The sequence below is a fragment of the Quercus suber genome, unplaced genomic scaffold (assembly GCF_002906115.3).
Source record: "Quercus suber isolate HL8 unplaced genomic scaffold, Cork oak 2.0 scaffold_8, whole genome shotgun sequence".
NCBI classification, from domain to species: domain Eukaryota; kingdom Viridiplantae; phylum Streptophyta; class Magnoliopsida; order Fagales; family Fagaceae; genus Quercus; species Quercus suber.
The window spans coordinates 2,182,406-2,249,847 of NW_027069474.1; the positions used below are offsets into that span (position 1 = coordinate 2,182,406).

The 67,442-nt window shown below is 36.8% G+C and overlaps 4 protein-coding genes across 6 annotated transcripts; 1 reads left to right on the forward strand and 3 right to left on the reverse strand.

Annotated features, from left to right (window-relative positions):
• Window positions 1-16,645: 16,645 nt before the first annotated feature.
• On the reverse strand, window positions 16,646-28,813 carry LOC112022609 (protein DECREASED SIZE EXCLUSION LIMIT 1-like). Its single transcript, XM_065775689.1, is given in 14 exon segments — window positions 16,646-17,184; window positions 18,213-18,276; window positions 19,713-19,819; window positions 24,551-24,642; window positions 24,738-24,820; window positions 24,914-24,980; window positions 26,157-26,250; window positions 26,339-26,397; window positions 26,904-27,109; window positions 27,994-28,050; window positions 28,145-28,216; window positions 28,331-28,364; window positions 28,367-28,392; window positions 28,516-28,813. Coding segments are annotated over 14 exon segments (1,164 nt in total). The 5' UTR covers window positions 28,620-28,813; the 3' UTR covers window positions 16,646-17,085.
• Window positions 28,814-33,567: 4,754 nt separating this feature from the next.
• On the forward strand, window positions 33,568-36,672 carry LOC136068491 (uncharacterized). The gene is made up of 2 exons (XM_065775694.1): window positions 33,568-33,803; window positions 33,955-36,672. The coding sequence occupies exon 2, from the start codon at window positions 34,256-34,258 to the stop codon at window positions 36,647-36,649; it is 2,394 nt and encodes a 797-aa protein (XP_065631766.1). The 5' UTR covers window positions 33,568-33,803; window positions 33,955-34,255; the 3' UTR covers window positions 36,650-36,672.
• Window positions 36,673-37,781: 1,109 nt separating this feature from the next.
• Window positions 37,782-41,582, reverse strand: LOC112022597 (V-type proton ATPase 16 kDa proteolipid subunit). Of its 3 annotated transcripts, none has more exons than XM_024055221.2 (3): window positions 41,565-41,582; window positions 39,023-39,308; window positions 37,782-38,184 (listed from the first exon to the last, which is right to left on the reverse strand). In XM_024055221.2, the coding sequence occupies exons 2-3, from the start codon at window positions 39,304-39,306 to the stop codon at window positions 38,052-38,054; spliced, it is 417 nt and encodes a 138-aa protein (XP_023910989.1). In that variant the 5' UTR covers window positions 39,307-39,308; window positions 41,565-41,582; the 3' UTR covers window positions 37,782-38,051. The 3 variants fall into 3 exon arrangements, with proteins under 3 accessions (XP_023910989.1, XP_023910988.1, XP_023910986.1); XM_024055220.2 differs by lacking the exon at window positions 41,565-41,582 and adding an exon at window positions 41,529-41,547; XM_024055218.2 differs by lacking the exon at window positions 41,565-41,582 and adding an exon at window positions 39,395-39,695.
• A 441-nt stretch (window positions 41,583-42,023) lies between these two features.
• LOC112022596 (lysine-specific histone demethylase 1 homolog 3) lies at window positions 42,024-49,254 on the reverse strand. The gene is given in 11 exon segments (XM_065775697.1): window positions 42,024-42,792; window positions 43,178-43,252; window positions 43,400-44,116; window positions 45,206-45,693; window positions 46,286-46,379; window positions 46,556-46,581; window positions 46,584-47,636; window positions 47,639-47,876; window positions 47,879-48,708; window positions 48,711-48,843; window positions 49,057-49,254. Coding segments are annotated over 11 exon segments (3,912 nt in total). The 5' UTR covers window positions 49,249-49,254; the 3' UTR covers window positions 42,024-42,726.
• Between the last annotated feature and the right edge of the window lie 18,188 nt (window positions 49,255-67,442).

The following is a 67,442-nucleotide window of genomic DNA, read 5'->3' on the forward strand; positions in this document are numbered from 1 at the left end:
TGATAGGCACCAATTGGACTACAAGCCCATTGGCTTTTAATTATCGTATAGTTATAAATCCATATTAAAACATTATTATTACTATTTTCATGTCTGTTCTAATAAGTATTATTGTTTACTCAAAAAAAAAAGCTTAAAATAGAGAAGTGTAAAATTGAAATAGGAGGAAAGTGACATTACATAAGCTTCTCATTTCTCTCTCTCTCAAGAGACAAGAATATGAAAAAGGTTTTCCCAATTGAAATAAAGCGAAGTACAAAAGCCTAATCTGGAGCCCAAGCGAGTTATTGCGTTTGCTAACCTATTAGGCTATTACAGTAATACAGCTGTGTGCACTAAAAGCAAAATGGCTATGTCAATGTGAACATCATTGTTGTGATAAATCCTTCTACACAACACACAAGTTGGCCATATTAGAGCAAACCGTGTAAGCTTAAAACGAAAATCTAATTTAACCAAAAAAAAAAAAACCGAAAATCTAATGGGACAAAGACAATAGTGTAAGAGTGTAGACCAAATCTATAGAGATCACTTCTAGGAGCGTGAATGAAGTTAACTATTTTCATTGGCTCATTGAAAATTATGTACTTTTATAGAAGTAATGTTATTTTTGGTTCCTTTGACTACTCAAATACCAAATCTCTCTCTCTATATATATATATTAATAAGTGAAGTTTAGAGAAAATCCAATTACATTTTAAATTGGATTTCAATTGGAGTTTAATTTTGTGTCATGTGTCCTATTTAATTTTCAAATTATGGTATCTAGTGAATTATAAGGTGCAAAAACAAAGAGTTTAAATCCAATTAGGTTCCAATTAAAATTCAATTTAGCCAGCACATGTCCATCAATTTTTTTAATTTTTGTGCAAAGTAAATTATTGGATGCAAAAATCCAAAGAGTCTAATAGTAATGAACCTTCAAAAGACCAATAATATCTACTCAACAAAAATCCACAAGGTGCCCGTGCATCTTCTAAGGATATGCCTCATGAAGTTTTTCTTCTTCACCTACTCTCAGAGCAATTCAATGGAGGTCTTGCCAAATACTCATTAATATCTATGTTTCATGTGCAAAAAGTTTTAGTTTCATTCTAATTCACATTAGGTTGGACTTTTTACAGCAATGAATTGCTTTTCTTCATCTGTTTTCCTCATACAGTAATGAATTGCTTTTTGTAACATTTTTTCCCTCAAGGTTGGACGAGAACTACTCCTTGAGATACCTAAATGATTTTCATATGAAATCCATTTCTTTGGTGACAAAACTTACAAGGTCAGCCCTTTTAGTCTCATCATTATCTCTTCGATTATTTTAATAAATATTTTGGATGTTTTTCAAATTTGAGTAATGGTCAATCGTGTCATTTTGGAAAAATCTTTTTTTTTTTAGTTTCTCATGTGATAGTATTGTTGGCTTTGATTAGGAACGATTACGGCAATGGGGCAAGTTAACTGATTTAGGAGACAAGGGGAAAAACATAAAACAGATATAGAGATATACACTCCACACCATATAGGATTTGATGCATTTTCACTTCTAATTTAAAAAACTTACAAATACCTTCTAATGAAATTTTGGTAAAAGTTTTGTTTGGTTGTGAGAAAACAAAGAGGACAAAAAGGTTTTGTGGTTATGTAATAATATGTCTTGTGTGTGTGCACGGTTAATGGTGTTTTTTTTTTGTTTCAATTGTGTTTTATTTGCTTGCTTGCTTGCTAAAACACAAAGGAAAATAAAAATATATACTTTCCCATTTACAGTTCTTTACAAATATAAACCTATCTCAGAACAAAGGGCCTATTTGGTTTCAAAAAGTGGTGTATCCAGTTTTTATTTTCTTAATTCTAAATTCAAATCCTGAATTTGAATATAGAAAAAAGCATTTATTTTTATATTTGATAGTATTTGGTAAGTTGTTTTGAATATATAATTTGGGTATAGAATACATCATACCCGAGTTTGGTCATTGTTTTCTATTTCAAAAAAAGTAACTTTTCTCACTCACACACATCACATTACTATTTTTTTTTTTTTTTGTATTTTCACAATATTTACGAATATGCCACTATATTCGTATTCATTGAAAACAAAAACGCTGAAAAGTTGTATTCATTTTTTGTATTCAAATCAAACTTTTAGGATATTGAAAATGAAAACTAAATACAAATACTAAAACCAAACCAGATTTTTAGTAGTGGGACCCACTAAAAATTGAAAAATGAAAACAAAAAACGATGCTTTTTCCAGCTAACTAAACAAGCCCCAAATAGTTTTATTGATCAATTGAGTATATATTGTTGATAGATGGATCTTATGTTGTTAATGATGTTGTAAATTGTGATATTAGGGAATGAGGGTGATTACTAAAATGGTTTTTCTTTTTCTTTTCTTTTTGCTAATATTTGGTTGATTTTGAATTACATAATTCGAATTTAATTGATGATTGGGTAATGAAATTTATTTTAAGGGCAATCCTTCCTTAAAAAAGAAGAAAAAAAAAATGACAATTGTTGAGGAGGAGAAGGGGGGATAATAATTTGTGATATTTGTTAAAAGTTCAAAAAGATTTGGTTTTTAAGGGTAATTTATATTTAGTTTTAGTAATATTTCACCAATTAAATATAATTTGTAGAGATATGTACAACCGATTAATGAAATAGAATAAAAAAGATTTTTTTTCAGTAACATTTAATATATAGTGCAATAGGTTAAGAAGTTCCTTACTTTTATGTTTATATGGTATTTGTTAAATGTTCATTTTTAACTCATTAGCGAGTGGTGTTTTAAATATGTATCACAATAACGAAAACAATATTATCAAAATTGTAAGAAAAACTATTTTAATACCTTCAAATGTGTTATTATTATTATTATTATTATTATTATTATTATTATTATTATTATTATTTAGATAACAAAATCAAATGATCATTAAACTTTCACAAAATGTACATTTTTCGTTATTTATTTGACATTATATTATAGAACATAATTACTCCAAAATATAAAGTCTTGGTCGAACTAATATTCTATATGTTTAATAATTCAAGCGTAACATTAATAGTACCACTACAATTGAACATTCTTGTGTGTAAACACGGGTTACTTGCTAGTGTATATAAAATAATGTACAACTTTTCGCGTGACTTTAAAAAAATTATACCTATACATGACCTATATATATATATATATATATATTGTGGGGCCAGTTATCTAAAAGGATATAGGAACCATAGGAAATGGGCTTGGGGCCCAACGTCCCAATCCGAGGACATTCACTTGTCCGAGGATGATTAAAGAAATGTCTCATAGGACCAGTCTAAGAAAAAGGGATGGAGGTCATGAGCGGTGGCCCAAACCGTGTCCGAGGATAAGACTCATCTCGGATACCATGGTCCGAGGTAGATATAACTATCTAACTATTCAGGACACCCCACAAAGTTACATTAGAACTGAATGGTGAACATGGAACAAGGGAAGAACCGGGGGAGATAACAAATATCTTATGGAGCTGCCACCTCCGCATTAAATGCTTCCCAACTAACTCACTAACCACATTAATGTGGAGGTGACACCTGAACAGTAATCAAGCAGCCTTATGGCAACTAAGTGAAGGTCCCAGGAGGTGCTGGATGGGACAGAAAGGAGTCATAAGAACGGAGCCTACACGTGTACGGTGAAAAGGGAGTGAGGAACGGAATATATAAGAAGAAAGTGGGTGACATTAGGAGGGACTTTTTGGAGGAAAAACGGAATGAGAGGGAGAAGAACGAGAAAACTCAGAAAGATACCCCCTAAAACCTAGCCGAGGAGAGTTTTTATCATACAGTTAGCTTGAAGTGTCTTTGCCTGCATTGTAACCATGACCTTTTCTATCTAGTAGAACTAGTTCTTGCACCCACGCTCTAAAAATTTATTGTTTGGGCTTGTTGAGCTAGAAACCCATCTTTTTTCTGGGTCCAATCCAAATTGAGTCCCTACAATTGGCGCCATCTGTGGGAAGAACTTGATCTATTCATAAGGAAAGGCAAGTGCAGTGTTTGTGATGGAAGGGGGAACACCGCAGCAACCAGTGGCTGGCCCACAGCAGGTAAATGCTAATCCACACCAAGCAGAGTCTAGGGGCTCTCAGCATAGTAATCTGTTGGTAGTCCATGAACATAGGGGGGATCGTGAGGGAAGTACACAAACAACCCGCACAAATAGAAGTCATTATAAGGGGAAAGGCCATGTTTCCCACGTAAAGAACGAAGGGGACATGCAGCATGAGATTAACAAGTTGAAGAGGGAATTGCGACATGAGCGACGAAGGCGTATGGCTCATAACTCCGGGCAATCCTCTGAGGAGTCAGATGACACCAGTTACAGACAGAGGTCAAGAACTCCACCCAGTGAGTATTTTTCGTATGATGAGGAGTATCACCGTGAGCGAAAGCATAAGAACCCACATCGTCAGGGCTTGGGAAATGACGCTCTGAACAAAGCGCTGAGTCAAGTTTCCAAATCGCCCTTCACGAGATGCATTGAGGATGCGAATCTTCCTCGGCGGTTCCATCAACCTGTGTTCACCATTTATAACGATAGAACAGATCCAATAGAACATGTTAGCCACTACAGTCAAAGAATGGCCATTCATGCTAGGGATAAGGCCTTAATGTGCAAAGTTTTCCCATCAAGCTTGGGTCCAGTGGCGATGAGATGGTTCAACGACCTAAGGGCTGATACTATTGAATCTTTTGAGAAGCTCAACCAGGCTTTTGGTGCTCGTTTTATCACCTACATGAGGGTTGTTCAACCCTTGGGATCGTTACTATCCATATCTATGCGAGAGGGAGAAACCCTGAAGGCCTATTCTGATAGATATTGGGAAATGTTCAATGAGGTAGACGGAGCTCATGATGACGTGGCCATTAATACCTTTAAGGAAGGCCTTCCAACCGGGCATGGCCTGAGGAAATCTCTGACTGTTAAACCTGTTACTAGCGTGCGTCAGCTTATGGATCAGATAGACAAGTATAGAAGAGTAGAGGAGGATCAGATACAAGGTAAAGGAAAGTCTGAGGCAGTCCCTCAGGAGATGAGGGATTTCAGGTCGGACCGGTACTATAATAACCGACCTCGGAGGGAATTTGGTAGGCAATCAGGATCTGCCAACTCCCAAGCGGTTAATGTTGTATTCCGAGAACCAGTGCAACGGGTTATGGAGAAGATAAAGGATGAGCCATTCTTCAGATGGCCCAATAGGATGGCAGGGGATCCTGCGAAATGTAATCGGAACCTTTACTACCAATACCACCAAGACCATGGACATACAACTAAAGATTGCAAAAACTTGTGGGACCACTTGGAACAGCTGGTCCGAGAAGGGAAGTTGACCTAGCTTCTACACCATTCCAGTGGCCGAGGAGGCTAGGCAGGTTCAACATTTCAGGGGAATGCTTCTTCAGGACCCCCTTTAGGCATGATAAACGTTATATTTGCTGCCCCAGGGAGAACTGGGTCTTACCCTTCTAGGGTAATGTCAGTGTCTCAGTGCTTGGATGAGGGCTCCAGTTCAAGGCCGAAGAGAGCCAGACTGAGCACCTCACTGGTGTTAGGTTTTTTAGAGGAAAATAAGAGAGGAACCATACAACCACATGATGATGCTTTGGTGGTTACGATTAGGATTGGAGGGTATGATGTGAGAAGGGTGATGGTTGATAAGGGGAGTGCAGCCGAGGTAATGTATCCTGACCTATTTAGGGGGCTGAATTTGAAACCCGAGGATTTGTCAGCCTACAGCTCCCCACTAATGGGTTTTGAGGGCAGATCGGTTGTTCCGGTGAGGATGATTAGATTACCTGTGCAAACTGGTTCGAAAGTGGTGGAGGTGAATTTTATCGTGGTGGATGTTTTTTCTCCGTATACGACTATTTTGGGTAAACCCTGGTTTCATGCCTTGGGGGCTGTTTCTTCCACTCTTCATCAAAAGGTGAAGTACCCCTCAGAAGGCCAGGTCTCAAAAATCTTGGGAAATCAAGCCATGGCTAGGCAGTGCTTGATAATGGCCATTAAACATCGGCCAGAGACAGATACTTCCGCCGTAGCTGAGGATGACTTATAGCAATCAAAGACTCAGGGAACCTACTTCAGTATAACCACCGGGGAAACGGAGTGTGAGAATTTGGAGAGGGTGAGTGTTGGTGATGATCCAGAAAAATACTTTCAGGTGGGAGCACAGTTACCTTTGTTAGAGAAGAAACAGTTGGTTGAAGTCCTTAGGAGAAATATCGATGTGTTTGCATGGGATGCTTACGAGGCCCCAGGGGTAGATCCAGACTTCATTTGTCATCATTTGAATGTCAACCCTTCTGTTATTTCAAAGAAACAGCCACCTCGGCGTCTGTCCAGAGTACATGCCGAGGCTATCAAAGACGAGGTGACCAAGCTCAAGTAGGCAGGGGCTATCAAGGAGGTGTTCTACCCTCAGTGGTTGGCCAATACGGTCGTGGTGAAAAAGAAAAATGGAAAATGGCGCGTATGTGTTGATTTCACGGATCTTAATAGAGCTTGTCCAAAATACCCTTTTCCTATGCCCCATATAGACTAGTTGGTGGATGCAACAGTGGGCCATCCTCGGATGAGCTTCCTAGATGCGTTTCAAGGCTATCATCAGATCCCACTAGCATTAGATGGCCAGGAGAAGATCGTTTTTCTTACTCCTACTGGAAATTATCACTACAAGGTAATGCCCTTTAGCTTGAAGAACGCGGGTTCTACTTACCAGCGGATGATGACGAAGATATTTGAGCCACAGCTGGGTAGGAGCATCGAGGTCTATATTGACGATATGGTTATGAAGAGCAAGGTAGTGGCCGAGCATGTGACAGACCTCACCAACACTTTTGAGATTTTAAGGAAACATAAATTGCGACTGAACGCATCCAAATGCTCATTCGGGGTAAGCTCAGGGAAGTTTTTGGGCTACATGGTGACTCACCGAGGGATTGAGGTGAACCCCGATCAAATTAGAGCCATAAGCAGTTTGCAACCACCTCGGAATCCCAAGGAGGTCCAGAGGTTGACTGGGATGACCACTGCTTTGAACAGATTCATATCCCGGTCGGCGAACAGGTGCAGACCTTTTTTCCTATTGCTCCACAAATGGAAAGGATTTGAATGGACAGAGGAGTGCGCCCTGGCATTCCAGTAGCTTAAGGAGTATCTATCTCGGCCACCCATTATGTCTAGTCCTGAGGTAGATGAGGTCCTTTTTTCCTACTTAGCGATAGCCACTTACGCGATTAGTTTTGTTCTGATACGAGTAGATAATGGTGTACAACGGCCAATTTATTATGTGAGCAAGTCGCTTCACGAGGCTGAGGTACGTTATCTGCCGTTGGAAAAGGCCATTTTGGCAGTGGTGCATGCTACAAGGAAACTCCCCCATTATTTCCAAGCACATACTGTGGTCGTCCTAACTCAATATCCGCTCAAGGCAGTACTTTGGAGTGCAGACTACACTGGTAGGATTGCTAAGTAGGGCACGATTTTAGGGGCTTTTGATATTAAGTACATGCCCCGTACCTCTGTGAAGGGTCAGGTTCTCGCTGACCTGGTGGCTAATTTTGCTGAAGGCCTTGAAGAAATAGAGATAAGCCCGTGTGGCATGGATGAAAAATTAGTTGGCCTCATCTCCGCACAACATGCCTTACCCTGGAAAGTGTATGTGGATGGAGCAGCAAATCAGAGGGGGTCAGGAGTGGTGCTGGTTCTGACATCTCCTGAACAGGTCATTATCAAGAAGTCTTTAAGGTTGGGGATGGCGATGGTTAGGAAGTTGGGTGGAAAAACAGTGGAGATTTTCTCGGATTCAAAGTTGATTGTGGGCCAGGTCAGAGGGGAATTGGAAGTCCGGGATACCAGAATGCAGGAGTACTTGGGCCAGGTTAGGCGCCTGCAAGTAAATTTTGAATCTTTTAAAGTGACCCATGTCCTTAGGAGCGAAAATGCTCACGCAGATTCTTTGGCTACCCTTGCTACCTCCTCGGTGCAAAACCTACCTCGGACGATAATGGTTGAAGACTTAGACACGCCCACCCCAATAACGGGGAACTCGCCTCAGGTTAATCAAATCAGGTCGGCGCCTAGTTGGATGGATCTCATAATGTTATTCCTTGAGAAAGATATACTGCCCGAGGACAGATCAGAGGCAGAGAAGATATGGAGAAAAGCTCCTCGGTTTTGGCTGTCCGAGGACAAGAAATTGTACAAACGCTCTTATTCCGAGCCATATATGATCTGTGTACATCCCGAAGCGTCAGAGGCACTTCTGGAAGAGCTACACGAAGGGATATGTGGTAGTCACACTGGAGAAGATCTTTATCTCACCAGGCAATTACCCAGGGGTATTGGTGGCCAGGCATGCAAAAAGAAGCGCAAGAGTATGTTAAGAAGTGTGATCAGTGCCAGAAGTTCGCACCAAACATCCATCAGCCGGGGGGAGTCCTCAATCCTCTTTCTAGCCCTTAGCCTTTTGCTCAATGGGGTTTAGACATCGTTGGCCCTTTTTCTAAGGCAGTAGGGAATAAAAAATATTTACTAGTTGGCACGGACTATTTTACGAAGTGGGTAAAAACTGAGCCTCTGGCCAATATCAGGGACGTGGATGCCAAGAGGTTTGTTTGGAAAAATATTGTTACTCAGTTCGGAGTTCCCCAAGCTCTCATCTCAGATAATGGTCTTCAGTTTGACAACAAGGCTTTCAGAAAGTATTATTCTGATTTGGGGATAAAGAATAGATACTCCACTCCTGCTTATCCACAAGGAAATGGACAGGCCGAGGTTGTCAACAAAGTCATAGTAGGCGGGCTTAAGAAAAGCCTGGATGACGCAAAAGGAAGATGGGTGGAGGAGTTGCCGCATGTCCTATGGACGTATCGAACTACACCTCAGCGGTCAACAGGAGAAACCCCGTTCTCAATGACGTATGGGGCTGAGGCTGTGATTCCTCTCGAAACAGGTTTTCCAACGCTAAGGACCAGCTCATTCACCTCAGATGGAAATAATGAACTATTGAAGAAGAATTTGGACTTAATAGACGAACGACAAGAAAATACGATGGTTCAATTGGCCTACTATCAGCAAAAGCTAAAGCAAGGTTATGATGCGAATGTCAGGTTGAGGCCGTTAACTCTAGGAGATTTGGTGCTTAGGAAAGTTTTGGGAACTACCAAAAATCCAAACTGGGGAAAGTTCGGGCCTAATTGGGAAGGGTCATATCGTATCACATCCGTAGCAGGAATAGGTGCTTATTACTTAGAAGATTTAGATGAAAAAACTGTACTCCATCCCTGGAATGTAAGCAACCTAAAAAGGTATTATTATTGACAAGTTCTATTTTACTTCCTTTTATAATTTATCTTATTTCTGCGATGTGTGCTTCTAAATCTATGGAAGTATTAAACAGAAACTAAGTCATGTCAGGTCCTCAAACCACAGTTTAGTGGAAATTAATACACTGAAATCTATTGAAATATTGAACAGAAATTAAGTCATGTCAGGTCCTCAGACCACAACTTAGTGGAAATTAATACACTGAAATCTATTGAAGTATAGAACAGAAACTAAGTCATGTTAGGTCCTCGGACCACAACTTAGTGGAAATTAATACACTGAAATCTATTGAAGTATTGAACAGAAACTAAGTCATGTCAGGTCCTTGAACCACAACTTAGTGGAAATTAATACACTGAAATCTATTGAAATACTAAACAGAAACTAAGTCATGTCAGGTCCTCGGACCACAACTTAGTGGAAATTAATACACTGAAATCTATTAAAGTATTAAACAGAAACTAAGTCATGTCAGGTCCTCGGACCACAACTTAGTGGAAATTAATACACTCATGTCAGGTCCTCGGACCACAACTTAGTGGAAACTAATACCCCGTGATCTCAATTGAAGTAGGGTACAGAGATTAAGATGTGGCAAATTATCTACGTAGCAAATTTAGTTGGAATCAATGCTTCTTAGGTGGAGTCCATGCAACTAAACTTGTATATCAAGGCAAACTCCATGAGCATCACTTAAAGCATTTAAAGGTGTTCAATACCTCCCTGGGTTAAACATCTCGAATACAGCTTTAAATACGGACAATTCCTAGTCCATTTAAAGCAAGCCTTTGTAGGGCTATGAAGCTCATCATTATAGTCTGCTTTAGTTCCCAATCAGTGTATATAAAGTTAAGTCTTACCTTATATCATGAAATATTATCCTTCTACGGCGTGGGAACAGGTAGAAATAAAGACCATTCGTGCAGGAAATTGTACAAGTGATAAGCAAAACCACAATATCTCATGCAAATTTAGAAAGAGAAATATACACTACGATTAGAAATGTCCTCGAAAAGTTATAAAAAAAAATTTAAAAAAAAAAAGGAGAAAACAAAGAGAATTTAACTATATTAACTATTTGTTTAATTTGATCTGGAGCTTGGGCTGAGGGGCTTTGTCAGTTGCCTTAGGAGGAACATCCTTCTCCTTTGCCTTTGGATCTTCTCCAACAGGTAAGGTGGTTGAGGCTAAGGCTTGTTCAAAACTTTGAGAAGCTACTCCATCCTTAGGCCTTTCTGCTCCTTTGTCCGAGGACATGTCCTTCGCACCTTCGAGCACTTCAGGTTGCTCTTGCTGATTGAGAGGGGGAGGAACTTGAATTTGAGCTTCCTTGGTTGATTCAACAGCTGCAGAGGATGCCTCTTCTTGTTGAGCGGAGGGACCTGGGGCTCGAATGGCTAGGGGGAAATAAATGTTTTTAGGCCTTCTCAGTTCGGATGACGTCTCAACCCCGGCTCGGTTGAGAGCTTCTCCCCAGGTCAGAGCACAGTATGCTCGGCACACAACGGGCACCTCTGCCCAGAATTTTTCCTCGGTTTCAGCAACACCAACATCGTAGCCATGTTGCTCGGCTGTGTCTCTTTCTTTCTTAACCTCAGCTTTTGCTTTCTCAACCTCGGCCTTAACTTTTTCAACTTGATCTCTAAGTCTCTGGGCTTCCTCCAATTGTTTCTACAGAGATGATATCTGTTCCTTGGAGGTTGCCAACTGGGCGTTAGCGTCGTGTAAAAGTTTCCTCTGGTCCTCAGCTTGCCTTTGGGTGTTCTCCAAGGCAGAGTCAGCACTCTTTCGAGCATGTTCTTCCTCGGCCAGCTTTTTCCTCAATTTTTCAGCAGTTTGCTCAGCAATGGTGAGCGTATGCACAACTGTTGCCCGCTTTTTTCTCTCGTCGTCTATTTGCTGGTAGCAGGCGTTGGTTATCTCCTCCAACCTGAAAGTGGCTTGAATGGCCTAGAATAAAAGAGTTAGAGATACAATATCTACAGGTGTTTGCACAACGTTCATAAAAGAAAAAATAATAATAACAATAGTAATGATAAGAGTATCATACCATGCCCAGATATCTTTTCGTATTCTGGATGACCTCATTCCTCTTGAGGCCTCTCAACTCGGCCATATCCTTGGGAAGAAAGAGGGTTTCCTCTAAGGCCGAGGCGACGCGACATCCAATTCCATCGATGAAATCCCTAAGTGAGGCATCTTCCCTCAGAGACTCCCCACCGAGCATAGGTGCGAGGAGCCAAGTCTCGGGTTCTGAGGACTGAATGGTTGCCCTTTCCACCACACGTTGAGATCCATGGGTAACCTTTTGCTGCTTTGCAACTCGTTGGACCTCATCCTCACGAGGTGGGCAAGATCTCCCAGGCTCTATCACCTCTTTGTCTTTGGGCTCTCTCCTCCTCTTTGGGTCATTAGATTCGGTTCCATGTGGTTGGGATGGCTGACGAGGAGGAGGAGGGGGGAGGTTGGGCTGAATTGACTTCCCCGGCGCCTCCCTTCTAGGCTGGCTTTCGATCACATCCAGTAAGCTCCTCTGGCTCTTCCTTTGGATGCCCATTTCTTCAGAAGTCACCTCGGGAGATTGAGGTTGGTTGAAAACTTCAAACTCGTCTGTAGAATCCAACAGTTCTACAACTCCCTCTGAAGTTTGTTCTTCTTCTTCTTCTTGTTCTTCTTCTTCTTCCTCTTCTTCCTCTTCTACCTTCACTTCCCGAGGAACGAAGCATGATGATGAAGCTCCTACGGAGGAAATGGCCTCGGATGACGGCTCAGTGAAAGGAACGCCTTCAGGAATCGGAGCACCCTCAGGAACAATAAATCCCTTAAAAGCTACACTGATACGGTGAAGCTGAGGATCTTTGGCCCTTATCACACACTTGGGAGCTTGAAACGCCTTGGAAATTGGCTTATATTGAAGGATTATGTGGGCTGCTCTCAGTTGACCGTCCGATGGGTTTATGTAAACCTCGGACCGCAGGATTCTATCTAAACTTTCCCTATTAACCAATCCGAACTGAGGTTTGGTAGCACGCCTGTCTGCAAAATCATTACAATAGAAAAAAAAAACTGTCAGAAATAGAGGTAACTCAAACTAAAGAACACAATCCAATTTATAGGAGCTTATAACCCAAAAACCCCACCTGGTGTTCCCTCTTTGGTCGGACAGGGTAAACCATCATGCCATTCCCCAGAAAAAATAAGGAAATCGTCTTTTAGGCCCTTATTCGATGTGGGGAGACACTGAATCAACCTTACTTCAGGGAACGTAGATTTCAAATAGTATCCCTAACCCTTCAGATGATTGAGATTATACACCCAGTTCACATCGTGATGAGTCAGACCTAGATTCAGCTTTGCGTTTAGTACTTCTATACTTCCTAACACCCTGAACATGTTCGAGGCGCATTGTGTGGGAGACAACCTAAAGAACCTAAGATAACTTCTAGTAAGGCTACCCATAGGGATAGTCATCCCTCCCTCTATAAAGGCGATCATTGGGATGACCACTTTTCCTGTTTGCCTATCGTTTAACCACGTTTCTGTGGAGGCATACCTCATACCCACTGTTGGGGGAATCCTATACTTAACTCTAAACGTCTCTATATCCTCCTCGGACTCAACTAGATGCTTGAACCTACCCATTTCCTAAAAGTTGCGAAGAAAAACTAGCGAAGAAGATTGAAGGCTAAGGAGGGTGAAGGAAACTTATAGGTTTGGAAAATGAGCTCCTCGGACAGACTCTTAGTATTTATGAGGTCGTGGAGTGATGAAAGAGAGAGAGGCAGGTGCAATGAATATGCGTTGAGACGATGCGATTTTTGTAATTGAAAAGAGAGTTGATTTGAAAAACTCTTTATAGTGGTGCAAAAATTGTAAACAGGAAAAACCCCGCTCATAAATATTGAGAGCCTTCCACCGTCAGATTCCCATCTTGCCGTTGAACGTGAGGGACAGAGAAGCTGCCATCATTTAATGATGGCGTGTTCCTAGCGCCCAAGCGTCAGGAGCGTGACTTTGGCAGATAGAAAGACACTCTGAAGGTTAAAAAAGTTCACAAAAGAAATGAGGAAAGGATATCAAAATCTCCTTTTTTTCGAGATGACAAAAAATGAGATTTTGAGGGGCTATTGTGGGGCCAGTTATCTAAAAGGATATAGGAACCATAGGAAATGAGCTTGGGGCCCAACGGCCCAGTCCGAGGACATTCACTTGTCCGAAGATGATTAAAGAAATGAATCATGGGACCAGTCTAAGAAAAAGGGATGGAGGTCATGAGCAGTGGCCCAAACCGTGTCCGAGGATAAGACTCATCTCGGATACCATGGTCCGAGGTAGATATAACTATTTGACTATTCAGGGCACCCCACAAAGTTACATTAGAACTGAATGGTGAACGTGGAACAAGGGAAGAACCGGGGGAGATAACAAATATCTTCTGAAGCTGCCACCTCCACATTAAATACTTCCCAACTAACTCACTGGCCGCATTAATGTGGAGGTGATACCTGAACAGTAATCAAGCAGCCTTATGACAACTAAGTGAAGGTCCTAGGAGGTGCTGGATGGGACAGAAAGGAGTCATAAGAACAGAGCCTACACGTGTACGGTGAAAAGGGGGTGAGGAACGAAGTATATAAGAAGAAAGTGGGTGACATTAGGAGGGACTTTTTGGAGGAAAAACGGAAGGAGAGGGAGAAGAACAAGAAAACTCAGAAAGATACCCCCTAAAACCTAGCCGAGGAGAGTTTTTATCATACAGTTAGCTTAAAGTGTCTTTGCCTGCACTATAACCATGACATTTTCTATCAAGTAGAACTAGTTCTTGCACCCACGCTCTAAAAATTTATTGTTTGGGCTTGTTGGGCTAGAAACTCATCTTTTTTTTTAGTCCAATCCAAATTGAGTCCCTACATATATATATATATATATATATGATTGATATACATAACTTATATTGATGACAAAAAGTAAGCATATTAAGCTTGAACAAACATATCTTAGGCTAAGAACCACAAATACTTTATTTTGGGTGTTGTATATGGATCATGTCATATTAGTGTCATATCAACTGTTTAATATTATAATTTTTTATAAATTACTCATGTTACCGTTTCATAACCGCGTTGGTGTTCGTTATTCTTAGGAATCCTCCTAGTTTCATTCCCATTTTAAGGTTGCACAATTTTTTTCCCAGATAACATATCTCTTCTAAAACTTCTTATTATTTATTAATATTATTATATTAACCATAATTATCGATAAGTCTTTTTCAAATGCATTATTTTTCCTTTTGAAATCTTGCAGTAAACGTGATAAAAAAGAGAAGGATTTAAAGAGTCATGAAGTAAACATCATAAAACTTTTCGTGTGGATGCATCCAATTCCAAATGGATAATAATCTCTAATAATAAGAGTGTTAGGTAACGACAATTCAGAATCTTTGTGCTGCTAAACTCTTCCTTTAAGCCCTCTATTGTCAGAGAAGAACTTTAAAATGTTAACGAGAAGTGAAAAATTATTAGTTTTTTTGTCAAACTTCAGCTAACTTTATTGACCATGAGGTGACTATTATCTATTTAATTATGGCTTTGTTTGAAGTATTCTTTCTTAGCTATGAATTGCCAAGCTTCCTTGTAGGTTAAGTTTTGTCTCCATGTCAGACTTTAAGAATTTTGCCAAGCTGTGGTTTGAAACCGCGTGTTATGTCAGCCTTTGGCCAAACAGATTGGACTTCAAATCTTGATCTGTTATTACACTTTTTATTATTGTTAATAACTAGTTGAATGTGTGTGGGTATGGGTTGCGTGCTTTTGGTCATGAGTTTATAAAATATATAATTTTATTGAGAAATAATGATTAGATTGCACAAAAAGCCGTGTATAAAAAAAAACTGTTAAATATAAAGTTAATTATAAATTTATTGTTAAAAACAATACATGTATGTGTAGTAATTGGACAGGGGGACACGACTTGTGTCCAGTGTATAGAGCACCGGACACGTTGAGATGCGGACATGTATTTAATATAATTAATGTACTGAACACAATCTTAATCCTTAAATATAGTATCCACTTCTTTTTTTTTTTTGGATAGTTCCATAGTTGAGTATGAAGACATTTTTCACATTTTAAACATATTTCCACACATTTTTTCCATCCACACGTATATCAAAAATACTCAAACAATATTACTTAAACTCCTCTACCAAATACTCCCTTAAATTTCTAGATGTTTACATTTAAAACACTATAAGATGTTAATCAGTTTAGCTATAAGGCTCTTGACATTTTCGCGATATACACTTAACACAAGCCTGACTTTTAGACTCAACTCTATATAGATTATAAATAGATAAATAAACATACAGATATCTTAAGTGACCTTCCATCATATGAAAGATTGATATTGATAGAAAATGAAAGCAAACTAAATAATAAGAAAGCAATTATCAACAAAAAGAATCTTGCAAGGAATTCAGTATTGAAAAACAAATCACATAAACTTTCAAGAAAATAATAAAATAAACCGAAATAAAATCTTTTTAATAATAGTGTTGAAAACAATTGGATAAGACTTAAGAGTTGGGGAATTATAGATAAGTCATAATTGGTTGATATTTATCAGAATTTAAATTCTATGATCCGAACTGATTATAAAACTCTTATCCAATTATCTATTTCACATCAAATTAATTAAACACAATCACAAACTAATCCAATAAGTGTGCATTTTTAATATTATACTGTATATTAAAGAAGGTATACTTATGTAATTTCTTGTCAATGTCATGCAATTTAACAATGTTTAATTTGTTTAATATTTTCAAATTTCCACGCTCGAATTACGAGTTCTTTAAGTTCTTAAGACATACATCCAATTTTGTATAAATAAATAAAAAAAAATTAAGTAGATAAAACATGAAATTATAGATAATATAGTTATTGATCTCTCATTATCTTAATGTTTTGTAACTATAGAGGGTATAAAGAGAATATAATCCAACGATGTTTTTGTTGAAAAACATGTATTGATAAAAATATTTCACTAATTTCATTAAAAGTGACAATAATTTAAAAGAAAATATACTATAATTTTTTGAGACTTTGGTGATAGAGCTTCTGTTAATAACTTAATAAGGACATATAACTGAAACGATTTAAAAAAATCATGGTTTCAAGTGGAATTTTTTAAAAATTAGGGAAAAAGAAAGAAAGAACACGATGAGTTATTCATATTATCCAAAAACACTATGTTTGAGACACAGAGAAATTGAAGCCGAACTCCACATAAAGTATTCATAAATAAAATTTTCAGCTTCGTCAAAGGTAGCTCTTTCCCCTCGAAACATATATTTCTCTCTCCATATGAACCACAACAAATATAGCAGTATAGCCTTCCATATTTGATATTCACTATTATTTCTCTTTGCCAAATATCCACTGTTAAATTAGACATTCCCTAACTAACAAATAAGCAAAAGACTAATGACCACATTTCTCTAGTTATATTGCAATGAAGGAACAAATGTGCAACTCACACCCCATGTTTCTTACATATACAAGTTATACAAAACAATCCATGAAAGTTATCCCCTCTTCTTGAGATTGTCTTTAGTTAAAATTTTCCCCAAAGCAATGAGACATAAGAAGAAATCCATATCCTCAGCGGTACTGTACAAATGTTTTGTCGCTCGATACCATTAAATATTAAGTGTGAGGAGGATAAAGTTCCCATAGAGCAACAGTTGTGTCTTCCGATGCAGAGGCCATTAGCTTACAATCAGTTGAGAATGAAACCGCGTTACACTGTAAAAAGGAAAAGTGATGCATTTTTATAAGGGTGATCACAACAATGAACTAGTCAACGGTACAAAACTGACGAGAGGAAAGAATTACAGGTGAACTAATCACATTCTGTAGGAGTAGAATGCCACTATGCCACCTCGCCGGCAGGAGGTGGGGTGGCAGGGTTTAATAGAATTATCTTTTTCCATTTCCGTTTATTTTCACCCATATAATCATGGAGTACGTAAAAAAAGCTTCTGCACCTAGGGCCATCATATCAGAAACAATGTGCCAATGATAAATTAACCAAGCAGCAAGGTGGGATGCTTGTGTTGGCCTTAAATTTTAAGCTAAAAAGCCTTTATTTTTTCTTTTGGTTAAGGTAAGATGAGGGACTTTGCCCTAGGTGGGCTTTGAACCCAAGCTCATCCCCATGGTAGGAGTCAGACATGCCACCGGGCCAAGAGGCTTTTGACCTAAAAATCCCTTGTGCCTAATTTATTAGGTGATTGGTCCAAGCAAGGTTGGTGGCAGATAGACAGCCTATGTAGAACTTGTCAAGTACGAATACAGATTTGTCAGGAAGAGAGAAGCTCCACTTGGAAATTAGCTCATAAACTAGAAAAGGGAAAATAAAAAAGAAAACTGACTTTTCAAGAACTTCTACCAACTAATCAGTATATCTGGAATTAAAAGTAATTCAACCAAGTTTCCATTAAATTGAAAACCTATATAAGAAAGAGGCACACACTCACGTACCCGGTGGGTCATGAACCCACAACCTCACTATCCACCTGTATTTATAAAAAGGGGAAGTTCCATTTAACTAGAGCTTGTTGGCCCTGATATAAAAGGATGAAATTTAAAACAACATCCAAATCATAAAATTATGCATTTTCCATCAAAGCCCTGAATATCAAGAAATAAAATACAAGCCACAACAACTGATTTAAACTTTCTAATAAGAAAATAGAGATACGAAGTTCAAAATGTTAAGGAAAAAAATAATAATATTGTATATGTTATAATACAAATATGAAATGACATACCGTAGCATGGTGATACTTCAATATTGCTAGAGCATTTCCTTTGCGGTAATTATATATCCTTACTCTACAAACAAGTGAACAGAGACCACTTTAAAAGCCTACATTATATAATGTCAAGACAAAATAACTAAAGATATCTTTTGATAAATGAATTGCATAATACAAAAATCACATTCTCAGTTTGATAGCAAAACAAATGAAGAAATGCAAAAAAATGTGAATATGAAAAATATAATTTTTTTGTTCTTTTAACTACTCAATAATGGACCTGTACTGAGCCAACTCCTGTTTTAGGCTCCAAATTGGGATTATTGTTTTCTGGGTTTTCAAAGGCTTATGCAAATTTTCATGGTTTGAGCTAGATCACTTAAATAGATGAATATTTCTCAAAAAGAAGTTTGTTCCATTTCATTGACAAAGTTTTTAGACAATTTATGAGAATCCCATCATCCACATAGTCAAAGTTTTCATGGTGAAACCCTGCATATCTACTCACAAGAAGATTACAGCAGCAAGTTATGCTTTATGTCTAGTGACTGGAATTCCTTAAAACTGGGAGGACCAGGTAAGTTGGGGAACAAAATACTTGAAAGGATCAAGTCCAAGAGTCATTCTTTGCAAACGGTCTTGGTGGGCAACAATTTACCCCTTGTGGATTCAAAGAAATAACAGAATCTATGGTGGCAAGGTTGAGACAGGAGAAAATCCTTAAGTATATCAAAAGAGATATAAGAGGAAGAATGAAGGAAAGCAGCGGGACAACTCCATCCTTAAAAAAAAAATTCTTTTGTGCAAATTGGGGTATACTTAGATGAATTTGTATGTTTTATCACTTGATGTAAGGGATGGGCTGGGCTCTGGAAGTTGTTCAGTAGTGCAGTATGTGAACTTGTGTCTGTAGTTGAGTTTGTTTAGACACTTCACTTGTGTTCCATTGGTTTGGATTTGCTGGCTTCCAGCCTTGGAGCTAGCTTAGTCAGGGGTTGTAAACTTTGTTCTTTGTTCAATGAAATACTGAATTATAAAAAAATAAAATAAATTAAAGATTTCAAAATTCGCTGTCAAAAGCAGATTTTGAGGAACCCTTCTAGGGACTCAGTTGAGATTAAAAACAAATCAAAATTCATCAAACTAACCAAAGAAGAAATATATCCATTGTCGAGAGCATAAAAAATTAAATATTTAGATAGTAATGAAAAATATGATTGTTCAATAATCTAGACAGTCAACTGAATTGATGAAAACCATTTCTTATTGGATGAAAAATGCCCCACAACTAATTTGCTAGCATAACCCATTAAAATGAGAAGGAAGAGAATTTCACATAGGTAACCCCTTCAGTGACTGCGACTCTATATGCAACAAATTATTATTAACATATTAGCTGATATTTGTGTGAGAACTGACTAGTATTCATATTTTACAGTAGAGTAACTGAAACTATGCAAGCATTGTACATGAAAATCCTATATCTTTCAGGGAAAAAAAATTGTTAGTAACCTGTGGTCCCAGCCAGCAGTAGCAGCAATTTTGCAATCTGGTCTAATTGAGGTGCCTGCTATTCCAGGTCGTTCCAAATTAATTTCTTTCTTGACCACACAAGAACCCTACATTATACAAGGCATGACATGACATAAGAACAGTTATTTCAAATAGCAGGAGGCTGGAGGCAGCAAAAAGGTAAATCATCATTAAATATAAATATATATCCACAAAGTCACCAAAATGAAATGGATTAGAAAGCTGCTAGAGAAACAGAAAATAATGGAACATTAAACTGGTGACGTTTGCATTATCCAAACCAGATATGATCTCAAACAACTCACTAGTTATTTTCTGCTAGTTGATTATTTTGCAGCCACTGTTTGATATGATTGTTATCATTCCCAATAGATGTTTGAATTTTAAATCAGCTTATTTAAAGTTTACCAGCTATTAATGATGTAGAACTCTATGTACAACACAAAAACATTTTACACCATTTATCTTTCAAGCTTAGAACTAAGTTGAAAACTGACGGAAGTTCTACCAATTTAACATTCTATACTGACAAATTAAATACCCTCAAGGTCCAAGATCATAATCCAAATATGAGCACCAGACAGTGTAATGGAAAAGGAGGGAAAATTTAAAAAGAAGAAAGGAGTAAGAGAGTGGTATAGAAAAAGAACAGCTTAATTAAATGGTGTCAAGATACAGGGGACTAATGGTCCATTTAGATTGAGGGGGAGGGAGAGGGAGTTAAGTAGAGTTGGTCCAAAATTAGCCTATTTTTAGCTAACTTTACTTTACTCTCCCTTCCTCCCCTCTCAATCCAAACAGGCCATACTAGGTGAAGAGGAGAGAGGAGGGAGGGAAAGAGGGATACACTCTTTAAAACTAACATAACATTGGTAACTGTATCATGACAAACCCAACAAGATCAATTAACTATTGAAGAAAAACATGGTCAAGATTCTCTAAAATCAGCAGTTTCTTTGCGCTAAGAATGGATAATTCTTGGTGTTTGCTGGAATTCTGACTTGGGAATAATTTGACCGATTGCCTACCCCTTCATTAGGATTAGTAAGATGGGGAAAAGCAAAAGAGGAAGAAGAACGTTTTAGAATGGGTTCCCTTACTCAAAACTAAGGGGGATTATTTAAAATCCCCCGAAGCAATAGGACAAGTCATGGTGATCAATGGGGAAGGCGCATTGCCCTCGATCTCAATCAATAATTCACCTGAAGAGCCACAAAACAAAAGGAGAACATACTTTGGAATACTTGGAGTAGAGGGAAATGATGTCAAGTAGATCAGAAGAAGCCCTAAGAATCAAACAAGGAATTCATGAATGCAATGAAGAAAGCCAAGATCAGTGCTGGGCCATCCAGTCAAGTACCCAAATTCCAATTATCAATCATAGATGAGCCTCCTCTACAGATGCAGAGAACTCTTGCACCTTATTTCATGAATGGGCAATCCAAGAGGCCTCTAAAGCGATTTTCTTGTGAACGTAGTTTTGATGATGTTGATTTGAGCGCCCAGAGTTCCAATTCTTGAGTAAGAATGGTATCCAAATCACGCAGAAGCTGTTTCTCTAATTCAATTAAGGAGGCAATCAGTCTAATAGCCATCTCCTTTTGAATACCGCGAAGTCTCGCCATTAATCTTCTTTTCTTACCAAAGACATTTCCAAAATTATTTTTGTTTCAGCTCACTGCATCTTTTTCAAAGTTGGAGATAGCTTCCCTCAGATGATTCGAACGATCCCAAGCCTGCGACACTACCCTAGGCAAGTCAAGATCAGTGATCCAACAACTTTGAAATCTAAAAGACCTTGGAAGCTGAATGGAGTTTCTAGGGTTTGTTTCAAGGAGGACCGGACAGTGGTCAGAATGACACCATGTGAGATGAGTAACTCTAGCTTCTGGGAAGATCGTGCACCATTTCAGGTTCACGAAGAACCTATCAATCCTTTCTTGGATTAGAGCATTTAGCTCTCTTTTATTCGTCCAAGTAAACCGCAGCCCGAAAAACCCAAATCAATCATGTTACATCTATCCAGGCAGTCCTTCAAATCTAGGGATCTGTTAATGCTAACCGCCCCTCCCCCAAACTTATCACTCTCCGCAAGGGGTTCGTTGAAATCCCCAGCAATAACCCAAGGCAACCTATGAAGCTTAGCAACTTTGATTAATTTTCCCACAGAATGCGCCTTTCGACCAACCTGGGACTAGCATATATGGCAGAAAATAACCAGACAAGTTCAAGAGAACATACCTTCATGGCAACATGAATTTCTTGTTCCGTTTTTGATAGAAAAGTCACATCCACTTTGCCTGCATCCCAGAGAAACCATAAGCCACCCGCATAACCAATTGTGTCTGTGTGGAAGGTGCCATCAAAAGGGAGCTTATCTATAATGTCCTTGGCTTTTACCCCTCCTACCTTAGTCTCCATAACCACAAAAATTGCTGGATTGTGGTTTTGAACAAGCTCTCTAACATGATCCTAAAATTCGGGCTTCAGGGCGGCCCTGCAGTTCCAAAAAACAATATTAATGATGAGAGACAGGTCTGGGGTCATGCGCTCTTCAGCACAAAGGAGGAGCTTCTCCTCCACCATCAAAATCCATCCCATCTGTTTCACTCGACCTCTTGTCTGACCCTTCCTTAGAATGGGAATCAAATAAAGCCAAAGAATTCCCATCTCCATCTCTATAGAAATCGGCTAAGTTAACATCTCCTTGATGAACTGGAGCACTTAGAGTATCGTCATGATGTGTCGGTTGCCCATGAAGCATGAATTGATCAGTTTCAGTGTTAAGATCCGTCTCTCTGTAAGTATCACCCTCAGATCTACTTCGCACCATTGAGGAATCGCAGAAACCTGGGGGAAGGTCCTCCATATTAGCTTGCTCTCCACCTCCGATTTCAGCATGTCGGCGAAGACTATCCACCACAGTTTCAGTACCCGATCCATTAGGTAAATCACTCCAACCCCTTTCGTCGACAAACTCTGGCGTGGCCGAACTTGTGAATTGGAACTGCCGTTCTGCATCTAGTATAAGGTTGTTATTAGTGGAGGCGTTCTCGGTTTGGTTCTGGTAGTCAAATGTAGGTATCTGACTTGAGTTTCTAGTGCCTTCACGGGTAAGAGCCTTGGTTCTCGAAATGCCTTTTTTACCCTTTACGTTAGTAGATGGGCCTGAAGCGGTGCGGCCTTTAATGGATGGCCCAGTAGCATTACTTACATCCAAGGCTGGCCCAATTGAGATACTTTTCAACTCATTCCTTATCTTCAAGACCAACTTAGCCTGGCTCAAGGAGAATTTCCTTTTACTGGTGCGAAGAGATTCATTCTCACCACCCAAGGGAGATCTTGGTGGGGTCAAACCACGACGTGCGGACTTAGTAGGTTGCCTCAAGGAGTTATGGTCAGAGGTGGGACCAATCCTTTTTGAGTTTTTGGCATTTTTCCTACACGTCATTACCATCCAAGGCCCAAAGACGTCCTCTTGTCCTTTTCCTTGATCGTGCTGGTGCACATTTGTAGTGTCAGGGTCATGCATCTCATGTTGGTCCTGTAGATCGTTTTGCTACTCCAATCCCTCGCTCGATGGTGGTGAAGCAGGTCTGATAGTGTACGGGCATTGTTCTCTGCGGTGGCCAACCCTGCCACAGGAGAAGCAAAGTTTGTGGATCCCTTCATAGACTACCTCTTGCTCTCTGCCCCCAATAATGATGGAGGTTATAAGAGGTTTGTTGACATTAACCTGTACATAAAACCTTGCATACCGCCCCCGCGCTTCTTCTGCCGTATGAGTATCAATCCTGAGAACGTTTCCTATCGCATTCCCAATCTGCTTAAGGATTGTTGGTTCGTAGTACTCTATGGGCAGCTCGTTAATATGCACCCATATTGCTATAAAAGCAGTGTCTGCCATGGATGGTTTAAAATTAGGCTCCCAAGGCCTTACCGACAGAAAGTTTTCTCCGATGAACCAAGGTCCTTTGTCAAGCACCCTGTCATAGTCCTCCAGGAGTGAAAAGCGAGCCAAAAAGAACTCCTTTCCTAAATCCACAAGTCGGTTGCCACATGGTGAGTAGCCTGGTCTGTAGGAAACTATACCTCTCTAATCTTCCATACACCTTAATGATTAGTGCTTTGGACCATGGTGCTCGAATGCGCTGCTTGTCTTCCTTAGACAGCTTAACCACTGCTAGCCCCTCGCGGAGATCCGCCATTTCATGCTGTTCTCTCGGCCATGGTTAATGATTGCAGACAACTAGCATCCAGAATTCCTCGGATCAGATTTAGCCACTGCTTTAGGGAAGCAAACAGATGCGCAGACCACCTTGCCAAAACAAGGACCCGTCAACAAGTAGGAATTACTATGTATGATAGTCCACCTACGGACTTAAAACATCTTTTTGATTTTGATGCTTCTGGATTGTATTTAAGCAGGCGCTGTCTTGAGACTATTGGTTTTTGTTAGTTTTAATATAATTCCCTTTTACCACCAAAAAAAAAAAGTTTTGATGATGTGATTGACGGTAGTAGTTGCACTGGGTGGAACATCTCCCAAACCTGAGATCTAATGAATGAAATAATGTAGCTTGGTTTTGAATTCATAACCTTTGTTAACTGATAGGGGGAATTTAGCAGCTAAAGCAAAATGGAACATAAAAGATGAAGATGCAATACAAATGGTTATCAATAACCAGCATGGGCCCATCAAGGGAGCGATGGTACTAAGAGATTTCCAAACATTCCCTCAACTGTTACCTTTTCTTTATTGGTAAGAGATGTAGATTGAAAACAAGTATGATGAATTTATGAACAAGTGTGTTTACCATGGAATGATCCAAACTATACATCACGATTTTGTCATCTGCAGCTCCTGAGATACCCCCACTACACGATTCATCAATAGATATGCTAAAAACTGTATACATGATACCAAATGGTTCACAATTTGCTTTCAAGGGGAAAAAAAATAGGAAGAATATGTTGGTTATCTCTAAATACAGGATCCCATACCTGGCTCTGAATGGAACTTTACAGAAGTTAGAGGAACTCCCGAATGCCGTATGTCCCACCAAAGCATGGAACCATCTTCGTAACTGCCACGACACACCTTATAGAGTTGCTAAACTGATAAAATGCTTAGCTGCATTCATAATAGAAGATGAATAATAAAGCTAAAAAGGATATACCCAGCCAAGACATTTAGGAATCCTTGTGATTTGGATGGTAAAAATGCTTGAACTACCATGCACATCCCTTCCAAGTAATAATTGTCACATGTCAAAGTGTAGCATTTGAACAGAAGGGGGGAGAGAGATAGAGAGACAGAGAGGTTCTTTACTGAAGAATAAAGGGCCAAGTGATGGAGATCATTGCTTAGCCCAATAATTGAAGGTAATGTGTATTTACCCATGTTCCATGGAAAATGTATGAAAGGCAATATGTATTTACCCATGTGAAATGGAAAATGTATTAAATTTTACAAAGGAAAATATGAAAATTTAACGATCAAGCAAGAAACAATAAGTGAGCACACAACAGGCTTAAAGAAATATGATACTAAAAAATTGAATGAAATGATGACACAAGCTATTCCAAACTGTCCTAACACTGCAGGAACAATGTTATCAAAGTAGAAGAATTTTGCTTAAAAACATCCTTACTTCATTTTTTAAGTGCAGATTAATTCCTATCCCCCCCTCATGTCAAAGTGAAGCATTTGAAAAGAAGGGGGGGGGGGGGGAGACAGAGAGGTTCTTTACTGAAGAATAAAGGGCCAAGTGATGGAGATCATTGCTTAGCCCAATAATTAAAACAATTGAAGGCAATGTGTATTTACCCATGTTCCATGGAAAATGTATGAAAGGCAATATGTATTTACCCATGTGAAATGGAAAATGTATTAAATTTTACAAAGGAAAATATGAAAATTTAACGATCAAGCAAGAAACAATAAGTGAGCCCACAACAGGCTTAAAGAAATATGATACTAAAAAATTGAATGAAATAATGACAGAAGCTATTCCAAACTATCCTAACACCTCAGGAACTATGTGATCAAACTAGAAAAATTTTTCTTAAAAACACCTTTACTTCATTTTTTAAGTGCAGATTAATTCCCCCACCCCCACCCCCACCACCAAAAAAAAGAGTCAAGGTTCTGGAATGGCATCACTATACATAACTCTAGGCTCAATCTTCTTCAGCAAACAAAACCTCTAGAAGACCCCCACAAACGATATGTTGTATTCACGTCAAGAAATTCAGAAATATTTGTCCAGTACATTTTAAAAACCAAACTGATGAATGAATGTATATGATGGCACTGTTCAGCAAATTTAAAATATAACTTTGTGAAGCATGACGTTGCCCAAATAATAATATAAATAATACCAATAAGTTAAAAGACATAAATTCAACTCAGATACAGACCTTTCTCATTGGCAGAAACATTTGGGGAGCCACCAACACAATTTTGAGGTAGCCGTGCAAACCTTTCTGCAGTATTGAGATCCCAAATTTCAACCTTCAGATATAATCCAAATAAAAATAAGTGATAGGCACCAAAAATTATATAGATGAATAAACAAAACAATCAAAAGTTGGATATTGACCTCATGTGATTGCCCTCCGGCTATAGCCACATATTTTGGTCCTTCAGCATGCATATCTTCTGGGTAAAAATAAATTTGATTAATCCATAAATTTCAATAGTATCCTGAAGCAATAAACACCGAAACAAGTATGGAACCACCACGAAACCAATATGACAGATGAGGCAGAATGATGAAAAGCACAAATGTGTAGGATATCAAGGGATGAGCCTCTAGGGCAGCACCGCCAAGTATCAGTGCTAGGGTGAGCTCTAGCACAAATCTTCTTCTTCTTCTTTTTTTAATTAGTAAACAAAATTTCATCTCTCTTTTTTCCCTAGGGCAGCATGATACATAAAAGATAATAGCTGTTGCAGATAGGAACTTACAATTGCATCAGGGTAATTAGTATACTAACCATATCAGATTTAAAATCCAGACTAAAGTAATATTGCAACTTGAATATAGATATCTTGAACCAAACTTCAATTCTAGAACATTTATTAGTAGATGAGTTTTTGATGAGTCCTGACACCAAGGGAAAAAAGTATAAAGCAGATGCACAAATTCATCAATTTGAACAAACCTGTAACAGTGTGTGAACACTCTGGTAGACTTCCTCCAGCCTTTCCCCCACTATCTTCCAGACTTTCTGAGTCAGCAGTTTCCCTAACCTCCCTTTCGTGATAATACTTTACACCTTCAGCTTGCGGTGCACAAGCAGAAGGCTTCTTCACCAGGGAAAGCTTGCAAAAGTGATAAGTGTTTGTCTTGATTGTAAGTGAGGGATTCCTGTAAAGGGGAGAGAGAGAGAGAGAGAGAGAGAGAGAGAGAGAGAGAGGAAAAAATAAAAATAACAACGAGTTATCCAGCCTCAAGGTAATATATCACTACAAAACTCATAGCTAATACTTGCATTTAAAAATAATAAAAAAAATAAAAAAATAAAAACAACCCATAGCTAGTACTAAGAACTAATCCTTACGAGGAAAGACAAATCACACTCACAGCTAGAGGAAGTCTGATGAGACAAATGCCACAATGAAGCTTGACACACCAGCTAATCAATAAAACTCATGCAATATAATTCTGGGACCAGAGCTCAACCCAGTTTTAATGATGTATTACTGGGGATAATAAGAGCAGTAAATTCAATAAAGGAAACATATTGACTGGCAAACATCAAATAAGATCAGGCCTGCCTATGGACAAGACATGCTTTTAAAATTTCCTATAGCTCTATTTTTGGAAAGACCCAAGTCTGATGATCAGTGGCAATTATCCTTTCAACTCAGGTCATAAAGACAAGAATATGTGATGAACAGAGAAGTTTCTGTCCATTCCATGTAAACGATGACAGCCCCCCCCCAGGCGGGCACCCTCCAAGTCCTCCATAATAATTAACAAAACAACCTTACCTCACAAAATAGGTGCTAAACATGCTCTTGTAACTACTGACTTTTCTAATGCCCCGGCATTCTAAGTTGTGAGGTGCATCTAACATGTTCAGATGTTTGAAACTTTTAACAATTCTTTTATGCACAACATTCACTCATACCTACACTCTCTTAGTAGCAAAGCACATGCACAAGTTATGTTTAGAAATTCAAAATCTTGCCATAATTCATCATAATCATACTCCAATGAGAAAAAAGGCACTACAATTAGTTGCTTACCGAGACAATCCTCCGTCTTCAATATCCCAACACTTAACAGTTCCATCCCTTCCCTGGCTACATGCCAATTAAAACATTACAATAATCACAACGCTTGTATCAAAAGATAAACATTAGACAATTAGATTAAAAAAAAAAAACCAAGCAGCACCTGATAACTTTGTTTGCTCCGATCAAAGGACTGCTTGCAACACAAGTAATCCCGTGTGCCGCACTATGCACCCTACACTCAGAGTAGACAAAAAAAAAAAAAAATCAATTCCAACAAGCCAGTAACGTTTAAAACAACAACAACAACAACAAAACAAAAAACAAAATGCTGAAACGATGTGAGTACCATGCAGATGATAGTGTTCGGTGCTGGACCGTGTCCAAATTCGCAACTCACCATCCGCAGAACTGCCAAATATAAATTTCATTTATTAAAAATAAAAATTAATTAATTAATTAAGAGAATCGAATTTGATGGATGAAAATAAAATAAAATTTCAATTTATTTATTAAAAAAAAAAAAGAGAGTACCCGGTGAAGAGTAAAGGGTTGGAAAGATGAAAAGAAGCGTCCATGACAGAAGCGCGGTGTCCTCTTAGAACCGCCACGGGTTCCGGTGGGGGCCTCTTGCTCATTCTCGCTTCGACTTCCAATGAAGACGGTGTCGTATCGTTTTGAGGGTTTTAGCTGGAAATACGTTTGCAAGTTGAACGGCAATGAGTTGCCTGAAATGGGTACCGGAATTTGTTCGATGGCTATAAACCCTAACGAGGCTGGAATGTTCCGCGCCGGATGGGGGGTTTTTGGGCCGTTGGGGCTTTTAATAGTTTTTAAATTTTTTATTTTATATATATATAATAATTTTTTTTTTTTTAGAGAAACAAATAATAATAATAAGAAGTTAGAAAAAGGGGTTTGACTAATATTATGTATGTATTATTTTATTTTTCTTTTTTAACAGGTTAGAGAAGAGGTTCAATATTTGATAAGTTACAATTAAACCTTTTTTTTTTTTTTTTTTTACTCGTTAGAATCTATATATATATATATATATATTAAGAGTAATATTATAGTTACAAATTATTTTACAACATTTTATAAACTATTGATGTTATAAATTCTTGTTAATTTTCATATAAGTCCACCACTAACATTATATTTATATTTATTAATGATTATTTGAAAATTACTAAAACCATATCAGCAGTTTGTAAAAATGTTGTAAAATAGTTTGTGTCTGTAACATTATTCATATATTAATAGGTAAGACTTAGAGAAAATTCAATTAGATTCTTCAATTTAAGTCTAATTTTATGTCATGTGTCTTAAATTATTTATTTTTAGAGAGAGTTTTATTTCTTAATTTTTGAGTCAAATGTGAGATCGCAACATAAGTATCCATCAAAGTGAGTTATTACTTACAAAAACCAAAAAGTTTAGAATTAATGAATATAAAAAATTTTAAAAAATAAAAATAAAAATTTACAATTTACATTTTCTACCAATAATATTCTTACAATACTTTTTAAATAGTTAAAAAAATGATTATCAATAATATTTAAATTATATATGTAAGAATTATATAATACACCTTAATATATATATTTTAAGTATATTTATACATATTAATGGAGTTAGAAGCTAGTATAAATAGTTAGTATAGGTTTCAGTTACTTCAATTAGTAACAAAGTCTTCCACGGCTATAGATTGAAATTTTATAATATTTATATTTAAAAGAAATTAAAAAATTTGGTGCTATTATCGTGCAGTGTCATATGACCGTTCTAGTGGGCAACTACCAGCTTTGTGGCAGAGCTATGGGGCCTTAGAGATGGTCTTTCTTTATACTATAATCTCAATTTTCCTTCCCTCGTTGTTGAGCTTGATGCCAAAGCAATAGTTGATATTTTTCAGAACTCAAACTATGAGAATAACATAATTTCTCCAATCTTGGATGACTGCAAACAGCTGATGGCACTGTTCCAGCAAGTTCAAGTCAAGCACTGCTATCGTCAAGTTAATCGCTGTGCAGACATGCTAGCTAGGCTAGGGACTGTGCAGGTTTTAAACTTTGTTAGTTTTGATAGCCCACCTGAGGATATTAGGTGTTTTTTGGATGAGGATTGTAATGGCAGATTCTTTAATAGAATCTGCAATGATCTTGTTATTCCCTTTTAGTTGTTAATGAAATCGTCTTTCTACCTAAAAAAAAAAAATTCAATCCGATCCCGACCAAAATTGTCCGGTCCAAATTGACTCGATTATATACGGTTGATCCCAAATAAAGCTTAGGTCTTATAATTGAAACCATACCATGTTTGGTTTTATTATAAGACTTCCATTAAGAAAACACGATACAATCAAACAACCCGAATAGTTTATTATATATGTAAACCTTTTTATGTGTCTCTAAATGATTGGCCCTTTATATTTCTCACTTCTCCATGGCTGACACATACACTTATTTTTGTATTTCTCGTTGAAATCAAATGGTAAACAAACTTAAACTTATCCTTTTATCTCTCTTTCTTCTCTTCATACTGGTGATCTTTGTTTATGTAATTTGTTCGTGGTGTTATTATAACAGTTGGTCAAGAGTAAATTGGGTGTGGTGGTGGAGTAAGGTTTGGAGCAATGCGGTGACTTAGCCACGTTTGTTTAGGGTTTTTTCCTGTCTTTGGTTGCATATTTGAACTGTAGTGTGGTCAGTGGCCAATCCAACCGAACCTGCTAGTCAATCTAAAGGTAAATGGTGGACAAAGACTTGTAGATTGCCGACCAATAATGGACGATGTCTTCCAACATCTGATGAGATCAAGTTGAGTCACAGGTTGATCCATAACCTGAGCCCAACTAACTCATGAATACCCATACTTCTCAAAACAAATCAAGATTGCCACCCTTTGTTATCAATCAAATAACTATGGTGCGGTGTGGATAACCACTAAAATAACTAAGTTCTATCTATATAATTTCATCTCTAGATATAAACATAAGAAGTTCAAATTGCATATCCAACTATGGCAAAACCTTTTATTATTCTATGGGCCTTATAATTAGCTAAACTTGAAAAGTTGCAGCACATTACTATGGAAGATGATGCTAAAGCTTGTTTCGATGCTTTCAAATGCGAATATGACTATGTGGTTCTCTCTCTCCCTCAGTCTGTAAGGCTTGGAGAATCTTACAATGTGTATAGAAGTTTGGAGCATGAGGAAAGTATAGAGTACCAGGGCCTCGAAAAGGGTGGGGAATTCCCTTTTGTTTAAATGTTTTTAAAAACTAAGTGTGGGCAGAATGATAAATGTGGGTACCATAGGAGTGTTTCACACGTCCTAGGCCTGCTAGGCGTGCTTGGCATTCACCTAGGCATGCTTGGCAACCACCTAGGCCGTCCTCGGATGGCCTTGCATTCACCTTAGCATGCTTGGAAACCACCTAGGACGGTGTCCTAGGAGTCCCACATCGAAGGAAAACCCCCCCACTTGCTGCCTTATAAGTTTTGAAGCGAAGGAAGTAGTGTACCATTAGTTTATAGTTATTCGCTTCAAAGCTTATAAGGCAGCAAGTTCGGGGGGGGGGGTTTCCTTCGATGTGGGACTCCTAGGACACCGTCCTAGGTGGTTTCCAAGCATGCCGAGGTGAATGCAAGGCCATCCGAGGACAGCCTAGGTGGTTACCAAGCATGCCTAGGTGAATGCCAAGCACGTCTAGCAAGCCTAGGACATGTGAAGCACTCCTATGGTACCCACAATAAATATTCATTATCTTTGTTTGAATGTTTTAAAAATTAAATTAGAATTGAGAGGAGATGAGAAGACATCATATACAACAATAACAACATAAACCAAGCCTTAGTAAAGGTTGGCCATATGTATGTATTTTTTATTTGCCAATCTAGTTTACTTGAATTCATACTCTTTATTACTTTCATAATGGACATGTCATTTTTTACTACTTATATTAATGTTGTTTTTGGAATTCTTCTATTGTTCCCTTAGCTTGAATCATCTCATTGTTTCACATTTGTGCATTAATTACTCACCTCTAAACATGAGCAAACCATTTCAAACGACTCTTCCTCATTTTTCCATCAATAGAGCTACCCCATCTTTAAGTGAATTGACTCATTTTAAATCACAACCTTCCTAATATTTTTTTTTTCACTTATCAATTTTTACATTCTTATTTCATTTTCACTCTTTATACGAATAAGTTGTTAATTGATAATTATATTACTCATTTGTTCAATTTAAAAAAATATAAATAAAATGAAACCATACAAGTAAAATCAATAGTTTATGTAATGTAAATATAAGTGAAACCGCTCTTTTGTTAAATTCTCAAATTACGGGGGATTAAAATTGAGGGGCTTGGAGGGATATCTCACCCCTCAAAATGCCCTTAAATCTACTCCCCACTCTATTTTAAAAGAATCAACACCTAGTGAATTAGAAATCTAAATTCCTTCTCCCTTTACTTATCTCCTTTTCATCCAAAAACAACTTTAAGCATAACATTGATACACTGTCATTGCAAACCAACAATACAAAATTATTTTGCAGGAGAACATCGTCAAGAACATTTTTAGTAAGAAAATGTTTGTATGACAAGACAATTAGAGCATAATACGATTCAAACATGGGTCTGCCATTTCCTGATTACATGGATAAAGAGATAAAATCTTATTGTCTCGTAAAATATATACAAGCTTGACATAGAAAAAGAATGATTATAGAGTGTGTCCAATAATTTCTCTCAAAAGTATACAAGTCACTATCAAGGTTTGGTAGGAGTATTAAAAAAATTCAAAGATATGAATACTTTAGCAAATAAGAAGTCATTTTTTACTTTTTTTTTCCCCTGGAAGAGTGAATTTAATAATGGGTCTAGTTCCCTGAAAGTTCTGGCGTCCCCATGTATTTTGGACTCTTCATTGAAAAGTTTCCCCCAATTGGTTTTAGGGATTAATAGTTAAGTCCTTGAAGTTGCCATAAATGAAACCCTTCTAGAAACTCGTACGTTCCCACTCCCTGGTAATTACATTGAAACCCCTTTTTTTTAATATTTGCTTTTTGTTTTTTTTTTTTTTGAGCAAAAGTAATTAGAAACTTTTTTTTTTTTTATCAGAGAAACCATTTATTAATCGATTCCAAACACTGCCTCCGTAGTCTGCCCTAACTCTATAGTCTCCCTCTGTCTCTCTCTCCACATAAACAGTATGCCGTGCAAAAAATGAGAAAAAATCCCTCGTGACAGAATTTATTTTTCCTCCGAATTTCATTTTCCAAATTTCTAATTCTCCAATTTTGTCAGTAATTTTTTTTTTCTTCTCTCTTTCACTCTCACTCATCTCCATGGCGCAACTTTGATAGAGCGGACCTTCTCAACCTGTGACTCGACGCTAACGTGCGCACCTCCCTTTCTTCGTGAAATTCCATTAACGCAGCTTCAAAGCTCTCAGGTCTGACACGGTGACACCCCCCAATTTCTCTATCTCTTTACTTTCTTTAACTCTAGGGCTTAGTCATTTTATTTGAAACAAACCTAGGGCTTTATTTTTGTTCTATTTTTATTGCCGTGCAAAAAATGAGAAAAAATCCCTCGTGACAGAATTTATTTTTCCTCCGAATTTCATTTTCCAAATTTCTAATTCTCCAATTTTGTCAGTAATTTTTTTTTTCTTCTCTCTTTCACTCTCACTCATCTCCATGGCGCAACTTTGATAGAGCGGACCTTCTCAACCTGTGACTCGACGCTAACGTGCGCACCTCCCTTTCTTCGTGAAATTCCATTAACGCAGCTTCAAAGCTCTCAGGTCTGACACGGTGACACCCCCCAATTTCTCTATCTCTTTACTTTCTTTAACTCTAGGGCTTAGTCATTTTATTTGAAACAAACCTAGGGCTTTATTTTTGTTCTATTTTTACTGTATTTTTTGTTTGTTTTGGAATTTTTGGTTGTACCAGAGAGAAGCCATTGACAACCTTTGCCCTAGAACTGATAGATAGTGATTGTTTTGATTAAATTTCGAATATTTGTGTGCTTCTGATGGGTGTTGGTATATTGGGTTAGCTTGGAGTTTCATGATTATGAGTTTGAATGGTTGAAGAACGAGTTGTGTACAAAACATGAGCTTCGAAAATTTTGTGATAGAGAATTGGAAGGTTATGGTTGGTATTCGAGATTGTTGTGTGCTGAATTGGGCACTAAAGGTGGGTTAGGGTTACATAAAAAAGGGGTTTCTGATTGAGGATTTGTGTAGCTACAATGGACGGGGAGGATAAGAAGTGTGGGATAAAGAGAAGATCGAAGCCGGTTGAGATCGGTTTGGTTTCGGACGATGATGAGCCCATTGGGGCTTTGTTCAAATTGAGGAGAACAAAAAACCCTAAGAAGGTTAAGTCTGGGTTAGAGAGTGAGGGGATAAAGAAGGTTGAGATTGGAGAAGAGAAATTGAAGGTTGAGGGAGAGGATTTTGGGGGTATGGATGATACTTTGGCGAGTTTCAAGAAGAAGTTGAAGGGTCCAAAGAAAGACTGTGGATCTGGAATTCTAAGGGGAAGGAGTTCTGCTTTGAATGCGGTGGATTCTTCGGATAGATCATCGAATGGGCCTGTGGAGGATGTGGAGAAAGGGCGTGTAATGGGTGGTGATGAAGGGTTTGATGTGAATATGGATGTAGGGGTAGAATCCAAGTGTAAAGGGAAAGTGAAGAGACCCAAGATAAATTCAGTGGTGAAAACAGTAGAAGATCATGTTGCTTTGGATAATGATTTAGAGTCTATGGGATCTGGGTGTAATTCTTTGAGGGAGGAGTCTGGTTTGTGCCCCAGGGAAGGTCCTAATCAGTCTGTGGATGAAAATTTGAAAGACTCGTTATCGGAATTTGTACGTAAGGCACAGTCTGGTTTAATTAAGAAATATCGGATTTCTCCAAGTTTAAAGCAGAAAAGTGAGGCCCAGACTTTGGAGGATGGGTTGAGCCCATGCTCTGAAAGTTCTGTAGGTGTTTCGAAGCCCGTAACCCTAGGGAGACTTAGATCTGGTTCTGCCTCAAAATTGGAGTGCACCAGTTTGAAATCTAAAAATAGAAGATCAGATGACAGCTTTTGTGAAGTTTCTGACTGCATAGAAGAGAACCATGATTCAACTAGAGGGCTTCCTTCTGATTCAGCAATTAAAGAAGAGAGTATGAAACCTAGTGACAATGGATATGATAGATCTTCCAAAATTATTTTTGAGGATCCACCTCCTCTTTCACTATCTTCAAGATGTCCCTCCAAAGGGATTCAAAATGAGGCCATGGAGGACCCTTGTGGTTCAAATATGCAGGAGGGATATAAAGTGGACAATGATAGTTTGAATGAAGTTTGTGATGGAGAGTTTATTTGTGTTCAACCCAAGGACAATTACTCTGCACCTAGCCAAAAGGCTGCAATGGGAATTCAAACATTTAAGGATAGATTAAAGCATTGTCCTACAGTTAGCACAAGCGCTTTGCTTCATGATGTTGTAAAATTTCCAAATTCTATCTCTGGCCCTACAAAGATGGAAGAAGACAATGAGTTTGACACAGGTTTTAGAGATACATTCACCCGACAGTCGGAGGGTATTCCAACAGCGCATGTATCAACTGCAAACCTTGAAATTTCCTCTTCTATGGTCCAGAAAGAGATTGTGGGGACTTTCCATGATGATGAGTTGTTAAAGAAATCATGTATATACAATCCCAAGGATATTTGCAATTCAGTTTCTGGAAAAGTTTTGGAGGTTTCGTCAAAATGTATATCTCAATACTCCTCTCCTCATCTCATGAAGACGGGAGATGCTTGCAGTGATGGTGATGGTGATGGTATTAATACTTGCACCGAGGAGCCAGATCTTGCTTCAGATTCTATGCAAAAGGAACATGTTATGGTTTCTGATGTTCGGCTATCTCCACATACTATGACATCTACCGGAGCGCATAAGCCAGGACTTGCTTTCCAGTTGAATCACCAGGACAAATTTTCAGAGCCTTGTCTTTATCCAAATAAGTCTTTAGCGTCCATTCAGAAGTGCAGCTCCACTTTACATCAAAATCAGCCTTCTGATGATGTGTCAAAAGGCATTTGTGTTCCTAGTCATGATTATGTTTCAGCCAATGAGGAGGCTAATGGAGCTTCTTCTCCATCTATAACTCGAGATGAAAATGACAATTACCCAGAAGATGCAACATCTGTGCCTGATTGTGAAAACAAAGATGGAAAGCTATCAGCTGTCCAGCGTGTTCCGCGCAAGCCTAAGAAGCGTAGGCATGGAGACATGGCTTATGAGGGGGATGCTGACTGGGACATTTTGTTAAATGAACAAGGTTTCCTCGAAAGTCAGGGTGTTGTAGATAATGAGCATTCTTATAGAACAAGAGCAAAGTCTGATACCTCCTCAATTATTGCTGTAGAGGCTGAAAATGGTAGTGCAGCGGCAGTATCAGCTGGGCTGAAAGCTCATGCAGCTGGTCCAGTTGAGAAGATTAAATTTAAGGAGGTCTTGAAGCGCAAAAGTGGGCTTCAGGAGTATTTGGAGCGCAGGTTAGTTGGTATTTCTGAAATCTGGCTTTATGCTGTGGCGTTTTTGGATGCTGTCTTGTATATGAGTATATTTTTCTGCCATTCAAAATAGTTAATTTTAATTATTTCGTATTATTGGTAATTTTTTTTTTCAGTGAAGCACATCTGTTATGTGTGTCATATCTATGTAATGCCATTTTTTTGAAGTTTGTGCATAAATTCTTAATTCTAATTCTATGTTTATTTACCAAAAAAGGGAAAGAAACATATTTTTAGTTTCTGTTGTATTTGCAATTACCTTCACTGAGCTTGATCTGGTATGGATATTTGTTTTCATTGCTAACCCTTGTTATTTTTGTATATATGTATTAGAAGCAGGACAAAATGTTTTTTTTTTTTTTTTTTTTGATAATAGAAATGTTACAGATAAACCTTACAAATTGTACTATTGTTTTAAGTGGCATTAGTCATATTGTATTATATTAAAACGTTAATTTGTTAATTTTTTTATGGTAAAATTTGCCATATCTTTAACATTAAAAACATATTGGTACTCCTTTACCAACCCATCTCGCTCCCTCTACGTCGTCTTTAATCACAACAGTAAAGATGACTTTGAAGTTTGAACAGTGGAAAACAGACTCAATGCACTATCCAACGCTGAAAATAATAATAATAATAATAATAAACAAAAGAAAGCTAAACGCAAATGAACTTATTTTAGCTTTTCCTGCACAGAGCTAAAAAATGTGTATATATATAATAGACCTACATGTACACGGGCATTGTTGGAGCCGACTGCCGAGTGACCTAAAATATATGACCAAAGAGAAATGGCGGAATATATTTTAGTAGATTTGGTCAACAAATTGTTTGATTTGGTCTAGAAAGCGTGCAGAGAATTTAAAAGCCTAAGTAAAGAAGTTGAAGAAACTAAACGTGAACTGAAGCATATTCAGGCTATATATATATATATATATATAACCAAGTTACTAGTATTTTTGAAACTGAAAATCCCAGAATAAAAACTTGGTTAGTATTAGGTTCTAAGAACTTTGTAGGCATTGTATGTGCTGTCATACAAATAGTGATCAGCAGCGTCAATACCTCAAAAAGCTTTGGTATAAGCTGAATTTTAACTTCCTTTTCCCTATCCATTTTCCATCCCCCACAAATGACCACAACCAATCACACACTTAGCTTATCCACCGTGATAAAGATAACAAAAGCATGACAACAAATCCTAATACAATAATTCTACACAACTTTAACTTTAAATTTAAATCCGCACAATGCCGAATCACAAAGATGAGAAAAGACTTTATTAAAATTTAAGAGTAGAAACTAATTTCTAATTCTATATCCTATCACCATGGCAAGGAAACTTCCTAAAACATATATTGGTAGAACAATTGCACTCACCCACAAGAATCTCTAGTAAAAAAAAACACTTCCCAATTAATAGCAATAAACCACCCAACCACAACCACCAAGCAGAATGTGCTCTCTCAGATTCAGTCAGCTCTGGACTGACCAGCTCGGGAAGAAAGGATGATGCCAACAATGAGACCATAGAGAGCCAGTGCTTCGGCAAAAATAAGAATAAGAATCATCCCAACAAAAAGCTTTGGCTGTTGTGCATTGGCCCTGCATAAAACATATACAAGGCATTTGAGCTATTAAGCTATTATATATGCTATTATTAGCAAGGCATTTGGGAATAGGAATCACACCAAAACCTGTTAATCTGATTGAAAGATGTCAATTTAATCACTCAACCATTATTCAAACAATTATAAGCAAAATTCTCATTTAAGCAAATAGAATAGAATAGATCAGTTGACTAAGGAAGAAGATTTATTTATTTTATTCTTTTCATTTTTTTTTTAAAGGTCAGCAAGAACAATCGTGGCGTGTTTGGATGGTAGAATTTGGATTTGGGTTATTAAAATCCAAATACCTTGTTTGGATAGTTTACAAAAGGTCAAGAATTTGGATTTGACAAATCCGCCAAAGATTTTAAACCTTAAAATCCTTAAATTTGAAATAGCTTCTAAACCTAGAGAATTTTAGAAATTCATACGAGATACTTAAATATTTATGAATTTGGTATTAAGGCATTTCAAACCTATTATTTTAGAATTCAAATCCAAATTCAAGTATCCAAAGATTCCAAACGCAACCTTGGATCATTCAGTTCTCCATTATTATGCGTTAATCAAAACTGGAAAGACTCACCACCAATCACCACCCATATCCAAATGCTAGCACAAATCAAAATCAGAAGTAGAAGAATCAAATATAACTTGCAAATTAGGTGTTGGAACATGGGTTGAGAAACAAGATGGAATTTCCATATATACCCGAACAAGTAAATCATGCAACCAAACAAAAAACATATACGAAAAACGAAATGCTAAAGAAGATCAACAATGCGCAAGTAAGCATATATGTATATGGGGTTATAGATATTATTATAAGGTACCTGACACCAGCGTCACCGACGATACCAATAGCCATACCAGCAGAGAGGCCAGCGAGGCCACAAGAGAGACCAGAAGAGAGATGGGCATAGCCATCGAAGAGGTAATAGGATTTAGCCTTTGGGTTAATCCCTGTGCTGATAATCACAGCAATGATGAGACCATATATACCCAACACACCAGCCATGACCACCGGCACGATCGACTTCATCACCAGCTCCGGCCTCATCACACCCATCGACGCCACCCCAACTCCGCTCTTCGCCGTTCCGTACGCCGCTCCCATACCTGAAAAAAATAAAAAGGGACAGTGTAACCCGATGAGATCCACATCAACAGAACCCGAATTGTAAGATATTGAAATTTTTGATTACAGGAGAAGACTAAGGCGGCAGCAGCGCCGAGGAAGCCAAAGAATGGGGCTGTTTCATCGCCGCTGAAAGTTGATGAAGAAGACATTTTTTTTTTTTCCGATCAGATCTGAGATGAGAAGAGAATGAATTTTTGCTTTCTCTTTTTTTGTTTAGTTCTCTTTTTGAATGGCTTTTATTCTCTAAGATGCTCTGGGTTTGTTTGTTTGTTGATAATTGTGGTTTGTGGATCAGAGTTTCAGACCCCTTCCTCCTATGGGAACTCCTCTGCTAAATGCTAAAATGCTAATCATACATTCTCAGTCATAAATAAATAAAAATGAAGAACATAATTACAGAAATACCCTCAACCGTTGGACTTTTAGGAATACATCCTTTGGGCTTTCGTCCATTTTTTTTAACCCATTCGGTATAATACCTTTTTGGGCTTTCTTTCATTTTTCCATGGTCCATCCGTGGAGGGAACTCCCTTTTTTTTTTTAACAATGTATTTAATTGGTTGAAGAGAAAAGAGGGAGGAAGAAAAGTGTGAGCTGGAGGTTTTTCTATGCAGGTCCACCATTATAAAAGTATAAAATTACCGAAATGGTCATAAACACGAAATTATAAAATTACCCCTATTATCCAATTGTTTTTCAAATTACAATAAGAGTATGATAATTTTTATTTTCTTACGCTTTGCCATCTTTCCTACCAAATACACAATATCAAAAACTAAAACATTTTTTATGCTCTCACTTTATAATCAAACAGAACCCTCTGTTTTCTTGTGGTGGACCATCTCCTCAAAAATTCAAGTTAGAACAGTAATCTCCTGAAAAATTCCAAGTTTGCAACAATACTAACTCTAATAAATTGACTTCAGTTCTGAGTTCTGACTTTTTTTTTTTTCCTTTTCTTTTCATTTTAAGCTTCAGCATCTTGATCACCACTTAACGTTAACCGTCCATTCTACTTGAGGTCAACGAAAGAGTTGAACTTTTATCATCTCTACAAAATAGTTTAGCACTTTTTAACTAATTTGTCTCGTGTTCAAATTTTTTAAAATTCAATCTTGTTAAGCACAATCCATTTTTGCCCAGCTTATTTCTTAAGCTATGAAAATAACCTCATCCAATTTCCAAACACTTCAGCAAATACAACAACAGGAGATTGTGATAGTGTATGTCTGCGTGTTCATCACTGAAGCTTTAATGCTTTGGGAAAGAATGGTAAATTGTTAGGAAGATACCATAAAGTACATAAAATTTATAATAATAAAAAAAGGAAGATACCATAAAGATTGCACGTGTCATGACCATAGAAACCAGCGCATGCACATAATTAGCCGTTGATAACATTAGCAGAAATAATGGTAAATTGTTAGGAAGAGACCATAGAGATGCAATTATTATTAATCCATTTTGTTTTTCCATTATTAGACTAGAAAGATTATAACGACATAAAAGCCAAGGACATAGTTTTGCCACCAATAACACTATACAACTAGTATTGATAGCAACAAACGGCCAAATACGTTGATAATGATGATGGTATGAAGGAAGCCTTCGGTCCACAATACATGTGATGAGAAAGACAGTTGGAAATATGAAATATTTAAAACCATAAAAATCCAACATATTAAACAAATTAACAAGTTTCAAAAGCATGGGAAGAAAATGCCACAACCAATGAAAAACTAGATGAGATGATCCATTTCATTAAGAGATCTCCATCAATCCATGATATATTAATAATATGATAATAATTTTTTTCTGAAAAATTGGAAAGCTGGACTAATATATCCAGCTATCAAAAGTTTTATTTTGTAGCACAAAAATGCAAGCAAAACTGTATCCAATTGTCTGAAAAAAACTGTTGAACTGTACCTGGAGGAAACAGAGTGCTGCAATTCATAACCATTTTTAAGAAAACCTTTCTAGAGAAAATTTTAATACACACGTTTGTTAATCAATAAGAGGGGAAAAAAAACATAATTACTCTTTAGGACTATAATACCAGCCATGCCAGCATTAAATGCAGAGATGAACTTCAAATGAGAAAAGGACCCAACTATAATTAATCAAGGAGGTGGGGGTTTAACAAGCAGCCTAAGAATTTCTTCGTGAAATCAATGGCATAAAAGACCAAAACTTACGGGTGCAAACCAGTTATAAGGCAACAGCAGGCGTACCTCTCGTGAGCAAGACAGCCACAATATTTTCCCCAACCTAGCAACAAAACAACAAATGAGTGAAAGCCGTAAGATAAAAAATTTAAAAATTTAAAATAAGTAAATAAATAAAAAACAACAACAGCTGAAACAGAAGGGTAGATTAGGATAGGAAGGATTAAATCACTTAATTTCAAAATGTACATACACAATGTGATGAAGCTCAGTATAAATAGTGCAACACCAAAAACAATACCTGAAAGTTGATCTTGAAGGCATTATCTGTCATACAATGTCAAATGAATTTAGGTGATCAAATATGAAACAGGCACCTTAGCATATTTATGTCGATTCAGTGTCACAAACCATGTAATAGATGCCCTTAATCCTTAAATGTTGTTAATAATATATAATACACCAGACACAAGCATACATCCAGGATGCCTGCAAGTGCGAACAGAATAAAAAACAAAATCCAAGTGGAAGTCAAGGCCATCAAAGATGCACTTTTGAAGGCAAAATGCAATTCCTTTGCTCAAAATTTAGTGAACAAAAGATAAGTCAGTAACTAATGTTCAACTTAAAAAATCTGAACAATGTTGAAGTCCTTTTGATGAAAGGATGGAAAAAGATTCTGTATGCTTGTTGACACTAAAATATCCTAATCTGTACATACTGAAAACAAGAATGTCAAGATAAATTGTCTCATCTAGGGGGATCCCCGAACAAAAAAATAGGGCTTAACTTTTCACCCTAGGAGGTGCAGCCTTGATGGATGATGAACCAATTGCTGAAAGTAATCCAATCTTATCATCCCACCCAGATGCCTGCAGTCCAGACCATCCAAGTTACAATACTTGAGCCGATTTCTAAAGCAAGAAGTCTATGCCACCCCCAAAAATGGCCTTTTGTTGTACTCCATGACCATCTCTGATCACACTTGCAAGGAGGCATCAGACCTTGAACAGTTTGCATTGGGAGGCAATGCCATTATGACCAAACAGGCAACAAAAAACCATCCCGTTTCTTCCACAACGCCTTCTGGATCATTAACAGGATACCAACCATGCCCCACCACCACCACAATATATGCAACAAACTCCTGCAGAAACAAGGAACCAGACCACTCCAAGCCTTGCACATAAATGGTACCAAAAAAAAGGTCACCCAATCCGAGGGATTATCAAGATTTCACATTTGGCTTCATTTCCATGTGCCTCTCAATCAGTTTGTCCACAAAGGAACGGATCTGCAAGTTTAAACATAAGAGAACAACTCAGAAGAAAAGACATACCATGAAATTACAAAATACCGAGAAGGCTTCATTTACGCAATAAGGTTATTCAGCAGATACAAATAAAAACTATTGCAGAAAATTTGGTTCCTTTCATGTTAGAAAGAATAATTCTATATAAAAAAATATCTATTACTTTGTCAAGGAGAAGTTTTGTGCACAAGCCAACCCTAGAGAAAGCAAATAAGATGGGTGCTTTTCCAAAGGAACCAACCAACAGGGCCAACATGGATTCGTATATTTTAAAAATTATAAAATTTAAAAATACATATATAGGGAGGAAAAAAGTTCCCCCAGATAAATAGATCCGATGTTAATAACATAAAAATGTAATACACACCTTATTCCTGCGCTTGAAATCAAGAAACTCTGAAACAGACATTGCTTTCTCAGCATCTGTGGCCTGCTCCATGACCTGAAAATTGAACTGTAAGACTGGGGAAAAAATAAAAGAACAGTTGCAAGCTCATGTTTAATCATGTCATATAAAATCCATCAGGATTAAATTTGCAACTAGATATAAAAGGAAGGGAGAAAATAGGGAAGGTGAAAAACAAGTAACCTTGGTTGCAGTTTTCTTCATAATTGACTTGTATCCTTCCTTATCAATTTTCCTTGCTTTATAAAGGGGCATAAGCAATGATGCAACATAATCCACAACAGCCTGCTTAATGCGGTCAGCCCCTCGAGAAAGATTTTTTACAGACTCCTTGTTTACTGTAACTTGTGAAACAGAACTCTCATTTGCCAGTCTATCAAGCTTCCAGGTGGGTAGTCTTGAACTTGTGTTTGAATCCTCCTCATCCTTTATATTCACAGTCGAAAGGAAGAATTCAGAATCAGCTGCAGCTGCCTGAGATTGCCATCTGTCAATTGCATGATAGTCCTTTATCCCCACACTACCAGCTGTATCAACCCATGCTTTAGTATAAAGACTGCTATCCACTGCCACACTTTCACCAGAGTGCTCTCTGAAGTTCAAATGGCTGGCAATCTCATTTGAATGGCTCCGCAGTGAGAGGTTATCCACTGAAACTTTTGAACTATCAAGGTTAGCACAAGCAGCAGAGAAATCAACAGACCAGTTCCTAACTTTGCAGTTCCTAGAGTCTATTTCTGATATACAATCTTGTCTTCCCAAAACTCCACCGGACCACTTCCTTCTAGTATCAACCTCATCCATTTGGGAAAATTGATCCCGTCTAGCAAATTTGTGAAATGATGGTATCTTAGGAAGCTGCAGCAATGTATTACATTTGGCTTCTGATGACGCATAGGCCTGCAATACAAAACCACCACTAAAATCCCTTAGAGATAGTGACCAGAAGAAAGAGGAAAAGATTCACAACGAAGATTAGTAAAACAGAACAGCCTATGACTAAATATGGCTGCAGAAATAAAGTGCTATGGCACCATCTGTTCCAGGTAAATATCAACACAGTTGCATGCTATCTAAATTGAAATCAACCTAGTTAAATAATAACAATAACAAATAAAAATAATGACAAACAATCCAAGCTACAAGTGATGCCTGTGTAGTTAAAATTTTAGTGGTTATGTTTGGGTTCCACAGCAATTTACTCCAAATTGATACCAAAAATAAGTATCAAAACCTCATCATAGTACTGGAAAGTTTGTATAAAAGTGGTGAAGGATAGCCATATTTAATGTGTAAAAAAAGTGAAGAGTCTGTATCATGAACATTGCTTTTTTCAGGCACACTAAGAAAATTAACAAGAACACAAGGTATGGCAATATTTACAAATGTAAGACTTTAAGTGGGTCAGCACATAACCATGATCTAAGCATCTTGCAAAGTTACATTTTTTGTATGTACTGCACCTTTGGGGTTATCCTCACAGTAGGAAATTTTATCAAATATGGGATGATAGTGGTTGATTGATGTTATATGTGCAAATGCAACGGTGAAACCATGGACCACTTGTTACAACATTGCACTTTGCTATGGCTTCAACATTCATGTTATTTGGAGCTAAATGGATAGTGCCTATATCCATCCAGGAGTTGCTTCAATGTTGGAGAGGGAAACCCGAGTCTTTCAGATTTGGAGTCCGGAGCATAGTCCCAATGTGTTTCACATGGACTTTATGGAAGGAAAGAACATTTTGAGGGAGGAGATTTGTCAGTTATGCGAATTAAATCAATGTCTATTAGCTCTTTAATTTAATTGGATGTAGAATTTTTTTGGTTTCATTGAATTTGTGTGATCTTGAGGAGATAGTTGAGCGTACATCCAGTACACTATAGCTGTCCCCCTAATCCTATATAATTGTACGAGTTTTCTTCAATACAGATCTTTTATTCATCAAAAGAAAAGAAGCATTGTACCAAATCAAGAGAAACAAACCTCAGCAGCTGCAAGTGCCGCAGCACGGGCTGCTTCTGCAGCAGCAAAGGCAGCCCGTTCTTCCTCAGACATAGCAACATTGTTGCCCTCCAGCTCAGTATCCAGTGTACCTATTGAACCTTGGGACCTTGAAGTAATCTCCATTTTTGAGTCATTTGTAGTTTCGTGTTGGGCTGCTTTGCCATTCACTTTCTTCAAATTTGCATTAGAAGGCAAAAAACTTCCAGATGCAGGAACCTGCAAGTTTCCTTTATTCTCCAAAGCACCATGATGTGTGTGCAGAGGCGGCTTTCCCATTACTGGATCTTTAAGAGATTTTCTCTTTGCTGAATCTATAGCAGTTGCTTGCCTTGATAACTTCAATCCACCATTAGAAGCTTTTTCCTTGCGAAAGACTTCAAGCCACACATTAACCAGCTGACTTGCTATTGCACGTATATCTCGGCTAGTATGTACACAAACTTTTTCTTTCACAGTTTTCCCTATGCCTACATCAACAGTATCAACAATTAAATAACAATTGTAATGAAAAGCATATTCCATCATCAACATTGTTGATTTCAAATTACTTCTAGAAAATGAATTCATATCAACTCAAGTCAATTCAAACGCATTCAAACGGGTGCATTTACACATAATTTTAAGAAAGAGTGACTTCTAATCATTCTAGTTAAATTTTCATATCAAACTATTTAAGCAGAAATCATAAGCAAATTACCTCAGCATGATCCAGATAAACAATTCAAGTCTTTTTTTCTTTTCTTTTTTTTTTAATTTTGATAAGTAACGGATTTAACAATTCAAGTCTTGAACAATCAAAGAGCTAATATCAGCTGAAACTACATAATTTTTCTCCTGCACAGTTTTCTGCTGAACATGTGAATCATTTTCCCAGTGAAATTTATTTATCACCCTTCATGAAACTTTCTTCCAGAAATAGACTAAGAAGACAGAATCTAAAAACTTGAATCAGAAATAACTAAATTAATCTTCTTTTCTTCTTTTTCAGCATAAGCAATCCTCTATGTACATATGCATGTGTAAATGCTGCATACAAAAAACAGAAAGACAAATCAATACCTGACAAGCGCACAGCAAGTAGATCAGTTGAAACTCGTACAAGTAGACGAACACAATGCCGCAAGAGTTGGGTCCCATCCTTCCCCATAGAGTCCTATCATAAGCCAAACAAAATACACGGCATCAGAAATTTTGTTTATAATGATGAACATAGGATGATGTCAACAGCCAAAGAACAAATACATTACCAAATTCCATATTCCATTCACTATGAAAAAATAATAATAAATAAATAAAAAAGACTGAAAAACTAAGGAAGGCAAGTAATACCAGTATCCATGAGTTGAGTGTAGTAAGCCTTCCTTGGTCCCAGCAAAGGATTTCAAGGTTTCAACACGAAGATTCAACAACTCTTTGGCCACACACAATCGTCCAGCAGTAGTTTTTGCATTAAAGAACATCTCCTGTAGTAAAGCTTCTATTGTCAAAATCTGGCCTCCATCTAAAGAGTCCTTGTAGAGGACATTAGAAAGCTCAACTGCATCAAGTCTCTTTGTTATGTCCCTAACTTCATCTCTCTCAAAGTCACTCTGTCTGTGGACAACCTCCATTGCCTCTACTTCGGCAGTGTAGTCTTTTCCAGTCCTCAATATGTCAATTATACGCACTGCTTCCCGTAGCCCACTCATCATTGCACCACCAACTGTGTCGGGATGCTCCTTGCAGGTGGCTTCACCAGCAAAAAACAAACAATTCTCTACAGGCCTTCCCAATAAATCATAATCTTCTCCAGATGCTCCAACAGCAACATAGGAGTAAGCACCATAGCTAAAAGGATCCCTGCCCCAGTCTGTCACTACTGATGCAACTGGATCAGGAACTGAAGCCTCACCAAAAAGTTTACGGAGAACCATTAACGCATGGTTTACATGATCAGACGAACTCATGTTTTGGCCATCTATAGCTGCCTTACCAACCACTAAAGCTATAAGAACAGGAGCCCCAACTGTTTTCCTAAGATTCCAGAACATAAAGCACTGGCCCCTTCGGTTTGTTTCCTTGGCTGTTGCTCCAAAGTAATCCACAGAATCATCCCAGAATACTTCTGGAAACTCCAAAACCACTTTATTGAGAACTCCAAAGCCAAGCCTCTGGATAGAAGAATGTTTCCATTGGGGTAAAGGTGGGGAAAACTTTAGGGTATCTGCTTTCAAGCACCCAAGTGGCACTGTAATCAGGACAGCATCTCCCAAAAATTCACTGCCATTTGACGTAGAAACTTTGACTCTATAACTCCCACTACCATTACTTCCTGAGTCCTTGGTTTCATATGAAACATTTGTAACTATATGGTTCAAGCGAATGGGAAGTCCATCTCCAAGAGACTCAACAACAGTGCTGTAACCCCCTTAATCATACAATGAGCTCCTCCAAATCCTCCATAAACATCATCTTGGTTCCAGTAGGGAAGAGATACTTGCTTAAGCAGAGCAGCACAACCATACTCTAAGTTGGCAAAATGCCAGTCCATAACCCTCCTCTCCAAAGGATCCAAAATCTCTTTAGAATAATTTCTCAGAGGAAAACTGCCATCAACGCTACCTTTATTGGAATCAAAGAAAGCATTTTTAGAACCATGCAGTTCAGTCTCTCCTTATTTGTTCCTAATCGCGCCAAACGACGCTTCTTAAGGGCATATTCTAAGCCATCCTCAAGGGACATTCTCATTGCATGTTCCCCATTCTGGGCAACAAGCAATACCATATCATCCAGAAGGCTGTTGTATTCTGCTTCCAGGCGGTCATCCAGATCTGCAGGAACTTTTTGACCTGTAACAATATCATAAAGAGGGCAGTCACTGTTTAGCACAGTTAACTCAAGGCCCAACTGAGCACAAACCAATGAGGAAGGATCCGGTCTCCTTTCAGTAGCCACATCAGCCTCAACACCAGTAATAATGCTAGCACCAAGATCCACAGGAACAGACAGAGATGAGCGGTCTGTAAAAACACGGCCACCTATCCTACTCCTAGCTTCAAGAACTGTTACAGAAAAACCCTGCCGTTGCAAGTGGCGTGCAGCAGTTAAGCCAGCAGGACCAGCTCCTACAATAATGATTCTCTTTCTAACATCAGAATCACACTGCAGAGAGTGATCCCCCCCAACCTGATCATCTGCGGCAAATTGAATGGTGCACGAGTCATTCACTAACTCAGATGTGATGACAGGGTCTGTTAGACCATCCAGTTTTTCACATGACAGACCAGTACTTAGAACGGGAATATTGTCAATGCTACCATATTCTGGGTAATCATCAGCCAGACATTCTTCATGTTCTGTTGCATCAGGTAATTCAAGTGCAGCAGGAGTACCAGCCCTGCTACCTCTAATAGCTCCAAGCACTTGAGTTGCATTTTCAAGGATAATATCATTCTTTGCCTCCATCGAAGTATCAGAACTCTTAACCTGACCAACAATAAAGAAACTCCATCCTCCAAATCAGCCACTGAAGACCCAGAATTTTCCTTCAGATTTTTTCCATTTAGAAGCTGATAATTATGCTTAGCATTAGTTTCTGCTTTCTCCTTCTCAGAAGCAATTCCAACATTTATATATCCCTGTAAAAAAATGGTAAGCTTTAAATATATGCATGAAACAAACAATATAGGAAGACTTATTCAATCCCTAAAACGAGCACAAATTACTGAAAAACAAATAAAGAAAATACGGGGGCTGGGGGGGGGTTGGGAAGCAAACAAACAGATGCATCATTTTGACAAGAAAAAAGAATACAGAACATAAATAAAACTCAATACACTTTACAAACTTACACTATGATCAAGAAATGCATAGATCTCCCTGATAAGTGTAGCATGTGATGGTTCGTCCTCAAAAGGAGTATCAGAGACCCCACAGTCAGCAAGTGGTAAAATACGGCTAACATCTTTACTCCAAAGACTCAATATCCGATTCCTGCATGCCACCAAGCAATTAAAAGGAAGTGAACTCGTCATTAGAAACATCAGTTCTGGGTAAAAGATAATATTAATGTATAACTCTAAAAATAATATCTAGCCTACTCCTAGTTCAAATAAAAAGAATATGCAGGACCCAATTATTACTCATTATAATTGAAAATTTTCAGAAGCTGATACGAGATGCACAGATAGGCTGGAAGGTATGTTTGTAGAATTTTCATAGAAAAGCACAGAAGAGTAGAAGCCACAATATCAGAACCTCCACTTAGAGAAGAAAGCAAATCTAAAACAACTTCAAATAATGCAGAGTATTCTTCAGTTAGATACAACATTCAGGTATTACTGCATTAAACTTAATTTCAAAATACAAAGTCAAACAAGGGCACTAATAATAAATTACATATTTACCTACAGCAGCGCAATAAGTGACAGTCTGCCCATTTTTGGTACAGCTCTCTTTTCAGTTTTTTTCAGAATAGGGTTGTTTGAAAAGGCTGTAACTAGAAAAGACTGAACATTTAAAATGCTGTACTTTGAAAAGGTGCTGTTTGAAAATGCTTTACCAAAGGGCATAGAAAGATTCCAACATTGTAGATGATTTACTTGGCAAAACAAAGTAGGGGTAAGACCAATTATATAAAATTGGAAGACGCCTAGAGAGCCAACATCTACAAGGCATTACTAACACTAGCAGGGGCTACTTGCAATAAAATCACATTATCACAGAAACTAGATTCCCAGTAGCTGTGGCCACCTCTATCGTGGAATAGCAGCACCCCAAACTATAGAAAAGGTTTCAACAGGGAGTTGCTGACTTGCTGTCAAAACTTCAAATAAAAGACATATAATTATATAAATAATACATAAATTAATTAGTTGTCTTTTTTAAATAATACATACCCTTTTGCCCCAGCATCAAGCCACTGAACATGATCCTAAATACAAGACCAGCAAAGCCAGCATGTAATAAAAAATTGTCATTATGACTATTAACTTCCATCTACAAGATTCAGTGCCCATAGTCTTTCTATAAGTTTCACCTATACTATAATGCAAGGAGAAGCAAAGCCATTGAAACTTGAAAGCATGTAGTTTCTCTTAATCCTAGTCTAAAAACTAGCCTAACTAAAGATTACATCTACATGGGTTCAACTTCTAAAAGAGCTTTATCCAATAAAATGTGGAAACAGTTACCTACCTCTTTTTTAGTTAAGTCTGTCACCAACCTTTTCGTTTTTTAAGTGACAGTGTTACATAGTGTTGGTAAAGCATCAAGCGCACAGACATTATATACTAATCTCTAATATAAATATTCAAAAAAATATCAATTAAAAAAAGGCTGATAAACTCAAATATATTTTGTCTAATAGCTAAAGTGGACAATAAATTTACATGAGCTATATCTCTTAGAATTTTAATATAGTAAATTTGAAAACAATTATCAATGGACAATTCAATAAAAATCTAGAAAGTTAAACATGAAATTTTATCTTGTGTTTTATAACAATACACAACTATGGATCTATGGTCTATGGTTTTGGGTCTATTTGGAGTAACTTGGGTTATGCCGCACACTGTTTTGGGGCTGTTAGGGTGTTGGCAAGGCAACTTTGGTCATCATTGAAATGGTTACATTTGGTCCATCATTCCTCATAGCTTAATGTGGTGTCTTTGGAGGGAGAGAAATAATAGATGTTTTGAAGATATTGAGAGATCTATTCCGGACCTCAAGCTACTCTTTTTAGAACTTTAAGGGATCGGTTGTTTGCTTTGCAACAACAACCATTCCCTTCTTTTATTGATTTCCTAGACTCTTGCAATTTTTGTATTTATTTTCTTTTCCCTTGTTCACTCCCTGTGTACTAGGGTGTTCCTTTTTTATATCAATATAACTTATTACTTATCAAAAACAATCCACAACTATGATTTACAATAGTTATCTATATGGTCCAATCATAATATATCCAAAATGCAAAGACCAAATAGTACAATAGTAAATTTATCCTTGCTGTTGTCTTTTGATAAGTAAACAAAAATTGTTTGTGTAATATAGCACCTTAAAAATAGTTCTTGTATGATAAATCAATGGTCCACATCATTTCCTTCAAGATCAAGCAATTAATTTTAATCATTCATATTTTTTAGCAAAAACATTTATAAAAACAATGCCTAGGCATGATTTGCGCTTCTTCAAAAAGCACAAAAACAGTGTGCAAGAGATGCACAAGTGAAGCACTAAGAACTTGGGGGCTTTGAGCATGCCTAAGTGGCCTTTTAACAACATTTGCTATACTTCCATGGATATTAGCATATCCAAGTTAAGCAGTCGGGAAACCACAGGAAAGCTTTTCAGTGGGTGCCTGAACATCAGTATTATGCATTCAAAATAAAGTGGATCTCCAATTAATCATACAACACTAAACCACCACCCCACCTCCCCCCAACCCCTGTGGCCCCCCCCCCCCAACCCCAACTCAAATTTATTAACAAATATATATATATATATATATATATTCATAAGTAGTACTAGCCGACACTAGAATACGAAAACAGTACCAACTGACACTAGAAGACAAAAATGAATAGTTGTGTAATTTCGCTGCGCTTTTGAAGGTCCCGTCTACTTTCAGTGGAAAATGTTTTCACCTAAGAGAAAAGTAGATTATCTTTCTCAGAATTTCAGGAATCTTTAAGGCTCTTTTCAGAGAATCCAAGGCTCCTCTTAGTCTATTTAAAGAAGTTCAAGTTCCATTCGGAGGGAGGCTTGGTTCAACATATCCTTCGTACAAGAATCTCTTAGTAACCTTGTATTAGGAATTTCCAATCTTGTAACCATTTGGCTTTTATATTTTGCTTTCAACGTAATCAAATGGCCTCAGTTGGCTTAATTCCCTTTGCATAAATAAGTTTAATTTGGTTTAAAAGTAACAAATTAAACTTTGGGGAATTACATTTTATCATCCTAAACTATATTTTATATTACACTTTACATCCTAAACTCTTCGAATGTACTTTTTGCACCCTAAACTATGAGCTATGTTACACTTTGCACCTCTAAGTTAAGTTTGCTGTTAATTTGGATGGAAAAATATGACACAACGTGAAAAGATCTAATTACTTCTCTTCTCAATGCTTTAAAAATTAAAGATAAATTACACTTTACCAGCCTAAACTATACTCTTTTTACACTTTGCACCCTAAACCTTGAATTTTCATTCAAGTTAACAACAAATTTAACGGTATGGTGCAAAGTATAACATGAGTCATAGTTTATAGTGCAAAACGTGCATTTAAAAATTTTAGGTGTAAAGTGTAACATAAGCTATAGTTTAGGGTGATAAAAATGTAATTTCCCCTCAACTTTGGAAAGTTTAAAAAGTAACAAACTAAATCTTATAATTTTAAACATAGTTTAGGGTGATAAAAATGTAATTTCCCCTCAACTTTGGAAAGTTTAAAAAGTAACAAACTAAATCTTATAATTTTAAACATACCAAGTTATCATTTTATGGATATTTCAGAGGAGGGAAGGGACAAAGGCTTGGAGATCCCTTGTCTTTATATATCTTTTTTGTGTTTGTTACGAAAGTCTTGTCAAGACCCCGGAAGAAAAAAGCAATGGAGTGCGAAATCTTCAAGTACCATCCTAAATGTTTGAACAATGTATGTAGCAACTGACCTCCCATCTATTAGAGGAGATTTAGGTACTGGACTTTTTGCCAACATAAGGAAAAGTGAGGTGTTATGTTCAGGCTCTTCCCTAACTATCAAATATATATATATATATATATTCTTTTTTTTTTTTTAGAAACAAAATAGGTTAGCTTCGTTTTGTATTCGCATCCTCTTTCATGTATTATGTATCAGTTATTGGCCGTCGCTTGAAATGTTATCTATCCTAAACTTTATACTACTTAATTATGTTTAATTTAATTTTTCTTTCACCCAAAAAAAAAAAAAAAATATTATAGAAACATAATAGGTTAGCTTAGGGCCTAGGGGTGTCAAATGGGTGGGTTTGGGGTGGGCATAATTGGGTTGAGTATATAAAAACCCATTTACCTATTAAAACTCATTTAACAAATTACTTCTAACCCAAACCCAACACAACCTAATTATTATAGGTAAACCCCAACCCACCCAATTACCCAATTATTAAAATTACCAAAATGCCCCTAAAGTGTAAATGACCAAAGTATTCTAAAATCTTCAAAAATGACCAAAATACCCCCGAAACCCAAAAAAATGACCAAAATACCCCTAAACCTGAAAATTACCAAAATACCTCCAAAACCTTAAAATGACCAAAATACCTATAAAACCCAAAGATGACCAAAATACACCCGAAACCTAAAAAGTGACCAAAATAATCTCGAAACCTACAAAATGACCAAAATACCTCTGGAACCCAAAAAATGACCAAAATACCCCTGAAACCTAAAAATTACCAAAATACCCCCAAACTCAAAAAATTACCAAAATACTCCCGAAACATAAAAAATGACCAAAATACCCCTGAAACCCAAAAAATGACCAAAATACCCTTGAAACCTAAAGTTTACCAAAATAATCTCGAAACCTACAAAATGACCAAAATACCCCTGAAACCTAAAAATTACCAAAATACCCCCGAAACATAAAAATAACCAAAATACCCTTAAAACCCAAAAAAAAAAAAAAAAAAAAAACCAAAATACCCCCGAAACCTAAAAATTACCAAATAATCTCAAAACCTACAAAATGACCAAAATACCATTGGAACCCAAAAAATGACCAAAATACCACTGGAACCCAAAAAATGACCAAAATACTCCCAAAACCTAAAAAAAACCAAAATACATCCTGAACCCAAAAAATGTCCAAAATACCTCCAAAACCTAAAAAATTACTAAAATACCTCTGAAACCTAAAAACTGGCCAAAATAACCTCGAAGCCTAAAAATTGACCAAAATAACCCTGAAAACTAAAAATGACCAAAATACTCTCGAACCTCAAAAATGGCCAAAATAACCTAGAAACCTAAAAATGACCAAAATACCCCCTAAACCTAAAAAATGATTGATATATCTACGAAACCTAAAAATTAATTGAAATACCCCTGAAACCTAAAAATGACCAAAATACCCTTGAAACCTCAATACGATCAAAATAACCCCTAAACCTTAAAATGACCAAAATATCCTCGAAACCTAAAAAATGGTCATTTTTTAAGTTTAAGGGGGTATTTTGGTCACTTTTTAGGTTTAGGGGGTATTTTGGTCATTTTATAGTTTTAGGGGGGTATTTTGGTCATTTTATAGGTTTCGGGGTTATTTTAGTCAATTTTTAGACTTTGGGGTTATTTTGGTCATTTTTAGGTTCCAAGGTTATTTTGGTCATTTTTAGGTTTCTATGTTATTTTGATCAATTTTTAGGCTTCAAGGTTATTTTGGCTATTTTTTAGGTGTCGAGGGTATTTTACTCATTTTTGAGGTTTCGAGGGTATTTTGGTCATTTTTTAGGTTTTGGGGTTATTTTGGTTATTTTTTAGGTTTCGGAGGTATTTTGGTAATTTTTAGGTTTCTGGGGTATTTTGGTCATTTTTTGGATTTTAGGGGTATTTTGGTCATTTTTAGGTTTCGGGGTATTTTGGTCATTTTTTGGGGTTTTGGGGTATTTTGGCCATTTTCTGGGGTTTTAGGGGTATTTTGATCATTTTAGGTTTTTGGGGTATTTTGATCATTTCTTTTGGGTTTCGGGGGTATTTTGGTCATTTTTTGGGTTTTTGGGGTATTTTGGTCATTTTTTGGGTTTTAGAGGTATTTTGGTCATTTTTTAAGTTTTGAGGGTATTTTGGTCATTTTGTAGGTTTAGGTGTTATTTTGGTCTTTTTTTAGGTTGATGGGGTATTTGGTAATTTTAGTAGTTTCGGGGTTGGGTAATTTGTAGAAATGGTACTTGGATCATTTTTGGGTCTAATTAGGTACCTAATTAAAACCCAATAAACATTAGTGTTAATTGGGTTAATACCCTTTAACCAAACTAATAATTGGGTGGGTTTAGGTCTATTTTAAGTGGGTGGGTTTGGGTGGGCAAATGAGTTTTGGTTGATTTTGCCACCCCTAAGCCTACCTATTATATACTGAGTTTTGAAAAGTGCAGGCCCCTCTATGAAAAATCTCTACTAGAATAAATTTTTGGACATGCAAAGACTATGATTTACTAACAAATTATAGCTGAGTTGCAATCAATTTTCTTTTCTTTTTATACTCTTATGTGTTGGGTTGCCATTGACATGGTGCAAACCAACGTGCTTACAAAATCAGCAAAAGACTAATTTTATATAAAAACAAAAGTGAAAATTTTAAATTATTCTAATGGGGAATAATTAGGGCTGAGTATAAACCTGGCCAACCTGAACTGACCCGACCTGAAGGGTATTAGGTGGGTTGGATGGGTGTTCGGGTTGGGTTCGGGCCAAAAAGTCTGGTCTTTTTTGGGTTCGGGTTGGTTTCGGGTCGAACCTGACCCACTCGATTAAAAACAAAAAACAAAAACAAAAACAAACAAACAAACAAACTAATGCACATAAACTAAATCTTTGATTTTTTTTCTTTAGACAAAACATGAAACAAACCAGAGAGAGAGAGAGAGAGAGAGAGAGAGAGAGAGAGAGAGAGAGAGAGAGAGAGAGAGAGAGAGAGAGAGAGAGAGAGAGAGAGAGAGAGAGAGAGAGAGAGAGAGAGAGAGAGAGAGAGAGAGAGAGAGAGAGTATTTAATTATGACCATAAAACTCATTAAATTCCTAAATGGGCAATTAAAAATAGAAATAAGTGAAAATTTGAAAAAGTCTTTAATTGAAGAGATAATCCCTTGTTATCCTACCTATTGGGAGGGTCATTCATCCTTCTATAAAGGCTATCATAGGGATAAGGACTTCTCCCTCTTCTCGGTCTATTTCTATTTGTTCTGGAGAACAGTATTGCAAGATGATTTCCTGTGGTATGTGATTTTTTTCCTTAAAAGCCTCTATCTTGGTAGGGGAGTCCACTAAGTTCCTAAACCTACCCATCTCAACAAACTAAGAGGGAGCTATTGAAATTGATAAGTGGAGAAATAAAAATTTGAAGGTCGAGAAGCTTGGACGAGGAGAAAATGAAAGATTTAAAGAAATTAAAACTTATGCAAGCTAAGATATGTGATGATCCCCGAAACCTTTAGAAAAAAAATTTCAAAGATTTTCTGGAAATGAGGTATGAAAAGCTTAATGATTTAGCCGGTGTTGTGAATTTGAATGCCTGAGATCATTGGAGAGCATAGGAGTTCGTAAAGTAAAGGAGAAATGATTTCCTTCAAGGCTTTATATAGAGGGCAAAAAAAATGAGTGGGAGTTATCCCGCCCAAACCTTGAGGAAAAATATCAGCCGTCAGATTAATGCCTCATTGTTAGATGCAAGGGACATAACGCTGCTTGGAGCAATTAATGACACATTGCTGATTCCAAAGCATCAGTAGCAATTATGAAGCGCATAAAACCATATTCCCACACGTGTAAACTTAGGGATTTTGATATTCCTAACCATTGAATTTGAAACAAATCAAAATGCCACTTTTTCTCCTTGGGTGCGAGGGAAAAGTTGGAATTTTGAGGGGCTATTGTAGAGATAAAGGACCAAATTTGTATATTGGGCCTTGGGCCTTATCTGGGAACATGAGCGTGTCCGAGAAGGGGTAAGTAATTGAGAGAGACCCCAAGTTTAGAGTTAAATAAGGAAGGAATGGATGAGGATAGTCCGAGGAGGAACTCCTCCTTAGATATGATGAATATTGATCAAATATGTGTTTCAGCAATCTAGGTGACCTTCCAGGAAGTTTCCACAATAAGGATAAGTCTCATGCACGTACAGGAGCGATAAGAACTCAGAAATATCTAAAGAAAAAGCTGTTACCACCGCATTAAATGCACTGCAGCTACTTTTTTGGCCGCATTTATGTGGAGAAAATCCTTGAACAGTGCAATCTCAACTACCACAACTCGCAGAAAGCCAGAGAAAGTGTCTGATGGGACATACACTCAAGTGAAGGCTTAGATGATTAACAAGTATAGGATCAAGATGGTTTGAAATGAACTATATATTGTGAAAGATCTCCTATGAGAGAGGGGTCGAATAAAAAAGAAGAAGAAATAATGTAGTAATCAATGTTGTATTTGTAAACAGTTATAGTGATTTATACTCAGAATCATCTCCTCAGACAGTAAATTTACCCAGTCCTATGTGTCCTGTTCTTGCTTGATCATCTTCTGAACTCATACTAGCCGTTATTAAATTTACTAGGGCATAGTTCTTTAATCCACTCTCTACAAATTTATTGTATTGGGCTCACTAGGCCATCACCACATTCATCTTGGGCTTGGGCCACAAATTGTGTCCCTACAAAAGTAAAGTTATAAGAAAACTGAAATAAATTTTAGTCAAATTTAATGGGTGCAATTTATATTTTAGCCTAATTTTTTAAACAAAATTTTTGGGTTTTTATTTTTATTTTTGGTCTTACCTACCATCTCTACCTTAGTCCTTAATATTACAGAATCCCATTTGATGTTTTGTATAATATTAGAAAGTTATGATTTGGTCTTTGGTAGACAACATGTTTAGTAAAATCTTGAATGATATGAGTAATTAATATTGTTCAATTTATATTTTGATCAACTTTAGAGGTCGAATATTTAGCTCCCTTGATGAGTTTTAACTCAATTGTTCAATTTATAAGTGTTTGGTAGAGGATAAAGTTGTGGGTTCAGAGACCTGCTATAATAACAATATATATATATATATATATTAAAAGAACAATAATAATAACACCACCAAGGTGGCAGGTGGTCCAATGGCTAAGTCTTGAGCCAACAATACATAGGTCTTTGGTTTGAGTCCCCTTGATCTCGAGTGGTGCCCATATCCTTTCGTGTGCCCTAGATAAATAAATATATTAAAATAAAATCATAACAACGACCACAATATAAGGCAGGTCGTATAGTGTTTGAATTACCAAACACTCATACATGATCATATGGAGATATTTATTTATTTATTTGAGGAGCGAGAAAAACATGGTAGCGGTGTGGCAAGTTCTAAAATAGAGAAAACAAATGTAGTGGGCCTTTTTGTTATATTGGGCTAGGCGGTCTCCTGTGGTAATAGGCTCAAGTATTCTGAGTAAGGGGAGTTGAGACCGGTCTAACTGCAACTCAATTTGAGCTGGCTTGTGCACAAACTATGCCTTGTTTGCCAAGAGTGTGCTTATGACAGGTAGAGCTGTTTCAGATGAGTCATGGCAGGCAAAGTTGTTCCAGATGAGTCATGGCAGGTAGATATAATAAAAACAAAATAGAGCGCTCTAGCTCTTTAATAGAAAATGACCAAATAATCCCTATTAATGAAATATAATCACAATAACAACAATCGCTTTTACAGAGAAAAGCAAAAGAACAAACGGTAATATATGGGTTAATCAGAAAAGAAAGAAATTAAGTTAAGTCTGATCCGCAGGAATAAGACCAAAGAGGGAAGAACACCTCCTCTCAACGCAGCTAATCTTCTAGGGAAAATCCTGCCCTAGAAATTAATTGTTTTGAGGGAAGTGGACCTAAATGGTTGGTGCCCAAAGGAAAATTCTTTTATTTTTTTCGACAGAGAGCTGGATTTAGAGAGGGAGAGAGGGAATCAACCTATTGGTGCATGCCTGCCAGTCTCACTCTCTATTCTATTCCTTTCTTTCTTAATTTTTTTACTCTGAACTTTTCTTTATTTCTTTCCTTTCATTTTTTCTACTTCCTGGTTTTTTCTTAAAGATTCTTGTTACTCCTGGTTATGATTTTTCCTCCCCCTTCAGTACACGGCAAGGATCCCCTCTTATAGTGCCTACCGTGACTGGATTTTACTGTTTTATCCCTTAACCGCCTTTGTTTGATCTGGGTGTACTGGCCGACCACCATTGGACCATCTGTGTGCCACTCCACCTCACCAGACAAAGAAGGGTATTTTGTTTATTTGTCTACCGTGGCACCCTTTCCTGCTACGGCCTGGGTTCTCTCTCACTCTCTGCTCTCATGGCATGCACCTAGTGGTTCCAGCTCATCTTGCCTCTTTTGGGTTGTATGTCATCTCAGCAAGACACTTCCCCTAAAAGAGCCTCAGCAGGAACCTCAAAAATAGGTTTTTCCCCTCTCCCCATCACCAAACCATGCCCTATTACTTCTGAACTATGACCTCACCACGTCCTGTATTGGCTGGGTACAGGTTGGTGGTGCCTGGGCCTTGCGCATGCCTTCCTTCCACATGTGTCCAAAATCTACCTGCTGCTGATTCGTCCGTCGTAGTCTGGAGGCTTTTTTGCACAGTCTGCCTCCCGTTTTGACCCTTTTATGTGAGCTGCTTTTTGATTTCCCTCTCCCCTTAGAAGGCTGGGTTTTATTTGATACTGGGCTTTACATTTCTTTTGGCCTATTTCTTGATTACCTTTATTTCGTACCATATCACTCTGTCATTCCTGCTGTAATGACTCAATCCTGCTGGGCCTCTTTAGGCCTGCTGTTTATTCTTTCCCCAATGGCTTAGCATGGCCATGAGTTTTCTTACTTATGGGCTCTTGTGTCCCTTTGGTTTTCCCTTGGGCATCCTTGGCCCGTTTGCTTGTCTTGGGCTTCCTTGGCCCTTTTCCTAACTTTGTGTTTCCATGAGCTTTTACTAACTTCATTGGGCTTCCTCGGCCCAATTACCTCATACTCATCTTTGGAGTTTGTGGGCCTGCCATCAATCCCCTACTCTCTTTGCTTGCATTGCTTTGAGCCTGCCGCGGCCCATTCTTACTTTTCTACATCATACACTGCCCATAGGCTTGCTATTTGCTATTTTTCTCTTTCCGGACTCTTTTGAGCCCATTTGCTTTCTTAAGGCCTATTTATTTATTTTATGGACCTGTGATCCATTATTCTTGCCACTTGGATTTAATGGTTCTTTTTTCTATCTTTTTGCCAACTTCTTTTCGGTCTGTGTTGCTGGGCTCCTTTCCTTCTTTATGACTTCTTAAAAATGGCCCTCAATAACAAACTGTTTGATTTTTGAATAAAGAGCGTAATGAAAACTGAGAGTTTTATAATGAGGCTGATGGTAGAGTTTTTAACGAAGAAGGGATTTCAAGTTTTAGTTTAGATTCGTGGGATTCGAGCAACTAGTGAGATATTTAATATACAAAGAATGTGACTTTGGAATGTGAAATGTGCTTTTGTTTCTATAATTTTAAGGCAAATAGTAAGATTTTATTTGGTGAAGATTTATTTTATTTAGGTTTTAGTACAGACTTGGTTGAAATTCTATGATAATAATATCCTTTATATATTTATTTATTTATGTTTTCTAGTGTTATTATTTGTGAAACATTGATTTTGAAGTATATTAGGGGTAGTTTCTTTTAATTAATATTTAAGCATGCCTATTTTTTCAATTTACACATTTATTTTAGGCAAAAATACCATTTTTGGGTCCGCAATCAATTTAGTTCTTATATTTTGGTAACAATTAATTTGGTCTTTACGACTAACTCACTAACTATAAATGCATATGTGGCACATGGTGTGCATCATTGGCACATGTAATGCGGACATGGTGAATAAAATTTTAATAAATATTTAAAAAAATGTCACATCAGCATTTAGATTGAAAACAAATAAATAATAATAATTTCTCAAATTTTAAAGATATGAAAAAGTGGTAATGACATTTTATTTCCTGAATGATTTTTTGGGCTTATATTTGGTTCAAGCGGCCAAACTTATTATTTATTTTATTCCCTTGAATTCTAATTTATTATTTATTTGTTATAAATGTAATTCAAAAATTATGAACAAGATAAATACATCAAAATAATAATAATAATTTTAAATATAACATTTTTAATAAAGCTTAATAAACATAAACATAATTTTTTATAACATTAACATGAGCATGTATGTTATTTTTCATTATTCAAATTAAAAAAAAAAATCAAAATGTCTATATATTAAAAGGATTTGGAAAGTTAGTTATTTGATCTCTCAATTCTCTAAATTACCACTAATCTTTACCTAACATGACTTTAAACAAATAAATAAATGAGGGTATAAAAGTAACAGGGGAGAAATTATAAAAAAAAAAAAAATTGAGTTACATTATAGATTCCTTTTAATTTATTTTTAGACATCATAGCTACTTGACATTATGAAATAGTGCTTTTCAAAGCACATGTATATACGTTAAATATGCAACAAACATATGTTATCATTGGGTAGAAAAATCAAAATAAAAATTCAACACAATCCATCAATCTCAATGTGAGGCAACAACATCAACTTCCATGTGTCCTTGGCACACAACACTCCTTTTATAGTCACTTTTGTACATTGACCCCAAAATAGTATAGGAATTACTGAGAACATCGTCATGATTTGAAAATAAAAATTAAAATATTTGTGCTAGATGCACACTAGCGAATCAGTTGATTCGGACCGTTCCATTTCTTTTTAGTAATGTGGAGAAATAATAGACACTTTATATAGAAAAAAAAAATAAATAAATAAAAGGGATGGATTCAAAATTTGGATTAAGGTTATAGAGTTATCATAAAAGCAATTTGTTGAAGACATTGATGCCAACTGTAGTCGCCCTATAAGAAGCAGACCGGTATGAATAAACATGTTGATAAATGTTTCCAGAACGAACACTATCATGTATGCAACTAAGACAACAATCAAGTTTGATGTTGATGCATTTGTACTTAATTAGAAAATATGTATAGGCTTTTTCCTAAGGATATAGGAGAAGAGAGGGACAAATGAGTCAAAGTTAGAGCGCTAGCCTAGATGAGCCCTAAAGTAGACATTAGAATCTGTTTGTGTTTTAAGAAATTAGAAACAATCATAATGGAAAATTTACTGAAGAACATTGTCATGTATACAACCTAGACAAGGATCGTATTTGATGTTGATGCATTGGTACTCAATGACAAGGACTCTATTTGAGTTATGTTGTCCATGGTAGCCACCACGGTGACTCTCGCACCAATTGTGGTTGCCACTAGGGGTGTCCACGGGTCGGGTTTGTGCCTGACCTGACCTGACCTGAATTTATCGGGTGGGTGAAAATCCAAACCGAAACCGACCTGTTTTACTGGTCGGGTTGTCCGGTTCGGGTCCATTGGTTTTCGGGTTTGTGCCGGTTAGTTTCGGGTTTCGCCTCCGATGCCGAAATTTCGCAGGATTCGGCGAGATCTGGTCGATATTCTACTAGATCCGTCGAGATCTGGCCAATATTTTGCCGGATCCGTCGAATCTAGACTAGATCTCGACGAAATATCGCCGGATCTCGTCGGATTTGGTGGATTTCAAGTAGATCTTGGTTGTAAAAACAAAAAAAATCGCCGGTATTTGTCATTTTTTGTCGGAAAACCAAGAAATGTAGCCAGATGTTGTTGATTTGATGGTCGGGTCGGGTGGCACGGGTTTTTGGGGAGGAAAACCGCCAACCGACCTGAAGGGTTCGGGTTCTGTGGGTGACGACCCGCTGCCGACCGTCGGATTGGTCGGTTCGGGTGGTGGCCGGTCGGTTTCGGGCGGGTCTGGCGGGTTGGTCGGGTGATGAGGACCCGTGGACACCCCTAGTTGCCATCGTACCACACCGCAAATCTTGTAATAATTACTACATTTAAATATATCATTTTTATTAAAAAATAATAAACATAAACATAAATGTAAACATTAACATTAATATGAATGTGTATGTTGAAAGCTCCTGATCATTCTTATGCTTTCCTCCACAAGTTTAATACCAATCTAAAGGATGATTTTCAAACTCATTTCAAAGAAATAAAGAATTTTATACCCAAAAAGAAAAAAGAAAAAAGGAATGACAATTATTCAAAATATATTAGGTTAAACTAAGGAACATTCAGAGCCTGGTCAGGTTGTGCAAGCACCATGACCTTAGCAGTTCCATCAAGGTTTGTCACTTGGTATTTCCATTGCGGTAAGTGAGGATATTTGTCTTGGAAAGGAGCACTTGGACTCTCTACATTGCTAGAAGGTCGAGGTAAAATCCTATCCAAAGATGAACTTCCAAGGTCGTTCATAGAGGCCTACAAAAAAATGTTCAAATTTCATATATCCAAATATGGAAATTCAAAGAGAGAAAGATAAAGCTCACTGGCACTCCACATCTGTTGGCAAAGCATGTTGGTCTGGGTGTGTGTTCCAAACACTTTTATTATTATTTATTTTTAGCGGAAATACTATTTTCGTCCCTACATTTTCACCTCATTTCCACTTTGGTTCCTACTTTTTTAATTTACCGCTTTTCATACCTAAAATGAAAAACACATTTTATTTTAGTTCTTACCATCATTTCACTAACAGAAATTGTTTACGTGGCAAACAAAGTGTCTTGTTGACACATTAAATGCTGACATGGCCATAAAATAATAAAAAAATTATTTGTTATTAAAAAATGCCATGTAACATCTAAATTTAAAAAATTAATTTATCAATTTTAACTAAATAAAAAAAATTTAAAAACAGAATAAAAAATAAGAAATTATTTGTATTAAGATCTAAGTTTATCTTGAACAAAAGCAAAAAGAAAACAATCCTAGAACATTTTGGTTACATCAAGTTTTGTCCATTTTGTGAAACAACTCAAAGTCTACAAAACTAGAACACCACATCTCTATTGCAAACACATCAAAAACAGACAAAAAACCTTAGTTGCCTTCATATTTCGAGTCAGCCACTATGTAATGATATGCTATCACTTGTGCTAAAAAATGAACACTCCAAGGAAATTGGCAAAGAAGCTGAGGTCTAATAGTCGATCATCTGCAACACAACACACAAATACTGCAACTTAGGACCATTACCCCCAAAACATCACAATATCATTTTCTCATTCTTGCTCACTAACAACGCTAGAAGTAAAACAACATCGATTAGGAAAAATTGACTCATGACTACAAGATACCCAATTAATCACGCATCCAAGCAGAGATCAAGGGCTTGAATCAAAATGGAGATCAAGGGTTTGGATCTGAGGTTTGTGTTTGGTTTGTCAGAAAGTATAAGAAAATTTGGGTTTTGAGTTTTGTGTTTGAGGGTTGAAAATCTGGGTTTAATTTTTGTTTTTGATGCTTTGGTGGTGTGGGGTTTTTTTTTTTTTTGCATCTTGGTGTGGGGTTTGAAATATGGGTTTGAATTTAATTTTTTGGGTTTTAAATTTTTTGTGTTTGTGTTCTTGTTCAAATGTTTAATGTGTTCGTGTTTAATTTATCAATTTTATTTGGGTTTCTCAAGAATGTTGGCATGAATTCTAATTTTGGGTTTCGGCTCTAAGGGTCAAATTTTATGGGTTTTAACTTTTGTGTTGATGTTTAATTTCTTGTTCATGTTTAATCTAATGTGAATCTGAAGTTTAATTTTGTGTTCTTATTTTATGGGTTTGTGATTTTTGGTTTTTAATTTTGTGTTCTTCAATCTAGGTTGGTGTTCTTGTTCAAGATACACTTAGATCTCAATTCATGTGATTTTTGGTTTTTAATTTTGTTTATAATATTTAGATAAAATTGATAAATTATTATTTTTAGTTTAGATGCTGACATGTCATTTTTTAATGCCAAATAAAAATTATTATTATTATTTTAATGCCCACATCAGCTTTTAGTGTGTCAACAGTGCACTCCGTCTGCCACGTAAACAATTTCTATTAGTGAGATAACGGTAAGGACTAAAATAAAACGAGTTTTTCATTTTAGGGACTAAAAGCAGTAAAATAAAAAAGTAGGGACCAAAGTGAAAATGAGGTGAAAATGCAGGGACGAAAATAGTATTTCCGCCATTATTTTCTAGCATTTGGAAATTTATGAGTAAACTAGCCGTTGGCCAATTATGGGTAAACTAGCCGTTGGGCTTTTATGGGTTGTTAGTAACCAATAATTATAAACCATTTTTGTCATAAGTAGCCTATATGATACCCATCACAACACCCTTTCACAGAGGTGATTTTTTTACTCTATATTTCCAAATATGCAATTTCTAGTCTCTTTCTCTCTCCCACACACACACAGATATATATATATATATATTTTAAAGAAATGAAAATATTAGAAGGTTGTTTTTGAATCTCTATGAGTGGAAATGCGTTCATTACGTAGGTTGACACTATAGTATAATCCTAGAGGGTTATTTGGCCAAGAGAACCTGTTGCACTAAGTTTTATTTTGGGTGGCATGAATCAAATGACACATAACCCAAAAGCTTAGGGATCAAAAAGGTAATTTTATGATTTTTTTTTTTTTTTTAAATGTTGTATTGGTATGAAATATTTAGAAAGGCCTGAGACAAATTTGGACTCGAATTTTAAAACCCGCTGAGGTTTGATACACAACCTAAAAGATTAGATACCAAATATGTAATTTACTATAGTTTTTTATATATGTTGAAATGGGTTGGCATAAAATTTTTAGAAATTCCTAAGACAATTTTGGGCTCTAATTTTAAAAACCCTTGAGGTTCGGGAGTCTTTAGGACTTGTTGACCCATAACCGACCAAATCAATGAGGTAATTACTAAGTAATATTTTATACTAATAGTTTTTTTTTTTGGGGGGGGGGGGGGGGGGTGGGGGGGGAGGGGCTAAAGTGCAATTTAAACCCTTTTAAGTTTAGCTGGAATTTGTTTCAATCTTCTAACTTTACTTTCATTCAATTGAGTCTTCCAAGTTTCAAATTTATTCAATTAAGGTATTTTATCTAATTTTGTTGAAAATTTTCCTTTAAAAAAAAATTATTTTCACATGAAAAAAATATCTTTAAAATTAATAGGAGAAATTACACTTTACCACCTTAAACTGTATCCCATATTACACTTTATATTCTAAACTTTTCGAATGCATGTTTTGCACCCTAAACCATAACCTTTGTTACATTTTGCACACTGATATTAAGTTTTTTGTTAACTTGAACAAAAATTCAAAATTCAAGGTGCAAACTTTAATCAGAAGTATAATTTAGGAAGATAAAGTGTAATTTTTCCTTTATTTTTAAAGGTTTGAGAAGATAGACAATTAGCTCTTTTCACATGATGCCATATTTTTCCATTCAAGTTAACAGTAAACTTGGTATTGGGGTGCAAAGTGTAACAATGATTATAGTTTATAGAGTAAAACGTGTATTCAAAAAATTTAGGGCGTAAAGTATAATTGAGGGTATAGTTTAGGGTAGTAAAATATAAAATTTTCAAATTAATAAAAATATTTTATGTGAGAAATTTTTTTTTTCATTAGTTGATTGCATACTTAATGACAGTTTTTTTTTAACATAATTTGAATAAAGGTCTCAATTGAATAAATTTGAAATTTAGAGGATTCAATTGAACGAAAGTAAAGCTAAAAAACTAAAATGAATTTTATTCAAATTTAATGGGTGCAATTTATATATTAGCCTAATTTTTTTAACAACATTTTTGGCTTTTTATTTATTTTATTTATTTTTGGTCTTACCTACCATCTCTATCCTTTTCTCAGCCTTAGTCCTTAATATTACAAAATCCCCCCTTTTTTTTTTTTTTTGAGAAACAAACACACACACACACACAAGGGAAAGGGAAAGGGGTTCTATTACAAAATCCCATTTGATGTTTGGTATAATATTAGATAGCTATGATTTGGTATTTGGTAGTGTTCAGTAAAATCTTGCATGAAATTGAGTAATTAATATTGTTCAATTTATATTATGATCAACTTTAGAGGTCATTTATTTAGCTCCCCTAATGAGTTTTAAATCAATTGTTCAATTTGTAAGTGTTTGGTGGATGATAAAGTTGTGGGTTCAAAGACCTGCTATAATAATAATAATTTTATTTTTAAAGAACAATAATAATAACACCACCAAGGTGATAGATGGTCTAGTGGCTAAGTCTTGATCCAACAATACTTAGGTATTTCAAATGGCCTCTAATATAATATTAATAATATGGGGGTGTTTTAATTACCAGTGAAGCTATGTGATGAGCTTAATGCTATGTGCGCAAGATTCTGGTGGGGGCAAATTGGCAATGAGAAGAAGATCCATTGGAGGAGTTGGAAGGTGTTAACTCAATCTAAAAAGGATGGTGGAATGGGTTTTCGTGACTTAAGAACCTTCAACCTAGCAATGTTGGCCAAACAGGGATGGCAGTTATTAC

Coding starts and splice junctions, on each gene's coding strand:
- LOC136068491 (XM_065775694.1), top strand. CDS start 34,256: ATGGACGGGGAGGATAAGAAGTGTGGGATAAAGAGAAGATCGAAGCCG.
- LOC112022597 (XM_024055218.2), bottom strand. CDS start 39,479: ATGTCTTCTTCATCAACTTTCAGCGGCGATGAAACAGCCCCATTCTTT. Junction 39,309..39,394: donor TGCCGCCTTAGTCTTCTCCT/GTAATCAAAAAT, acceptor TATTTTTTTCAG/GTATGGGAGCGGCGTACGGA. Junction 38,185..39,022: donor GTCGGTGACGCTGGTGTCAG/GTACCTTATAAT, acceptor TGTTTTATGCAG/GGCCAATGCACAACAGCCAA.